Source organism: Euwallacea similis, chromosome 25, assembly GCF_039881205.1.
Source record: "Euwallacea similis isolate ESF13 chromosome 25, ESF131.1, whole genome shotgun sequence".
In the NCBI taxonomy this organism is placed as follows: domain Eukaryota; kingdom Metazoa; phylum Arthropoda; class Insecta; order Coleoptera; family Curculionidae; genus Euwallacea; species Euwallacea similis.
In genome coordinates, this window is record NC_089633.1 from 2,764,233 (window position 1) to 2,836,321 (window position 72,089).

General features: G+C 35.1%; 1 protein-coding gene across 2 annotated transcripts; it reads left to right on the forward strand.

Annotated features, from left to right (window-relative positions):
• Positions 1–845: 845 nt before the first annotated feature.
• On the forward strand, positions 846–53,823 carry LOC136416850 (histone-lysine N-methyltransferase PRDM16-like). Of its 2 annotated transcripts, XM_066402230.1 has the most exons (5): positions 846–1,647; positions 36,217–36,259; positions 51,643–51,846; positions 51,902–52,078; positions 52,129–53,823. In XM_066402230.1, the coding sequence occupies exons 3-5, from the start codon at positions 51,670–51,672 to the stop codon at positions 53,188–53,190; spliced, it is 1,416 nt and encodes a 471-aa protein (XP_066258327.1). In that variant the 5' UTR covers positions 846–1,647; positions 36,217–36,259; positions 51,643–51,669; the 3' UTR covers positions 53,191–53,823. The 2 variants fall into 2 exon arrangements, with proteins under 2 accessions (XP_066258327.1, XP_066258326.1); XM_066402229.1 differs by lacking the exon at positions 36,217–36,259.
• The last annotated feature ends 18,266 nt before the right edge of the window (positions 53,824–72,089 follow it).

The window sequence follows — 72,089 nt, forward strand, 5'->3', positions numbered from 1 at the left end:
GTAGAAAGTAATTAAAGAGTCGTCAGAATATAGATCGGGGGAGACAAAAAAAAAGGAAAAGCTGAATAAAAGGAGAGAAGATAGAAGGCGGAGGTACAAGGCTAATTAGGTCGATTCAGCGGAGATCATAACAGTATAAGTAGAGACCACAATGACACAACCACGTCTATTCAAGAACAAAAACAGACCTGATCTCTCTCTCTTCTAACCACAGACCTGTTGGATTTCTCAGGACTCGCTAAACTTGGAGGTTGAACCTGAACTAATTAATTTTACAGAAATCGCAGAGCACCAGGATATATAAAATTGTTGAAAAGAACTAGAAAATGAAGCAAAGAAATTAAACAACTCCTATAACGAAAAAAGAAGATGAACGGAGAGGAAGGCATGGTAATACCAGAACCAAAAGGACATTGAATCAAACTATGATCAATGATTCTTTAAAGTTCCACAATATGCGTAGTATTGTTCATGAAAACGTAGTATTTTTTTTAGGAACTCTAGATAGTATGAAACGGAAACCAACAATAAAATCGGGAGTAACTAGGGAATACCGCTCCTTTTCTCAAACTTTAAACTCTCTGCAGTGATCATTTCACTCAGGCTGGTCTCAAACAAACCAAGTGCATTTTATGTTAATAAGTTTTCCCTTAAAAACAAAAAAATCCCCCTTCAGCTTTACCTAATTTCCGCTGTAACAAAATAATATGTTGAATCATACAAATCGAACTTCTTGGCAACAATACGAATCTTTCGTAAATTTTTCATTATTACCCCACATAATGCTACTATTTATGGTCAACATTTCCTATTAAGTGTCCAGCCAACCTAACAGTTCTAGGTGATACTGTAAACCTAACTGACCATCAAGAAACCGCCAACCTCCACCAACTACACCCAGCTGGGTCCATCCGCGAAGAAAACACTTTCGATCTCGCCCAGAACTAGAGCAGATCCTTTGGCGTGGTCCGGACGCAAACACAACAACACTCAGTGAACCGCCGACCATCGTTAAGGCAGTACCACGTCCGATATTCCGAGAACCGTTAAAGCACGTGCGCGCGTACCTGGTGACGAGAGATCTTTTGGTTGGACAAGAAGAACAAATCGAAGATAGTTCTCTGGAGGAGTTGACGTGTGTTGCTGTCGGGGTTTACGGACTGATTTACGATTTTTTTTGTAACTTTTAGTGCCGAGTGACGAAAGCACGTACACCAAAAATCGTAAATTTTCTTTAAAAAAAAACTCTATAGGTAGTGTGTCTTATGAAGGATGCAGAAGCAACATATTTAGTAGAGCTATGTTCGCTGATATTTCGCAGGACACTATGACGGGAACAGAAGTCATAAAATACCTACTGGTACTTTCTGCTACCAAAACTAACGACTCTTGATTGCCGCCAAGTTAGTGCTCAAACCGCTTGTCGATATCTCGGAGAATTGTAAAGACTTAAGTGCGTTCCATACTTCTATTAACTAATTTGTAGACTTAAGTTCAAATTCGGTTTCTGGAAACTTTTGTTGCATGTGAGTGGTAAATTACCTGATACCTGCAAAGTGAAATATAAGAGGATTATTTCTTGTGAGTGGACAATTTCCTGAAGTTCTAGCTGGTTGACCGAATTGGTTATACCAGGATAGCAAAAAGGTGAGAATTTTTTATAATTGACTTCAGCACATATTACAATAGAAAAGAGTTTACTATGAATTATTGGTAAAAAAAAACGCTTTTTTTTGCAATTTTCGGTTCTCAGTAGGTATTTTTTAATTTTTTTTTAAATTATTTAATTTTTCTACAACCAAAAGTTTTATGGATCAAAGTTACATTGATGATTTGTTATCCAAATGATGCAGGGTTAGTTACTGTTGGAATGGTATTAGATTGTGTATGGTTTATAGACCAATACTTTGATTTTCGCTAGACCGCAGAATGCTACTTTACCTATTTTAATTAAGAGGTAGTTTTAGAAAACTTCGTTAAATATTTACTCACCAAAAATCTGTTTTTTTTTTTTTAAATTAAGTTATATAAGCGCAATAATGAAAAATCTTATTGCCAGGTTTCAGCATCTCCTTAAAATAAGATTTGCCTTCCGATATCCAAAAGAAAAAAATAGTGGGTCCCCTGAACTATTGCTAATATGAAATATTTATGATTTTTTTCTTGTTTTATAACCAAGATGTTAACTTGAGGCTAAAATAATTAATCATCTTTTTACCCACGGCAGTACCTGATCACCTGGATGAAGTATTGTGATTTATTTTTCATTAGGTATTTATTTTAGAGCAACTGGTAATTTCAATCTAGATTTTTTCTTCTTCTATTCATTCTCAAGTTTAGGAACACTAATAACTTTATGCATATAGCTTTGTTATTTAAAGATCTTTAGCATGGAAAGTAGAGGCTTACATGTCGATTTTAAAACTCCTATCACACGTCACTCTGTTTAATTCTTCTAAGGGTTGAACTACCTTACCAGATACCTACTATAATGGTAGTCAACATCTAGACTAACCACAAAAAATATATTTAATTATGTAGAATATCTCCTGAATAGTTTTCACGATCTTGATGAATAAAAATTTTGATAAATCAAAATAACCATTTCTTTTAAAAATTTCAAAAACAAACTTCATTGGCTTCAAGGAATTATCTTAACCTTAATATAATAATATTAAGGTTATTATTATAATCAATCTAATAATCAATATCCCCGCAATAATGTCCCCTTAAAATCCGACAAAAATCCTTGATATCTGAAAACACCTTATAGGTGCCTTCCCGTTTTTTTCTCTCTTTATAAAGGCTAATTTAACAAATTTTCCAGAAAATTAGCCCTACTGATTGACTGATTTCCATGTTAAGTAAAGACTGTTAACATAAAAGAAAAAAAAAGTGAATTTTGATTGCCATTATAACATATACATGACCATTTCATTCGATTTGTATCTTATTAACCTCCTCATTTCGACGAAAAAATAACCAAAAAAGTAGTATTTCCTTTTAATCTCTGAGTAGTTGGATGCAAAAATGGACAATATGAGTATAACAAAATATTTTAAATATTGAAGAGAAGATCAAAAAAGATTTAGTCAAAATATATATATACTGTGCAACCTAATGATTAATATTTTGTGTAATTGTAGAGCTGTTTCAAACATTTCAGAAACACCCGGTGTAGTTCATCCGATACTATACTCCTGAAATTTATCTCATTCAGGATAAATTTTATGAAAATTCATCACCACTTGAACAAACGTAATTCTTATGATTTTTCTCTCTCGTGACTTGCATGGCCATTAGTTATCCAACAAACCATAATAAATGAAGAATCGGTATTGTCGTAATTTTATAATTATCAGAAGAGAACTAAACATATATTTAGAAAAGTGCGAAAGTGCGTTCGGATTCGAAATTCCTAGAATTAGGCTTTTTTTTACCACTATAAACTGTTTTTGATTGCACCTTTGCATGTTATTTGTACCTATCACAGTTTTCCAGTTATTTGCAAGAATATATGAAAGATAACTTTGTTGTTAATGATTACTTGACAATCCGTAAGATTAAAAGAAAAATCCTAAAACGTGTTCAACTATTCTGATTTCTCAAAAATCTTCTAAAAGACCCCAAAACCACTCGAGTTCCACAACCTATTCCGAGAACAAGACAAAGTCACCAAGAATACGTGAAATATCTATGTTAATACGAAATCATAATTTGAACATTCCAGTATTAGCGAATTCGATTCGCCCACTTCAAATTCCAAATTTAGGTGTGGCTGTAATTCCTTTAATTCCAATAAGGCGCATCAGTTAACGCGTTTCGAATGCGATTTGTTTGAATCTTGGGAAATTGGCATACTATGAAGGAGACGCTGCAATAAAGTAAAAAATTTTTGATTTAGAAATTTTTTACCCTAAACGATCCACCCACAAGTGAGAGCACCCGATTCCTTCGTGACAAATTAGCCATATTCGAGGTGTCGCGCCATATTATGCCATCAGGTAGCGGCCCGAATTTGAATTCCACAACAAAACTTCCACATATTTAAATGAGTATATTTAACATATTTTATTTATAGCCCCGTTGCTCGATATGCATCTCGTAGCCATTCATTTTCTAAAACAATGTTCTCGGCGTGATTTTGAAACCCGCCCGGCACACGCCATACACGGCCCAACCTTTACCAGGCATCTCTTGCTATTTTATACCAGAGGTACTTGAAAAGTGAACACTAGTCATTGTCCAACAGTTTTGGTTTTCGACCACGATTTAAGAAACAACCATAAAATCGCATCTGTCTTTACGCGTCCGTGCTAAGGTCACGATCCCATTTACCGAGAAATGAAAGGGCAGGTTCTCGTTATCACTCGGGGTACAACATTATCTTTTGGGCAATAAATCGCCCGTCTTGGTAAGTGAGCAATTAAGTAATCTCTGATATAAAGAGAAAGTACAGGTGCCCATACTTTATTACCTTTTTGACAGCTCGTACATATAAAAGTTCAAGGAATAAGCGTGCATAAACTGTGTCAACACCATCAGTGACATAACAATAAAAATCTATAGCCTACAAATGGTGATGAGTGACTTTTCGAGAAACATAACTTGAACACGCCCTGGTACTTCTACACGGTTAACCTTGCTCCACAAAGTGAAATCCCTAGAATCTGGCTTCGCTAATTCTATTGTTAGGCCATTTCTTAGCTTAAATGCTGCTAATGTTGCATGGACCGCATACGTTACAATTGCGGGAATTTATCGTACTTGCAGATAGCGAAATGTTGCTTAACTTAAGAGAAGATGAGTAATAGCCCTCTTTATTGCTCATTTTTTTAGCTTTAATTGAGTTGTAGCCTGAGGATGAAGAACGTAGTGGCAATTTTATTAAAACCGGCATAGAAAGCTTTCTTCAGTTCCATTGTCACTTCAACAATATCGCAGCGGTTGTGTATGTACAGTGGCATACACACATAGGATCATTATCTTTTATTATACCAAAAGTTTTCATGTAAAATGCCGCAAACCCATTTTTCAACGATTTAATTACATCTTGTAACCGGTACGCGTGTACGAGTTTTCGTAAGTATACAATACTAATGGCTTTTAGATGAGGTCTGACAAGCATATCCGGTGAAATTTCTTGGCCGCCAAAATTAAGTATGTTTAATGTATCTCTCCTATTAATTGGGTGGGTTAGGACCCTCAGATTTGCCACCATCACTTTCTATATCTACGAAGACCTTGCTTCAAAAATTTTATGCTATAAAGTTGTAGCCTTGGTCAGTTGCTCTGAACATCGAACCAATGAAGAAACAGAATTCTTAGAATCACACGATTATCGGTAGGCAACGAAGCTGGTTAAGCGCAGTTCTTAATTAGTCGAATTTGCATTTTTTTCAAACGCTAATACCTCGGTTCATATATACAGGGTAACCCAATGGAAATTTTGCACCTCAATTGTCAGTATTTCCAAGGAAAACATGTAAAAACGCTCGGAACCGTCACTTTTTGATTCGAAGGGGAAATTTTTTTTACTATATTTTTGCCCCTTTAGCTTCAAGTCCAGAACGAGTGACGGTTATCCTCAAAATTTCTATTGAGAAGGGGTGTAGCGATACCTCAACTCAAAGGTAATTACACCCTAATTATAACCTCCAAGTTTGAAGTAATTGCTATTATTCCCGTTGTTATGACAGCTTGTCGAAATCTGTAGGGACAAAAGCTTCTAGTTAATTTACCACAATAGGGATGCAGACTTCGAAATGAGGGTAGGAGGACGTTTAAAAGTGAGATATCACTGGATTGTTTTGACGGAGATGAGTTTTATTTCTCAAATTTAAAACGGTACATTTTTTTATTTGTAATTTTTTGCTTAAAAAAGTGGGTAAATGAAAAAAAATGTTTGTATTCCTTTTCTGATCAATTTATTAAATGCTGGAAATGGTCGCCACTTAGCTCCATAGAATAAAATAAATTTGGTTCAAAGCAGTGTCTTACATTGTCAACATTTCGGGTGTAATTTGGTGGCATTCATGAATTATACGATTAGGAGTATAACTCATTTCCATCAAAACGATTCAGTGATATCTCATATTTAAAGGTCTTCCTAGCCTCATTTTGAAATCTGCAGCTCTTATTGTGATAAATTAATTATTAACTAAAAGCCTTTTTTCCCACAGACTTTCACAAGCTGTCTTACCAAAGGGGATAATGGCAATGGTTTCAAACTTAGAGGTTATAATCAGGGTGCCACTACATTTATAATGAGGTATCACTCGATTTTTGAGAAATTTGTTTTGGGAAAATAGGTGCTAAAATAATGTATTCTTACTTCCACTAAGGAGCTATACCGTTAGTGAAGGTTGGCACCTAAAGATGCAGTCAAAACGAGAATTTCACCAAATAGATTTAGCTGCCATTTCTATGGTACCCCTGAGAAATAGCTTTTTCGAAGAAGGATGCCAGTTTCAAGGCTTGAATGAAAAGGCTTCTCTCTATTCCCCGTTGGTGCAATTGCAATGCTAATTTTTGATCCCGGTTAAGAACTTGCTGCAATAGAAAAAGATGGATTCTTTATTTGGCATTTCTCATAAAACTTGCATGTTGATATATGTTGCGGTATTAATTAGTAATAAAATAAATAAAGAAAGGGACAGAGCACCAAAGAAGATCGTGACTTCGTCTAAGCAAGATATATTTCAATACAAAGTACCCTCTTCTAAGTACTATTTTGTACCATAATTTCAACAAACTATCTAGTGGTAACTGAATCCTAATAACAGTGATTTTCTTTAGCACTTATACATTCATAAGTGTTAAAAATGGCTCTTTATGTAACTAGTTAGTAAATACATTAAAAATAATTAAAAGTGTGCTGGAAAACTTAAAAATCCTTTGTACTAAATATGTAAATATGGAATAGGGGGCTCCTATATAATAACAGGTCGATTACTAAATCCATAAATTTAAGTAGAACAAGGCGAAAACATAATCTACCCAATACAAAACAAATCTACTGATGACACAGCATGACAAACTGCAGACTACAAGCTTTTCCCCCGTAGACGAAGGACAACTCTAATAAATTAAACAATACAAGCAGATGAATAATTGAAAGTAAACAATCAATTAACATAATGCAATGTAATTCGAATTAACGCAGTACATCAAAAAGGCGAACGCATATATTCCTAATGAGCAATATAACTTTACGCAAACAAGATTACCACCTGAAGGATCCTCATTTTCATAGAATTGAACAATAAAAGTTACTCATAACGTCGCTGCATGATTTGCTGCGTCGACCTTAAAAAATCATCTTAATTACATCTCGGTGCATGAACAAGTTCGAACGCTCTGTAGATTTGCATCTTGGGATTTACGTTTAATATTGTAAGATAATCGATGATGTTTCTTCATGCTCTGCTGAAATTGTTGTTTTCTCATTTTCAATTTTTTCAAATCGGAAATTTTCATTGCGGAAGTTGTATGTGTGCGTTAACAGCGGTTCAGCGCAATTTTCAATTTACTTTCTGCTTAATAACATTTTAGTGGTCATGGCCATAAAATCAGCATTTTCTCAAACGATTCATTATTAAAATTACGAAATGTAAAACATTTTTCAAGGAAATTAGTGCCTTGAATCAATGATGTTATATAAACTTTCACTCGGGCCACGCCAAATGATTGCCGTGTGATGTGAGAGTAATTAGTTGGAATGTGTGCCTAAGCGGAACCTTGATATTATATCAAAGAAGATCGTCTAAGAACTTAAACTAAATAATTTCATACGGTAATCTCTAGAGACTGTGGCGGATATTTTCACATTCCTTCTTTAATGAAGAGCCGCGATTTCGTTTTAATATTGCTGCTGACACTCGTGTTGCTCAGGAATACCTCTCAAATCATCTTGCTTTTGCTAACTTGGTAAGAGGAAATATTTTACTTAATGCATCTAGCACTCGTCAGCTTGTTGATTGAATCGTTATGCAATTATTAACTATTATTACTATCTATTTGGTTGCACTTTTGCAATTTATATTGGATTCCCAGGGAATTGGAATCTGTTTTGGAATGTAACGACTTGCCAATAGATCATCGAGAAAAGAAGGAACTAGCAAATTTTCACATGCACGGAGCGGACTTTGCCTAAATGTTTTGAATGGCAGAGGTCTTGCAATAAATCGTTTCTAGTGACTATTACCCAAATCATCCAAATTATGTAGAGTCCAAAAAGCTGCATATTACACTTTTTGAGGGGAGACCGCTCCTTTCCCTGAGGTTCGATATACAGATTTATAAATGTTAAAATAGTTTCGTCTTCCCGAATCGCAGGATTCAAATTGTACGTTAAGAATTGACATTCCAAAGTGAATATAAAAATGTTAAATAATTCGGTCTTCAAATATTACTTTCTAGAGGTTATTACAACTCAGGCATTTTGCCCAACAAAGGGAAACGTGGATGATTATTTAAACGAATGAATTGGTCTGACTGGGACGTATAGGGCTCGGAAGTTAAAAAATGCAAAAGCATCGTGTAGCAGTTAATGGAAAAATAGAAGGAGCGACTAACTACTCCAACCAAATGAAATACAAGGGTATTGATGACATAGTGCTCGGATCTGAGAGGACCGCTGAAAACTAGCTCTAAGGACCAAAACCTGATGGTTTCCACGAGATATTGATAAGAAAACGAATTAATTTTTACGAAGCACATCACACACGGTAAAGAAACATGTTTTCAGACCTCCAGTGTGGACTACAAAAACACAACTGAAATTAAGGGTACTGTTATACAGGGTGTTTGCTAGAGCGACAGAAAATTTTCAATTGGAGATAGATGGGATGATTTTGAATCTATGTAACCATATTTATCCTCATACAAAGTCTCATCGTTTTTAAAATATTGGTCAAGGGGAGAGAGTGGAGAAGGGAGAGTGGAGGGGCAAGTAAATGCATTAGAAATGGAGGATCTCGTTTTGAAAATGATATTAATTAGTAGTAGTATAGTTTAAGTCAGAACTAGCACTATAAGTTTTAAAATTATTAATAATTATGTATAAATTTAATGTCGCTTATTTTCTTATTGTAACTAATATTTCCTTTTGTTTTCAGTTTTGTGAATTATAATTTTATCATAATGTCATATATCATTTGGAAGAGTATACAACAGATAAGTTTTTAAGACTATTTAAATTTCTAGACCTAGTGATTACATTGGAGAAAAAAATTAACAAAATAATAAATTGGAACCAAAGTGTTTTAACATATTAATTTGTCTACATAATTGTTCGTAATAATAATTTTTAATTAATTTTTATTTCGCTTTGCTAATGTACATATTAAGAACATTTTAAAAGATATTTTTGAAAGTGGAAGTGTATACATATATCAAAATAATATGAACTTAATTCTTTCAACTAAATTATTTTGTGGAAACATCGAAAAAGACTGATATTTCAAAAACGATGACACATTGTATAAGAATAAATATATATTAAGATAAAAATATAGATTAAAAATGAACCTTTCTATCTGCAACTGAAAACTTTCTATCGCTCTACCAAACACCCTGTATACCGAATAAACACTGCAGCGTGCAGATAGCCTTGAAATGTTTTGTTTCAAAAATTTCGTATGAAGATTGTGTTTTTAATTTGATGCTTCATCTTGTGAATATATGAACCTAACATATTAATATTTAATTCAGCATTAAATTTTTACTGTGCTTAGCGGTTTATTTGTGTTTATTATAGTTTAACGGTATGTTTGAGACGCACAATTTTTCAGGCACCGCTCCATTGAATTGCGCTTCAACATTTTATCAATAGAAAATAGTTTTTTTTTTTCAGGAAATTATTTGCCGAGAAACACTACTCCGAACTCGATTATTATTTTCACGTCGAGTTTGGAGAATAAAATTATACAATCAAATAAAATTCCACCTCAGCTGATCTCAACTCAGGTGTTCGGTCCAATTAAACCCAATTTCTACTAAACTGACTACTCGCAACGAAGATTTATTCGCTTTCGGAAACAATTAATGCAAACAACATCCAGAAGCACACAAAGATAGCCATACTAATACGATAATAATTTAAGTGCCTTAATTTATTGTTATTTAAGCATATTAAGCTCCAAATAAGGAGTACCATACGCAAAGCAGTGACTTGTAAATTGTTAGATGTTAGTCATATAGAGAATGCACCAGTTTTTTATTCTAGATGAACATGTGGACGTAGAAACGGATGCAATGTTTTAAACTAGTAATGAAGGTCGATGTACATGTTTTTAGGGTGCGTGTGTATCAATAAGGCAATGGTATAAAGTAATTGGCCAGGATCATAAAATAATGTAGGTGAAGAGTGAGTTTTATCGAGGACACTGCAACTGAGACATTAAAAACGAAATTGTTTCAAAAACCAGTTCCGCCACACATTGTTTGAAAGAAACTGTTATTCAACACTGTTGACATGCAAATAATCTGTTACACTTTCTAAATACAGAGTTGACATGTCAGGGCGACATGGTCATCTGCCATCAAAAAGTAGACTAATTTTCGATTTACGTAACTTTGGGAGCGATCCGTGTAGCCATTTGCATTCTAATATGGCCGAGCAATTTGTTTACTAGTCCGTTTAATTAGGGCCCAAAGGAGAAAATACGAAATATTTTAATGGGAGCGACAAGTTTAGGCATGTAATGTATTAATATTTCCATTTCACTTTCGGATTACCATATTATGATATAATTAATTAATGCTGCTGCATTTCGCGAATATGAGATTGGGATTTTGGTTTCTTCTTGTGATGTTATTCCCATAATATGGTTGTAAGAGTGGAGATAAATTAATGGCATACACTGTAAAAACACCATAAGTTCGTTTCGATCCTTTGAGATTAGAAAATCATAATACAGTGTGAGCAATAACGACTGAAGTGTCCGCTTCATCGAAGTAGTGGACCTATCGTTGAAAGATTATCAAAATTTCTTTCAACCATTGTCAAATAAAAGTCATTAATCAGATGCGTGGAGATTATTTTTACCCATACTTGATTAGATGTCTAAAACATTTCTAGACTAATTTATGAAGATAAAGTCATTAGTAAAAAATATATGGCCTGTAAGATCTCCAGATTTGACGCCTTTGGACTATTTTTTGTTTAGTTAGTTAAAGAATACTGTGTACAAAAATATTTTACTTACTTTGGAGGAATTGCAAGAAGCCATTACTGAAGCAGTTAATGCAATTACCTCTGCTATGCTGATTGCACTCTTTCAAAACATGAGCAGAATGGCCAGTACTTCCAGCATTTATTATAAATTGTAATTATAATTTGTGGTTGTAAACAACGAAAAAACCACTTGATCCAGACTTATTCGTATAACTTCAATTTGTATTTACAAATTTATTTCCTTGCAAATTATTTTTTTTCTTTTAAGAGGCAAAAGGATGAATTTTTTCCAGAAGGTCAAAAATATAGTCAGTACGTCACTGGAACTCAGCTAATTGGACATTTTACTTCTTGATCTTGAGAATTAGTGGAAAAGATATTGAAATTGAAATTCAGTATAGAGCGGCACACTTCAATCATTATTGCTTGCACTGTATGTAGTTACTGAATTTTGTACAGAATATGATTAAGCAGTGTAAATGAATACTAAGTCTCTTGTAAATTATGTCCATAAATCTAATGCTTGTGACATAAAAACAATGTTTGGAACTAAAAATTTGGCACATTCTGTATGAAAACCAAATAAGTCAGAAGTACCCATTGACGAAGAAAACGAGTAGGTGGTGTAGGAAATATGAAATTTTTGAATTGAAATTGAATAGAGATTTTAAATGCGTCTTTTCAGAACTTACTTTCTCCTGGTAGAGGTAAGCTCGAGATCTCACATGCTTGCTAGTGGTTCTCTTTGTGAATCATCTCAAATTACACATTATTCATTGTGTTCAACGTTTTACTGCCAATCTATAAGTTACTATGACAAGATCAGATTAACTATAGGAAGAGAGACTACCTACGGATCCACGCAGACAAATTTTAAAAGTAATTTTATTACATCATTAATTAATTGTCGCCATAAAAGACAACTCTTATGCGTCATAGGTCTTTAAATAATTAATTTTCAAATTTAAAAAATTACCTGTAATTTTTTACTTGGTAAGTATTCATAAAAACTATTTAAGGGAATTTGGTGCATGATAATTAAATTCTTGAATTGAATATAATATGATCATCAATATAATTTATCCCTTCTGGCAAGCCTTCATCAGGTTTAATAACAGATTTAATAAAGATTCTAATCACGTTAAGTTGACCAACAGGTTTAATAAAAAACCAAAAGTTACTTTCATGTTCATCCTCAATTTTAAGGTATTTTAATGACTGTCATGAACGTGAATAGAAGACAGCGTGAGTAAATTCATTGATAAAAAAGTACTGACATTTGTAGACAAATCAACATTCTCCACAACTTAGATTAAAACATTTCTGTTGAACATCAAACCGAAAGAGTCATGAGGGATCCAGTTGTTCTGGAGTTCTTATTAGAGGTCGGTTTACTTGATCTCCCGCTTCCTCTCTCACATTCCCTTCTATGGCAATACTCCAGCTTCTTTTTCACTATTACCTTAAAAGCTGCAAATTTATTTCAGCCTCATCTGCATCAAAAGTGTCAACTCCAAATCCAGCAACACATTTTTCAATACCAACGTCGCGCCTAAACAAGCACCTGGACAATAATTATACCAAATTAAACGACTTTTACTATCGATTTACCATGTAAATGAAGACAAGCGATAAATCTAATTGAAGATGAAAAATCTGTTCGGAGATCGATTCCACTGATATCCTAAAATGGTCAGTAGCCGTGGAATCGTTAGCTAATTTTTCATTATTCAACACTTCTTTGAACAGCTTTAAAAGGATTATAAATTCGTCTGCTTTGCGGTTAACTGGTAATGAATAATTTCTTTTTACAAGTCATTATAGTGCGGCCTTTGTTAAGGCAATCGTTAGCTCCTCTATTGTCAAACGACCCAATTATGTGCATGTGTGTTTAGGCTGGATTCCACTGCGTAACTGAATCTACCTATTTATCTAAGGACATTACTATAACTCGTGTTCGAGACACAATTTAGTATCTATTAAAACACGCTGCTAATTTGATACAGGCTTTTGCCACCCACTTAGACTTCAGTTGCCTAATTAGAAAACTCTGCAATGTCGTTAGCGTTACTCACCTTAATTGTCCCGATCTTTACCGAGATATAGTTTAACTTGTGTTTATTACGATCTAATTAGAACAAAACTTTATTTTCCATTTTCGAAATTTTGTCCAAGAAAGGAATCCTGGAGCTTCATGCACTTGACGAAAAAGGAGAAAGAGCAGAATTCCGGACAGCTCTGAACAATCTCGGGAGGACTCTACCAGGTCGTAGGAGCATAATTAATCAAACCAGCTTTAGCCTAATAATTATTATACACTTACCTGCATTGTAGCCTCAGGTGAGCAAAAACTGAAACAAATGCTGTTATTTGCAAGTCATTAATATCATTCACAGTCATTTTTTATGTTATGTTGGTTGCTATTAAACTGGTTCTTCCTTGCGAATCAGGTGCTACCTACAAGCTAGTTTCACCGGATACCGATACTATGGTATGATTTATGAATTATGTTTTAAGTATAATTATTTACTGATCTACTCTTTCATCATGCAAATCAATCTCGCGGTATATGTGGGTACTTTCTTTTGGTTCTGACTGGTAGGTCGAAGTTACGAATTGCCGTAAGAAGAAAGGAAACATCCAGTGTGCGTGATAGTTGATGATTTATTTATTATTAACTGATACTCAGTGGCATAATCGTCCAATTATGGCATCGAATGTTGAATTATTATTGGTAAATATTTTCAAGATTTTGTCATGTTTGATTGCATGCCGGGTCATTATCCGCAAAATATGAAAATTGCCTGATCACAGTCTCGAAAATACATTTATGAAAAAGTTGATGACGCTTGATTCGTAAATTAGCAGTCATCAACGCAGTAATATTGATTATTATTGCTGCCTCCATAATGGCTGCTTTGAAAAAAATATTTTCATTTCATTGGAGGTCAGATAATTCTTAATACGGCGAAACACGTGTCACTAAGTGTTTATTACAGTTAAGAAATTGATTTTTTTTCCTTCGTCAATTCGGGGAGAGCGAGGTCTAAATAAAAACCAAATATTTTTAACTATCATAAAATAGACGGTAAAATTTCACAAATTCGACTAATGAACGGTCCGTTATGGTGCCTCTGGATTATGGAGGTATGGATTAAAGTAAAGAGTGTTTCTACGAAAATATTGACCACTGTTGAAGAACGTTGGCTCTCCCTTTTACGTGAATTTTGAAAATTTTTGGGAGCGTATGTAAAAATTTCTTGCGCCTATCTCTTTCTTACACGCCGCAACAAAGAAGTACCAGAAAATCTTCTATAGGCACGTCGGCTGTTGACTTTCCAATAGAAACGGATTGAAAACGAAACCGCAACTCGAACAAACTGTTGTCCACTTGCTAGGAACAAGAGCTTTAGATTTGTTCCAGTTTTTGTTTGGCATTTTAGGTATTTTTTGAATTTGACACGACACAGGCTTGGATAGTCCGTTTGGACAGAAAGCCGCCGTATAAAGGTTCAGAGTATCTTAAACGCATATGTGTCCTTAATTTTCAAATAAACGAAAAGCTTGCTTTAAGTCAACATTTGAAAAGCTTTTAAATTGCGCTCAGTTGAAGTTTAATTTGATTGTAATGGGCAGTTTTCGATCTCATTAGGTACATTCATTAGCAGCAGAAGCGATGGCCTTCCCAAATTCTTAATAAAGAGCAGCGAGTTTAATCGCACTGGTATTTAAGAATACTCGCTTTAAAACAAATCTTACATAGGTGTTACTTGAATTAATTCTCAACAAGTTGTTCCACTTCCAACTAATTAAAGGATGTTGTACTTCTTAGGAAAACTAAATTGTGTATGTGTACATGTTGCCAATCAATTTTCGACCATTGACATTCTAACCATATCTTACAGTAAACAATGTGAGTTGTTTCATCATCTCTTTTTCAGAGTCGATGGAACTCTTAGCTGGATCTATCTTGAAAGCATGAAATTCATATCTATTATCGTCGTTCTGGTTTTTATGTTGGCGGTCAATAAAGGATGTGAGACAGAATTTTTTAACAAAAACTTATCAAGTGTGATCTTTATCCGTTAATTCGCCACTGTTACCATCGACGGTTACATCGCAAATTAATCATTTCGGCAGTCTAACGCAACTTTTTTGTCTGTTCGTCCACAGCGCCAAAACCAAATTTAAATTGTGAAAGTCTCCAAACCACAAATTGCCCTTCTAAAACATCTTTTTTTGACGAATTCAATTTGCGCACAATTGTCTTAATTTAGATAAATCCCCACAAAAAAAAAATCAATTATCAGGCATAATGTAATTTTTGAACTGCTGATACTCGTTGAAACACCGAAATGAGAAGGAAGCAAAGACCAACATGCCAAATCATCTTGCATAAATTATCAAGAAGTTCGAGAAGATCTCACGCCTTGATTTTTCGTAGCTTTTTTAGTTACTTCTTTTATGATAAAATGTAATAAGTCGATTACGTAAAGCGATTGATTAGAAATTGAATACAATCAAATCGAAATTAGGGTAGGTAACCTTTGCCAAATAAATTGATGAGTCTGCAGAATTTTAACCTGTATGTAGATGGAGCTTCAAATGTTTCGATGTAATTTTCACAAAGATAAATGGACCGATAGAATGATTATTTTTAAATTTAGTCAGAGAGAACAGCACAAGAAAAGATCTTTTATTCCACAAAATTATATTGTTTCTTGGCGAGTCCAATAATTTCCAATATAAGAGGAGGATTGATGTAATTTGACCAATCTGGAAAAGACTTTTCCAGAATGTTTAAAATGACCCGTAAGCGAACAAATTTTTTATTGATATTTCAATCGATAATTAGGTATATCATAAATTGAAATATACAGGGTAATTCACTAACTATGGAACAAATGAAAGCTGGAGATATTACACATCTAATGGTGATGATTGGAGAAAATATGCCTCATCCGAAAGTTGATAGTTTCAGATATTTATATGTGTTGAAAGTTAAAATTTTAATTTATTTTTTGCCATTATTCTGAAAATATCTAGGTTAGACACTTGAAAATTTTGTAAAGTTATATTTTTTTAGATGACGAATAAGATACGTTTTGCAGTTTCTGCGTTGCTAATAGAGGGTGTCACTTACGGTCAATTTTACAGAATTAACAGTTGACAACTTTTTACTCGTATGTTTAACATGAAATTTGATTTAAAATCTGAAAGAACAATAATTTTTCTATTAATTATGTATTCTTATTTCAATTTCGATATATCGATCCGTTTTCGAAAAAAATCGATTTATCGAACACTAAATTTAAATTTGATAATACGAGAAATTAAAAGCGAAACAAACCAAGTATATTTTCATTTTCTGGAACACATAAAAATTAACCAATTTTGTAATGGTTCAAAGTGCCCACCATCGACATTGACATACTTTACACAGCGTTTTCTAAGAGACATCTCATTTTGGAACAACATATTGGGATTGCTTCCTATTGAAATTGCAAAACGTTTCTTATTCGTCACCTAAAAAAACATAATTGTACAAATTTTCAAATGTCTAACCTAAATATTTTTAGAAAAATAGCCAAAAAATTAATTAGAATTTTAACTTTCAACATCCTGTATATATCCGAGTCCATAAACTTTCGGAAAAAGCATATTTTCTCAAATCGTCACCATTTAACGTGTAGTATCTCCAGCGTTCGCTTGTCCCGCTGTTAATCAATCACCCTGTATAATTAATTACATATTTTATGTCTTCTCTTCCCATTTTGCTATCATGTCGGTTCTACCTACGCTTTAAATTGTAGGTTATATAATTATCAGTCTTATATAGCGTAAATTGTTTTTAAACAACTTATGACCATAATTGCGCTAGTGAAAAGTACCGCTGCAATTCGCCAGTGATTGAATCAGTGCAATAATCAAAAACCAGTATTGCATTGTTGAAATAAGGAATTTGACAAGATTATAGATAATTTGATTAATTTGACAAGAATATTGTTACAATTGACAGAAAAATTATCCAAAAAATCACTTGCTAGTTGACAAGTGACTTCTCGTCAGCAATATTAGTAGAAAGCCTTAAATTTGTGCTCCAAATTTGGTCTGTTTTTCACGAGGGGAATCTTCAAAAAGACGTATTGTTCTGGCGGCCGGGTAGTGTGGTATTCGCTGAAGCGCCTACCCACTAAAAACCTTGGGACGCCTAAGGAACTGACCTTCGACGACCCGGAACTGTCCCTGGGGGATATATCTTCAGTGCCGAGGAGGCGCTAAAATTCTGTTCTTTATGATTCTACAAATCCCAATTATCGTCGTCTTTCAAGGGGCAAGAGTTTATTGCATTCCTATTATGTGGCGTATTCAGCTCGATTACTTCCTTTATTGGGTCGTTGCGTTGTTATCCTATTGTCCTTCTTCAATAGCGGCACGCTTCATTCCATCCACTCGTTCCTTTTCTTTCTAGATTTGATCTGCCAAGTTAAATTTTTTTTTAGGCGTCAAGAAGTATCACTAATTTCTCAAAATATTTAGACATGTTAGAATTGATGTTTTTAATATTGCTTCCCTAGTAACCATAAAGACATACGCATCATAAAGGCCGCTTTATGCACGCTGCAGCATGCTATATTAAATAATTATAAAATTCTTGCCGGTGTCCCAGTCATAATTATTCCAAATTTGACATTCACAGGTATTGACCTAAATAGGACAATGGACCGTGCGTTTTCAAGAATACGACCGTTTTGTCTACATTCAATGGAAAGATGTCAGTTGTGTTCCCAGAGGTACACGCGTTACTTAATTTCAGCTATTCATGAAATTTCCCATGCTTAAAACATAATGGCCGCATTAAGTGGATTATGCTAAATAACATTTTAAAAAACATTTTTTCTAATTAAGGCATGATCTGATAACGGGTTACACGCAGGATCATTTGTTACGGATAATTTGGTATTGGACGAATGGGGAAGAACATTCAGTTGCAGTACAAGATGTTTCTCCGTCGTCCTCATCGTCGTCGAACATCTATCGTTTTTAGAGAAGAATGGTATAAATTTTAATACTTTTTCATGATTTAAATTGATTTGGGCATGAATACTATTCCACCAACAAGCAGCTTTCTCCTTCTTTCAGTCCGAGCTTTTCAGCCTATTTTTCATAAAATAAAAATCTGCTTCTGCCTTTCTATCCATACCTCATTAACTGAGCAATAGTGGAATATTTACCTTATTAGGAGACCATCGCATATCTAATGTCCCCTTAGAAGCAAAATTTCTAGGAGTTTTTGAGTTTAAGCATGTCGTGACAGACGTGGGAGACTTAATTTAGTTTTCAGTCGTTTTTATGACTCAGATCTCGAGTTACACAGTCGGCCTAATCAGTAATCAGATTGAGTCGACATTAGTGCGACAACTAAAGTAATATGTACCAGTTTGGTTAAATTTATTTTGATGACTCCAACGGCTTGAGGAGAAGATCTGGACTAAATTGAAGTTCATTTCGTTTTAATGCTTATTTCAAAAGTAGCTACACTGCATGAGAAACAACTTTATTACTTTATTACTTTTTTTCTCTTGATTATTTTATGATGCCATTTATAAGTTATATCCTGATATAATTTAACTAATGGAGGTCACTTTTAATATGAAAAACTGAGCCATGAGCAGTGACTTATACCTGTATTATATGTATGTCACTATAATGTATCGCTCATAAAGTCACTGTCTCTGGTTCAAAAGTGCAATTAAGAATGTTAAAAATATTTCATTTTCCGATAAGCCCATCTATCTTCTGCAATTTTTTTATTTCAAAATTTGCTGTACCTAATAGTTGATATCCTGAGAAGATCATTCTCTACTTACAATTTTTTTACTAATGGATTCATATCTGGGCTCCATTCGTAAAATTAGACGAGTGATGATAATTCTGTCCCTTGTAGTGGACATTGGATTCTCTATATGTGATGCATATAGACCTGACACTCAGCCCTTTGGAATGGGGAGTTTATCAAGAGCAGTTTGAACTCGACTACTGACTGAGGGTTCCGTCTTTTGTAGAGGGCAATGGGACAAGAGACCTAACTTCCGCAATTCAATTTATAAAATTAGGTTCAGGCGCATATGCGCTTATTCAGAATATGTGGAAACACGGATACGTCCCTGAAGCACATATAAAACTTTGATATTACTAATTCTATTATAATATATAATAGAATATTTAACATTATAATTAATTACAATACTTATTTATTATTTTTTTGTATTGGAGTTGGACTGCAATTTTGCATGTTTTATACGACTTTAATGAAACTACCTGATAACATTGACCTTTGATGCAGTCCTCTGCTCGCTTCAAAACTCAAATATAATTAACGTTTCAGTTATTTTATAAATGCTCCTAGATTCTCCTCTAAAACTCTGTGAATTTTTTTCACTTCCTTAATTTTTTACATAATTAATTAACCAAAAAAATGTGAAATACGCCCCGATACACTCACAACAGCCTCCTCTCCTCCCTGAGGTATCTGGCATCCTCGGTTCTCGGGGCTTCGAAGTCTAATAAGGGTTGTAGTGCAAAGTTTTACTATGTGTCAACATCTTACAATATTGCAGATTATGATAGGCCCTCGAAGCATATCGAATCAGCTACGTAAGATAGATATATTATGCAGTCGATTTGAGGCGCTTCGTATGCCTGAGAGCGCCTATTTGCGCCGGTTTTTTGAACTGCGATGCTGTCAATAATATTCAAAAAAAAACAGTTTCCCAAGGATACTGGGATACTGAACACACCCTTAAAGGTAAATAGTACTACGAAGAGATTATTTCCTGAATAGGCTGATGACCCGCGGACGATACACAAATAACGCATTTGGGTTGATTAAAAACCTCGGCCATTCTTCGGTTTACGAATTCCAATCCTGTAAAGAGAGATACAAGGGGAAGCTGAGCAAATGCCACTGCGTGGTTCTAAACCTACGAAATTTGATATTCGACTACGAAAATGATTAAACCAATATTGACCGATTTAAGTGTTGGGTTAGCTAATACCTGGTTCAGGAAGTTCGCAAGTTCTATAGATTTGTAGAAGAGTGCTTTAACCTTCTCCCCGGTCCATTGTAGAGAGGTCAAATTGTGGTGCGCCAATGACCCTTCCACAAGACATCAGTTACAGACTTACACCTCCGATCGTTATTATTAAATAAGAATAATAACATATTATATGTAAATAGAGTCGATCCGGCAAAACCCTCGTCCATTCAAAAGGCGACATCGAGGATTCGTGTTTAAATTAACATTTCGGCATAGGCGGGCCACACTCCGAGAGATGGGACGATCCGAAATCATTGTTCATATGTTAATTAGTTTAGAGGTTATTTTAAAGTACCCGATTTTTCGACAGTCATTCAAGTTTCTAGTTCTAAGTTTAGTGAACGATTCGTCATTGTTAATGAATTGATCACAGAGAATTTCGTCAGTCTCGTTGCGTCGATGGGTGGAGAACGCACCGAAAGAACAGACAATTGGGATACCAAATTTATGTGCACCTCCGAATCAATAAATTTCACAAACTTGTTGAGGGAATGTCTCAACTCAGTGTTTCGAAGTGATGCCGCAATTCCAAGAAATACCTCTGCTATTTGTCACATGTCGTCTAACAATGCTACTTGAGTAGCGATCCGTGAAACTTCCAAACACTTTCGTCAAGTTTTCAGTCAATCATGCGATTCGCCGTTCTAGATGTCCACGTGACCAATCAACCGAGTCAAAAATCGGTTGGCGTTTGTCAATTGTTTACTGCGTCATCCGGGCGTTCGTTCGATTTTCGGTTACTAGATCCGATGGCGTAAAGCTCGCTTGATTGCTTCTTTTGTTATTGATCTTCGTTTTTTGTTTGCGTAAATCGCAGTTGCTACAGAATTTAGAAATTGTTTTGACGAATAATGGCTTTCGAGGCAAAAAGCGCGAGCTTTAAAGTGAAAGCCGCATTTTTTTGATTCAATTTTGCTTTCGATCAATGAAGCTATAGAAAGTGTCAGTTTTTCGTTTTTGCGTTCGTCTTCAATGGGCGTAGATTGTTCCGCTGGTGTTTAGAACCCAGTCAACTGCAGGAAATGAATTGCCAATATTACATAAAAGGAGTTTTTTCTATTAGAACTAATGGAAATCGTTTAGTGTCATTGAATCTACACTAGCGGAATCATGATTTATGGTCCATGATTTGCACCATTTCGAAATTGACTTAATGAAAATTATTTCATATTAATACGCTTATTTAATAAGTTGTAGGTTTCACTCCATGCCAATTATACAGGGTTAACCAGAAATAAATTTTGCATATTTTTGCACTTGTGAGCACAGGATAGCAGGGTATCACCGCGACGGTGGGGTCTCCTGAAGGAGGGTCTTTTGGAAAGGCTTCAGATCAAGCGCTTAGGCGCATGCTAACGATAAGCTACTGATGTTATTGGGCAAGTTCGTCAGCACTGCCCATCGGACAACAATTCGAGTTTGGTATGCTGAATTATCATGTCTAATCTAAACGCAGTAATCGAAATTCAGGATGATATACAAGGTTGGCCGTGGGAGGGTACAAATCTTTCCATTGGGAGACTATACAACGATCTTGTAGGCAGAGGTTTTCGCCACAGTTCTTCGGTTTATCTCGGTTTACTACAACTCTTAGTGCTTACTAAGCAGTAAGTAACGAGAGTGGAAATTTTAGAGTTCGTGAGAATTACATCTAAAAACAGTTTTTTTATTTATAAAAAAGTAGCAATTTAACTGCAGACCAATATGTGAGTGTCTGTAAAAATTAACATCATCTAATGAGTATCTTCTATGAATAGCCTTAATCGACTTTTTGACTGAGATAGTAAGACTTAGGTGCGAAAGTTGATTTAAAAGTAACACTGATGATATTGTAATTTGGCCTTCTTCTCGATCATTTCTTAAATGAAGTGAGATGGTAAATTCTCCTCCATTTGGAAAAATACTTGACTCATTGCCCTCTAGAGGACACAATTTCGTAGTCGTCGTACCTTTAAAATCTTAAATGTTCCTTTGCGCGAAAATGTTCAATATTAATTAATTTGTATCAGGACAACGCCAATTTTTTTTTCTTTGACCTAGATAATGATTTTTTTTTCTGTCGATCTCCTATTTACAACTGAAACCATAAAAACCTATATGAATGAAAAGCAATCAACGTAGTAATAATTACTATACAGCAGCTCCACTTTTGCTTATAAAATGAAAATAATAAACTGAAAGTAGTCAAGGCAAACCTCCTTCAGCCTCCGCCTCTGTGAATTTTTCCCGCAGACATAAACTGATCCAGATTAGCATTTTTAGATGACATTTTAGCCGAAGAACATGGCCGCTGTTCAATGTCGTCCGCCTTAAGATTTCTTTGTATTGTGCTTCAAATTTCACGAAGAGGCGTTGTAATCTATGAATGAAGTTTTTTCTACGGCTCAAGTGCCAAGGTGTAAACAATAGTACCGATTTATGCTGAAAAGTGTCATATCGGTGAATTGTTAAGTGATTTATCGAGGCGATTGTTCTATAGAGAAAGATCTAATGATGATTTGTGGGATGAATATTAAACTTGTATATGGGGTGGTCGACCACGTAGACGATTTTTACCGTCAGGTGGGTATTGATTTGTGACTCCTGTGAAATTTAAATGCGCCATTTTTACTCCAAATTGGTTCCTAAATTTTTGGGGAAATCAATGGGATCTTTGAGATACGACCTCTCCCCTCCCCAAGAAAAACTTAACTAACTTAAAAACATACTTTTGGCAAATGCTGTCACTTAGGTCTCAGTTAATCCATTCTTATTATTAATCTGAGGTCAAATCATTGATCATTGAATCACAATTTTAAATTGATTTTACTAACGCTTTTTTCGTATGCGTATCTCCACAGACTCGCAAACTGACCCAAAAACTGGTTTTTCTTTTTTTTTAATTCTTCTGCACACGTCGCTGGGTAACAATTTGTAGGTCACAATGTGTACAACCCAGTTGATTCCAGTGTAAACCAACTCATCACACTCGGTGCTGCCCATGAATGAAAAAGATATAAACCTCTTGTCCGATTTGACAAGGCAATTTACTACTTCAGCTCTTGGTGTGAATTGCCCCTCAACATACATGAGTCAATATTATTTCAACTGCGTACGTTTTCGTAGATTAAGATCTGAAGTGTATAGGTAAGGTAATTATTGTTTACTCTTTATGGTGACACTTTAATTATTATTGAGACGTAACTTGCATGGACACATGCAAATGCGATGCATGTGTTGGCAGGGCATCTCATCTGAGATGCGCTCCATTAGATATTTATTTATACACTTATTTATAAGCAATTAATCGGCCTAGCGACACTATCAATCACGCCCATCTTTCAATGAAAATTGGGCCTTTCATGGTAAACATTTTTTCTCACCGATCAATCATGGGTCCGTTAGACTCTCGCAAGATATAACTTGCACTCTTTTGGTATACGGCATCCGTATTTATCTCGACGCCGCCACAAAGAACGGACATTACCATAAAACTCCCATATTTTCCCACATGGTACGTTTTGTTTCAGTATGTGGTATAAAGACATATTTTAGAGGTTATGGGGACTAAGACAATGCACTTTCGACATCATCGTGTCTTTTCCGATCAAGATAGTCATGGTAACAACTGGTAATTGATGGGTTTTTCAGCTGTTTCCAACCGGCAGTAGTTGAAATACTATACGATTGTCGATTCGTCATATTCTTGCATAAGTGTTCGCTTCTGCAGACCAGAGGAACGATTCCAAATCTCGAGTCGACTTCAACTACCTGATTTTTAATATTAATCAAGGCTAATTGATTCTGCACGAATTAGGCCCATCCAAGTGCAATAGCTAATCGGAGAAAAAATGGTCTGCTGATCAAGATAAACCGATGAATAACGAGTGATCGACGGTGCAGTTGATTTCAATAAAATGAAACGAAATAGATGCCATTCCCTTGACGGTGGTACCGGCGATATGAAACCGCAGAATCGACGCACTTTCATCTTCAATAGATCGATTTGTCCATGTTTTGCGACAGTACTGCTGTTGAGATTTTTTCCGACATCGGAGCTTTGGTGCCAGTCATTGGTGATGCAAAGCGATATCTTTAGAAAGCCACTAAAACAACGTGAATTGCAACTTTTTAAAGTTTTTCTTAAGAAAATTTGCTTATTAAACTAAAATTGTACGTTATTGCTTCAAATTGGTACAACTACAAATCTACCTCTTGCGGAGGATTTTAATGAAATTCAGATTGTGTTAAGAAGTAGACAAGCTCCAGTTAAGAAACTGTGTTATAATTTTAATTGTGTGTCGAGAGTAGAAAGTGAATAACATAATCTGTATCAGAATTAATAATAAACAATCACATCGGTTTTAGACGTGAGTTTTTGCATTGAACAGTGTTCCAACTATTACTAGAGAAGTACGTGTAAAAGTGCAAATTGAGCGCTAAACGCTGTGATAGAGCTTTTTTACGAATTTGCTTTAAATGAATGCTTCTTTATAATTACGCATGTAAATGTGTATGCAGCTGGCTACTACGCTACTACAATTACATTCACCTCACGTCTACAAAGTTACAATACGCAATAATGCAGCCCTACAAGGAGTAGGAACTTTGATCTTGTAGGTTTTATTTCTCCTGGAATTTGAAACCTGCAAGGATCAAACATTCCTCAAAATGTTCCTTTTTAATGCACCTTTAGTGAGAAGTGTCCACAAAATTTGGAATTACGATTTAGTTTTCAAGTCCTCGTTCCAAGATCATGAAATCGTAAGAGTTTACGTAAAAGTCCATCGATTTGGGAACATAGGAAGATTCCACGAAGTTTCATAGGCGCAGGGTCATGTATTTTATGGGTGACCCTTTATCATAGATTTTAACACCAAACCACGTTGGAATTTGAATTCCAGCTACTCATGAGGATCAGGGGAAGGATCATTTAAAACTCAACTGAGCAAGTTTCGAAAGTATCACACGCAACAGATTTATCCCGTGATCTAATTTCTGATCTTATGACATTGATGCTCTGTCGGAATCTGTGATTACACATTTGCAATTCAGTTGTGTTCATGCAACTCATCGTTACATCAAATATTTTCATAACCCAAATCTCTGTTGCACCAGATGACTCAACACGCAATTTAACGTGTTAGCTATTCTAGAACGTAAAAACTCCCACTGTATATCTATTGTAACCAAAAATTGAGAAAACCGTTTGATAGGCAATGTCGCAAAATTCAATTTAGACCTCGATTTTTTTCACTCCGGCCCTGATTAGGCGTAACGTTGAATGTCGCTTTCAACATAGGATAACGTTGGGCGTAGCACTTTGCGAACTGAATAAACATTCCTATATATTTATTGTTGATCAAGGCCAGCTGCTTCATGCACATTTTTTCTAAAATTATTGTTGCAGAGAATGAAGAAAGAAGAATCTGTGCAATTCCTAACGTTTAGTCGGACCTTAGATAATGCTAATGCGATTTGCGCGTATGGTTAAAGAATTTCTCAGTACAGAGTGGTCTGAATATTATATGACTTACACTCTTATCAGCAACTTTGTATCTTTGCTGAAGCAGGATCATCCGGTACCTCTTAGTTCCTTCCATTTAAGCAATAATTGTAGCAAATATAAGGTACGTTTTTCTCTAACATAATTTATGTGGCATGAATGTCAGTTTGAAGCAGTTTATCATGCCCATATATTAAGTAAAATTATTTATAATAGCATAATGCCGCTAATTTACGAGCAAAAATGTTGTAATCCTCTCTAATGGCCGTCTGTATTTCCATTATTTCTTCTCTCTGCCCAAGTATAACTGCTACTTTCATCACCTGACGTTAGCTCCCATAAATAACGTGATTAAGACCCGACTACTGCTACAATTCCTCCACATATGAGAAAATTGGGGCGTCTGATGGATTTTAGTTCCCAAGAACGCGAACAAAACGCAATCAAATCTCCAAGTCTAATACGAATCCATCGATCAAAGGACAAGTTCCTATTCATTTCCTAACCTTTACATCCTTGTATATCTGTGGGAGTAGAAGCAGAACACCGCGAAGCAATAAAGCAATAATACGGCAACAATTTGTTCGATCGTGTTACAAGAAAGAAACAATTTAACACTATAAAGATGTCACATAAATAATTAATGGACTGTTTATTTAAATATTCGAAGCGTCCTGTATTCAAATGAGTTCTGAAATTATGCGGCTGCGTTAAAACAATATAAAATTATTATATAACGACAACATAATGGGGCTTTTTTTACATAAAGACGAATATAATGCATTTATGTATAAGTTGGGCTCTGATGTCTACTATTATTATTTGCATCTTATATTAAACGATCGGTGCTGGTTGTTTTGAATAATCAATTTTGTTGGTTTTTTGAGGGGAGCTAAAAAGTGCCTATTAAATGTATTTTTGATGTCTTTTGTTCATGATATTAATGGTTTGTCTTTTATTTCAGGTTTGTGACAAGGTCTTCTGTGGTTTCATTGATGGAAGGTAAAACTGAACCTTTTATTACCAAAAACTTAAGCGTTGCATCACATTACTCGTTTTAAATACCGTGAGGGAATCTGACCGCTTTCATCATTTATGCGGAGAAGAAAAAAATAGAAGAGAGAAGGAAATGCTGACCGAAATGTATTTTTGAAAAATTACTACCCGAAGAGCTACGAGGAAATGGGACTCTGCTAAATTGATACGCCTAGTGCTACAAAGTCTGGAAAATAAGACTAAATCAACAATTGACTGATTCAACAGGTGACCCACTCTGACCTTATATCCGCCTCGTCATGAACTCTCTTCATTCATGAACGGAACACATAACTGTAGATTGAAAAATTGTTTCAAATCTTCACGCTCGGTTTCCGCAATGGCAAAAGGAATTCTTCTTCGTCCGTGGTCTTCGCTGAATCTAATAACCTTTCGACCTAAGGTACACCTGTACAGAGATATTTGTTGCGGAAAAGCACGTTCCACTGCACCGGCGAGAGAAGAATAGCAAATTTATGGAACACGACTAAATGTTAATTCTAATCCTCGTTGCACTAGAAATGTATGCCAACTTTAAGGCACCTACTGGTAATTTGTGCGTCTGTTCTAAGGAAAATCGGACATTAGCTTTTAAAGAGCTTCGGGATCACGCCGCAGGAAGATAATAAAGATCTGCAACAAAAGCGTCATGTCGAGCATATAAAAACCTGAATTACATAAATTTCACGGGGAATATGGTGTATCCATGCATCTTATCTGAAAATGACGTGCCGAAAAGGCAACCGGCTGTGAAAACAACTCTCGGCTGAAATCGACAATTAGATAAAACGCCTACGACGAGACCGAAATGCTTAAGGTGAAAGATGTCATTTGGATTTGGCTTTGATTTTTGCCGAAATCGTGTCAGGAGATAGCAGGAGGTTAAGTTTTTGAAGTAAAGCGCTGTTTGTTTAGTTGTAGAGAACTAGAAGAATCCTGATTTTTGAAATATACTCTATAAGGTGTTAGTTAGGCATGTAGACAAAATTAAAGGGGTGAATTTTTGAAGAATTTTAGGATAGGAACTATCCTGTTTTTAAGATTTTCTTCCTTTTAGACTACCATTTTATAAACCAGCGACTTTAAGTGATCACACAGCATTATATCGGGTGATCTGGGAGGCCACGATTGCGGCCCAATGTTTTCTATCCAACGGTTTGGGTAGGTATTGTCCAGAAATTGACGCGGAACTAAATTAAACTGTGCTGGTGCACTATTGTGCATGAACCATATCAGTTGTCTTGTCATGATTGCCACTATTTCGAACTGAAATAGACCCTAAAAAACCTAAATCAAATTGTTGCAATGCCTTCACACTATGAAATTTTGTTGCGTTTTCAAAGAAAGCATACAAAATCCTCTTAGTTGAAAAAAATCCGAATGTGAAACTCTTGCAAAGAGAACCGCACGTATCTCGTCTTTCTCTCGTTGTCTCTTTTTCTTTAAACCACGTCTAATAGAATCAATTTTCCGCGGTCCATTTCTATGCAAATGATTTCCTATGCTCGAGTTTTTTTACGAAATCAATCGGTGATAGCTTTCACTGGCGAGTGTCGCTGTTCATCTCACGCAGCCATAAACAAGAAGAGGTGTTGCGGTCAGTTTTAGCGTTACAGTCAATGGCCGACACTTTGCTTTTAGTTTACCTAGGTCTGGGGATTACTTCAGAAAGTAAGTAGATTGGGAAAAAAGCATTTATAGGAGATTTATCCACTAGTAGGTCTTACTTACTTATATATTTGCATAATAAAATTTGTATTCATAAATTCAAATTCAAAGCGTATCTTACATTTTATTTCATAGTTACGCAATTCGATTTAACTGATTAAATTTTATCAAAACGTGGGATTCAATGTATATAGCAGGTTGAATGATAATTCTTATACATTAAAAAGTATCGACATGCAAGGAGGCACAAGGAACGATTATACTTTTACATAATTAGTTGCTGAAACCACATTGATATGGTAACCAATTTATTTAGAGAATGTAGAACTAGAAGTCATTAAACCAAATCAACACAGATGCGATTGAATCCCACCATTTAAACTGATTAACAACAAATTGCCATTTAATGTAGCGACGAAGTGAAAATGAACGTAAATAGTTTAATTTCATCATGCTAAAACTAATGTGAAGGCAACTTCTGGAAAATTTTCAAAGGTTTGTCTTGGATTTTTTTTTAATGAAGGTAAAATTGGGAATATTTTTTAGTAAAAATGACACTGTCTCGTCATTATTCCAATAAAAAGTTCATGTGCAAACTGGAAAAAATCTTGAAAATTGATAAAAGAAATGTGGGTCATATACAGGCAAGTTAAGCTACATTTCAGATGTAAATCAGAAGTTAGCGAGTCTTATCTAACGCCCGTATTGCCTACTTCTTACATTTAATTTCAATACTAGAGTATAGTCAAATGCGCTATGAAGAGCAGAAATTCCAGAATCTAATTAAAAGCGCTAGTATAGTCGGAAGCACTTTTCTAGATTAACAATCTAATTTTGAATGCCAACATATGAAAACCCATGGTTACTCAGAACTAACGACAAAGCAATCTAGAAGAGAACAAAAATACACAATAAACGCAGGCTTATATTATATTCTTCAGTAGCGACGAGGATGATGGCAAATTCAGAATCCTACTTTTGGAAAGTTAGTAGTCTCCGTTTACAAATGTTTGCTGCAATTTTAACCTTTACCGAGTATCGTACCTACCAAGATAATGATTTGAACAATTAAACCAAGGAACATTAATTGAAAATATACAATTATGAGCACGAGTTTAGCGTAAACGTTGCTAGTGAGTTTAGCATTAGGGCATCTCTACTCAATGTTGATTATTTTCACAAGTCGCCTTGAGGAATAATATTTTAAATGCGAAGAAATTTACTATTCAGTTAAGTTCCTCGTATTAACCGCTCTCTTTCCTCCAGCAATAAATTAGAAGATCATCTCATTTTAACGATATTAATTGCCAATAAACTCCGCCACACTTATTATTTATGAGGTTGTCACTATTAGTGTATTTGCGTGTTCGCCGGTGTTTCATCATTAGTAGAAATGCAAAATGAAAGTTCTAACCAGATTTATGCACAAATAAGTATAAGTGGAGTGCTAGTTCTCGATGTTCAAACCAACAAGAAACTGTGTTATTAATTTATTACAGAATCTCTTGCTTCTAGGAAGTGTCGCTCATGGAAGAGAATTGAGAGAACTATGACAGAATACTTGTGAGTGCTACTGAGGTAAGCACTAAATTAGCTATCGTCATAAATAGCAACATCAATTAGGTAAATAAGAAATAAAAATCCCATATCAGTACTGGCTAGCAGAAAAACAAGTCACCCAGGCCATTTTCTTAGGCGCACTTCCTTAACTAGCGTCTAATTGGCTATTTCAGAATCTCTGGAGGAACGCCAAATATGGTTTCCTATCGATCCACTTTCGTACGCAAAAGCATCTCGAATTATTTGAAAGAGAAAACTTCGAACCACCTATGGCTAGTGATGTCCGATAATAAGTCGATAGCCCTCGGTAATCTCTGCAGAGTGATCTAGATTTAGTTTCGTACCTACTATGCTCCTACACCCTGCATCATTTTTGGTTAAGTATTACTTAAAATACAGAGGTTTTAGAATCATACATTTTCTTGAGAACTCATTTTTGCTGTGGCCATTATTTTATTAGGTCACCCCAAAGCACCGAAATCTGATTTAAAATTAAAAAAACTTTCACGATATTTCTTCTTCTACCTTCGAAACAACTTTTTTTCTTTGTTCAACATATTCTGGCCTAATACAATATCGTGGGCCGATCTGCTACACATTTTCTATCTTCAATCGTCTGTTACGCTTACGCACCACACAGTGCAATGAAAAAAAAGATGAGAGAGTAGTCGAAGCGCCGTAACGGTTCTTCTATATCAATAGTTTGAACATTGCTTAGATAAGAAGTCGGTCGTAATTGTAGATCGCATACTGATTCCTGTTTTCTATGGAGTACTATGTGTTCGACATATCAGAGCTATGTGGTTGAACTTGTTCCTCATGGTGAAGGTGATAATCTTTGTCTTGGCGAGCACCGGGGTTGTTTACGCTTCGCCGCATTATGCTCTTCCATTAGATTCTCATATTGATTTAATAATACTTATTTTTATGTGTAAAATGCCAGACAACCTACAGAAAGTCATGTAATGGCCGTTCTTAGATCGAAGGTTTTTTTATTTAAATCATTAGATTATAACAAGGTCCAGTCCCTTCAATCTCCCCCACTCTAATTAAGAAATTATCGTTTTTATTAGTACAAAAACGGCGGAATTTATCCACGTTTTTTCAAAAATTAATTTCAAAAAACTCACTGTCTATTAGGAAGTTAAGATTGTTGTGATTTTATTCTAAATCCAGCCAACAAGTTCTATAATTATTAACTAAAAGACCAAATCCCTTGCTCCAACATCTGCAGTCCTTCTAGCTCTACTTCCGGGGCCTGTCGATTGACCCGACCTGAGTCCGCTGCACCAGATAGCAGCACATAAATCGCTTCAAACAGCAGCGCGCGCGGCGTGCCTAGAGGACCCTGTGTATAGAATCCGCCCAGCACGACCAAGAATTAGAAGACAGTGAAGAGAAGATGTGATGTTGCCAAGTTTCATTCAAAGTCTCTTAGAAATGAACAAGTCTCTTTAGAATCGATAAAACTGATCTGGCACATCGAAGAGGAACGTTGCAGGAGGAGTTTTCCTTTCACAATCTGTCTTTTGCAGGACGTTGGTTTGGTTTTGCAGCAGTGCAAGCGTTTTTGCAGCATTTTACAATACTTTCACCTCGACTCGGCAATGCTGCGAGACCACAAGAGTTCGGTCTTCAGGAAGATAGAAAAGTCGCCGAGAGCAGCATCGCCCGTTCCTGCAATGCAGTGCGAATTCCTCAAGCGCATTCGACCAAATAACGCGTTGCAAACCGCTGCTCTCGAACTCTTCCTGATACCGTCTATCGGTTTCTTGGTTTACGTCCTGCTGGGCCGTGGTCTAGGTCAGTCAACACGTGGATGAGGGCCCGTTATGATTTATCAGAAAATCATATGTTGCAGGCAAAGATTTTGTCCCTTATGGTTTGAGGGGAAGTTTTGCTAACTGCAAGGTCAGAGGTTCCTTGGTTGAACGGATTGAAGGGGCTGAAAAGTTAGGGTCACAAATAAAATTTTGAATATCAATGTTGTCTTTATCCTCGCATTGGAGGCCTAGGTCAATCGGGCTTAAGTCAATCATTAGCTAACGTTTAAAATTTTTCAAGAACGCCATTTTAGAGTTTAAAACCATATAGTCATAATAATAATATTTCTCCTCTGAAAGTTTCAAATAAGAATGCTCCAAAAAGGACGATTGTTGTTCTCTAATGATTTTATCACGTTTCTATCACTACAAAAAATATTACATTTCGATGGACTTTAGGGTTTTTGCAGCTAGTCCTATTACATGCGATCAAAGAACTGATAAATAGTATATTGGGCCTAGAGCCATATGAACAGACCTGAATACAATCGTTGGAAACATCGTCGGCCGCTTGTATTTTTTGTCGTGTCCATTTAGTCGGCCGATTGCTAGCCGACACAACAGTAAAATCGATGCCTCCTTATCAAAGAAATCGCCGACTTGCCTGTTTCTATTTGGAAACATGGGCAAGTGTATGTTGGGCTGGAATACGTCGGTTTCGGTTTAAGCTTATGTAATGTTTGATTAGGTTAAATTACAAATCAGTACGTTATTAGCGAATACGTACGTTCCTATTAAAAGTTAACTAAAGCATCAAAATGTAGGCAACACAATGAACCAAAAAAATTCCCATTTTGCATCGAATTAAAAATCACAATGGATTGCGTAAATTAATCCCAAAACACACATAGCAAAGGGCATAGGATTCAAATTTCAGGGTACAACCAAGGGTGGCCTAAATTGCTGTCACTTTTAATGATTGATTCTTCTATTCTTAATTTCTTCTCTACGCTACATAAAATAGTGTTCTCAAAGGTTTAGATTCAATCTCAATTTAATTTAAATCCACACGAGACCCGTAGGACCATAAATCAAATTAATACTATTTTGATTACTAAAAACTGCCTCATGGAGAAGACACTATTAACTTCTTTGGTAAAAGTTAGTCCAGCCATATAGCTTCAGACTCTTTCACCCTCGGTTGGTTTCATAGGTATTAACATCATTAGTCCCGTTGTACTTCACTGCTACATGTAACAAATTATTGCTTTTATTGGAAATATTTATTTAAAGAGTCAGTACATAAGTTTTGTTTACGCATTTTTATTCAAATAAATTCACAATATTCATTAACTAAATAAATTCAAAACGTGAAATACTAGATAAAGATAAAAAGAACTTCTCGGAACTATATTATCCACTCCAGATCCAAGCCATTGAAGCATATTCGGTTTCATGCAACTTTAAACATAAATACACTCTTGGCAAATATTTTTATTTCAGTAACATGGCTGACATCTTTTCTCCCCTCCTAGCTTCGAGTAAAGCTTCTCCTGCTACCGAAGATGTTTTGAACTGCTTCTATTCCTGCACCTCATTTTTGATGTGATCTAACAGTGCTAAACTCCATTTTTACAGATATTCTCATCATGATCTAAGTTCGTTTTGATTTACCAAAAAAATTACTCTAACTTGTGTCTTCGGATGGGGTTGCCAAGAAGTGAAATTTTCCTATTTTTCATTTTACGAGGAAAATGCATTCTTTATGAAAGTTTTTGCTTGTTCCAAAACAGTTGAATCAGTTCTCATCGTTTCACATTTCGTCTTCGCTACAGAAAAATATCGAAAAATAGGCACACAAATTAATTCTCGTCTTCATGACAACCGTAAGCAACGTCAAATTCGCCAAAATTTTCGGCGATTTGATCGAGTTCTTCCTCATCAACAAAAGCTAGGCGATTCAGATCTTCAACGTGCTTCGTATTATTTAGGACACATATTCTTTTACTCATTTTTATCACTTCCAAAAATAATAAATAAAGTGCTTTATTCAGGGCGTACAGAAACGTACGACATAAAAGTTCCGACGAAAGTGATGCGTACCCAGGTGCAATAAGATGAGTTGCGTAGTACCCAGGAGGTACACATTGAAACACGTGCACAATTTTATGCCAATTATAAAAAATCAGGTGAACATCTGAGCCTGTATTTTTAGGATATTGTTCAAAATAACGTCCCTGAGGACTATTGCTAGTTTCAAAAATATATCTTAACTCGTTTTTACGATATCTGTATATACAGAGTACCCATTAAACATACGGCAAAAATTCAAGGGGTTATTTGTGGACTATTCAAAGAATATTTTGTTCTTTGATGATTTTTGAAAAGCCTCTTTGTTTCGAAGATATAGGGCGAGAAAAATTTTTGGTAAAATCAACATTTTATTACTAAATATTATATATAACATTTCTTAATTTACAAGAGCTGTTGAAAATGGTTACCTCGAGTGAAGTGAGCATTGTAAGGGTCACATCGATGAATCCATTTCTTGAAAAATTCGTTTTATCGGTAAAAACAATATTTGTCGAGGTGGACTTCACTTATGGCCTGCCAGATCCCCAAACTTAAACTCCTTGGATTATTTCCTATTGAGACATCTAAAGTCGTTACTTTATAATACTTTAGGGGAAAATGTGAAAGATTTGAAAAATCGAATCATTGCTAGGTGTAACTCCCTGGAGTTTTTGAAAGAATTCGGCTGTTAATGAGAAGGAGGTTAAATTCTTGCATTCTAGCTGGAAGTAGTCATTTTCAACAGTTCTTATAGAAAAAGCTTTATATGTAATATTTAGTAATAAAATGTTGCTATCGCAAAACATTTTTTTCGCCCTGTATCTTTGGAATAAAGAAGCTTTTCAAAAATCATCAAAGAATAAAACGTTTTTAAAATAGTCCAGGGAATAACCCCTTGAATTTTTGCCGCATATTTAATGGACACCCCTTATATTAGGCATGTATCTGTCAGGTGCATACGCAACTAACCGAGGGTTAAGAAGTTTCGTCGCGCCAAGACAAATTAATGCAAACTCCAGTAGAAAAGCTAATAAGCTGAATCGGAACCTAATATAGATAGCAATAGGAAGTGATCCAATTTTACTATAGGCACTTATCTTGTAATAACTCGATCTTAATCTATATTAAAGTTAAATACGCCATTTCAAATACGTCCATCACCAGGTTACCCTTCACAGTTCTTCCGCACTGCAGTACTGATTCGAAATCGTCGATCGGTACTCTCGTCCAATTAATTTATATCCGATCGGCAGGTTTCATCTTCTGCACAATTTCCCAACTTTAATAGTGCATGAAAGCCTTCAATTAACCAGTGGTTTATGCAGGAAACTACTATATCAACAGGCCCTGATCTATAACATACGATGCGACTTGTGATGTGAATAGAGGCACTTTCTCTATATTTTATGCGTCCGCTACAACGAGAACGATGACCATTAGTTCGCCTGATTTATTGCTTTCTGTAGCATCAGAAATATGTTGGGATTTCGACTAGTTATGCCTGAAACTGCTGGGGAGTAGGTTTATGAATGTTGTTTTCAGTTTCGTTTTCTATTGTGCAACTGAATGGAGTAGGCAAAGAGAAATTTGAATAATTTCAAAGGAAATTCGCGAAAAAAAATGATTTCTCTTTTTAGTTCATATTTCCGTTACGCCTCGTTTCCTACGCACTTGAGATGACCCTATAAACCATTCCAATTGTAACGTATGTATCAACTTTCCCAAGACACGTAATATAAATCTTAGACGTTTCAGTGTCACCAACAAAGACATTATTTAAAATTACACGTGTTTATTAATGTTTCCAGTTTGCGCTAGCTTTTTTCTTTAAATTACACACAGGAGTGTCCACGACATAAATTCCAACCACATTTTACCAAGAATATTCTGTGGTTGCTATTCATAACTGCCAAAGATAATTCTATGATAACCTTTGACACGTGGGATTGATTTTTTAACAATAAATCCAGGCAAAGAAGATTTATCGTCCAGTTGTAAACGACAAAACTGCAATATGAAATATGTCGATATTTCATTTAATGGAGCGAATATAAAAAGTTTAATTGCCAGTATCAGCATTAAAGATTATAGCCAATGCAGCCTGACAGGTAATGGCGTTGCAGGACCATGTAAAAGTTGAAAACTTGGTTCGTGGGCTTATGTTACGTCTTAAGCATGTGATGATGATACCCTTGTCCTTTCTTGATAGCCGGTTTTATTTGCGAGAATTACATAAATGCTGCATATAATAATAAAGCATATTGGGTTACCAGTTTTCACGCATTCGTACATTTAACTTGTCAGGTGACTTTTTGAATTGTCTTTTAATAATGATGGATTTGTTTGTTTCAGGTGAGTACCAGCTCTGCACATATGATGCCTTTTTCGTCCATCCGTAAGTATATTATATTAGCTAGTTACACTATTTCTCAACCTTTAAATTGTAACATAAATGTTAAAAAGTTGGCTGTTACATCTGTGTTGAAACCAAGGGGTAATAAATCACTAAGCGAGTATAATGGATTCAGAATAATTGTTCCTTATAGAGAACTTGTCGTGCCAATATGTTGTTTTAATACTGTATTTGTTGGGGTTATGAGAGTAGATTGCGAAGAGTTTTAAAATAGAAATTTCTCAATTCATATCTGATGATTCCAAGTGCCAAGTGCATGAGAACTAACTGAGAATAATGTAATTTAGGATGTGGCAACATGATAATCAGGCCAAAAGAACCATTTTGTTTAGCAATGGTTCCATTTTTGAGGCAGAAGGCCGCCATGTGCCAGTGTTCCTAAGTTTGCCCCAAGGTACGTCTCATGCCAGCGCAACCGGCTGAAACGCGACACAGAGGTCTTGCCGACTTTTTTCCCGATTTTGTCGCCATGGTTTAGTGTCTTATTCGCCAAAAAAGGAGGATAAAACTGTAGGAGACATTGTCATTGTCTACCTCTAGGTGGTTCGTACCATCCATAAGAGTTCAAGTTCTCGCTATTGAACGTATAACCTGAAGCATATGTACATATAATCCGTTTATTATAAAAGCAGACTGACGTCATCACCCAAATAACACACAGCGTTGGCAAACTTAATATAGTTTTGGAGTATGTCGGATTAAACTGAATTTTAATGGTAATAGATATAAGTATATGCGAACATTATGCAATAAGTAATGTGAAGTTACCTGGAAGTTGTTGAAGTACGTTGGTAATTAGAAGCGAGAGGTCATCTCCATCCAGAATATGCTCCTTTCATACCACTGATTAATAATTTTGTCAGTTATTTTTTAGTTAAGTGCTTCATGTCACATATTAAGACGATCAATTTCCGTATTACCATCTCGACCAACATGTCTATTATAGCAATTTTTCGCAATAATCCATTTTTTTTTCTAGATCGTCAACAACGTATTTTTTGGAGGTTTATTCCTACAATGTAAATGTTTAAGAAATCAACAATACTGTTTTTAAATCTTATGTCTACCTAACAACAATGTTTAAAATTTCACTTTTAAACATATTTGTTGAATATTCGATATTTTGTATAAAATATGTATCAACGCCTCATCAGGTTGGCCCGAAAATGAGGTAACTAGGCGCGCAAATCGCATTGCAACAAACAAAGATAAAGCTATATTCATCGGTTGGCAACAATTCATTCTCATTTGTGACGTCAGTCTGCTTTTATAATAAACGGACTTAACATATATAATCTCAGAGGGCATCTTCCATTATACAGCGTGTTCCTTAATGCCGTGCTAATATTTCAAAGTGTGATTTCTCAGGTTATTTTATGAAGAAAAGTTCGCACGAACATAAGTCCGTAACTGCCCAAATTTTTAGCTACAGGGCGTGAAATTTTTCTTTTCAAATCGTTATTTAAGTTACTCAGAAAGTACTTTAGATGTTGTTTTCAATTTTCGTGTATGTTAATAGGGTGTAAACCACGTATTTTAATGAGAAAACTAATTTAATTGCTCAACTAGCGGGGTCCCTATGTATGTCTTCCGATATTATTTAAGAAAGAAGTGATTTTTTTTGTTTTTTTTGCGGGAATATTTTTTATGATTGAGCTGATCAATTTTCTGTGAAAATGTTGTCTTATAATGAACTATAAAATATATAATATTCAATGTGAAATAATAAGTTAGAACAAACTTTTAAAATAAACAAGTTAATTAAGACGATTTTTATTGTTTTAACGGCGAGCCTAATTAGAAAAGTGTAACAGGCTTGTTTCATGTAGAATTGACCAGTTTAATCAGAAAAAATACTCCCGCGAAATAATGTCAGTGGCGTATCACTTTTTTCAAAAGTAACTCCGGGAGACATGTGTGCAAGAACGCCACTGGCTGAGCAATAAAATTACTTTTCTTATTAAAATATAGGGTTTTATGTCCTATTAACAAATACCAAAATTGAAAGTAATATCTAAAGTGCTTTTCGAGAAATTAAAAAATAACGATTTGAAATGAAAAGTTTCAACAAGATTGCGGATAAATGTTCACATCAACTTTTCTTCATAAAACAATCAGCACGATATTAAGGAACACCCTGCATAAGTTTCCATAGTTCCTCGTCCCTAAAGAGATACCGTCCTTCTATTATTTACCATACCTCCCAGTAGTGGTGATTCACTGAAATAAACTGAGGGCGATATTCTTGAACTACTATTAAGTTTAATAGAAAGGTAATTTCCATGGAAATGCATCATCAAACCAATGATGCAACTTCATTTGCAACTTAACAGGAACTTTATGGTCGATTTAAACTTGCCAAACGCTTTAATATAATAATTTAGCTCTTAAGGACTGTGCGAGTCATCTGTACATAATGGCCAGCAAAGCCTCCAGATATACAACTACTTTCTGCTGACAACTTTAAGGTATATTACGTATCTGCTCGTAGTTGTAGGTGATGTTCGCTATTCCATTAACCACTTTTCCTTGATTTCTGGTTAGGTAAGATTAGTTCATGTTAAATCTGAATCGATAAGATCTTGGTTTCAACAAAGGCGCGAAGTAGCCTGCAAGAAAATTTAACTAGTGGTAATAAAATCCAATCAGATATTCCTTGGGCGTGTCACAAAAATTACCCGTAATAGCAGCTTCACAGTTAAAATGGCAAGATTAGAGGCACACACGCATATTACTACAACCACGTTCAATTACCGCTGTAACCACATTTATTTAAGTATACCTCTATTTCATTCGTCAGATTATGATCGTCTAATCAAAGCTTAAGAACATCTCGTTACGGGCAGGGCCATACCGGGTGATATTTTCATAAGTAATCGTCCTGGTATCTCTGACATTACATCGGCTGCCGCGATTCATTATTTCCGACGATCTCCACCCAGTCCATGGGTTGTTTTAACCGCTCATTGATTCCTTATTAAATGTGGCATTTAAAAATTATAATTACTAAACTAGTTAGGAGAGGATCGGTAAAGGTTAGGGGCAAATGGAAGTAGTAGCAGCGGGATGAAGTCATCTATCAGCTGTTGATATGTGTAATTTAGGAAAGTATTTTGTAATTGCACACGCGTTCGTGTGCATTCAAGAGCAAACAATGGGCATTTTAAAGGTCAGGAAGGCAAAAATCGGAATTCCTGGTTAATTATTATTTTAAGGTTGCCGCTTGAATCGTTAATGCTGTTAGTTAATTAAAGACCAGTTGCGTGATTAACAATTCCAAGTTTTTCTAGCCTGACTCGATGTGTGCAATTTGGCTGCCCAATGAAATTGCAGTAGTGGTGAAGGGCCGTTATTAAAACCCAATAATTGAATCCGCTTACCGGTTACCGGCGCAGTTAAATCCCGAAAAAATAAATAATCAAATCACATCTAACGATAATGTATACCATAAAGTCTCTTTCCGATTACCGCAAGTAGCAAAGTAACAGGCGTAATGGGAAAATTTCTAATTGAAAACGTTTAACTGCGTCATTAGATTGAGTGGAATAGTCGTATGAACTATAGACATACTTAGATGGAGATGCAGCACAAATCAGGCCCCCTTAATACTCTTCTACTGAGGATAGAAGAAAAATTAATGGATCGCCAACGTGTGTAGTCTAATCACTTAAATTGAGCGCTAAGGAATGTCTCAGTGCCTCGCTTTCTTGCTTATTTATCAAAAAACTATTCTTGCCTGTTTTTGCTTGTCAGATTCTTGCCCTACCTCAACGTAAATTAATATCTAATTGATTATCTTGATAAATCTAACATGTTCTCAAGAATGAGCAGTTGCTGACAGCAGGAATAAGCATTTCTAACTATAGCCGATGCGGATAAAATCAGCGGAATATTTTAGGCATTAAAATACTGAAAAGAGTACACTTCGACGATGTTCAAAAATTGGAATGCCCTTCGCATTGTTAAGATCGCCAATAACCTTATCTTCATCAACATCATTATCATCAGCAGCACCATTATCATTTCGAGGTTCCTGAAACAATTTATCCTCGCAAATTCTCTTCCATTTTCGTGCTTGTAAATTACCATAATATTCAGACTAAAAATTCACCAACGTACACAACTAAAAATTTCTTTTAAATTTCTGCTTTTGCTTCTCAATTTTCCCCTTTAGTCTTCTCTCTTAGCCTTCATTAAAGTTATGTTCTTCACTCAAATTATCTCCCTCAAATTAATCATTAAAATCCTGCCCGAGTCCTTCCATTTGAAAACGCAGTCTCAACGTTAAATTTCGTATCCCAAATCTGCCATCCTGCCACCTGCCCAAATCACTCCTCACTGCAACTGGAACCGTACAAAATACGTCTAAAGCTGCCTTTTGATTGAAGATTATTCCGAAGATTGTCTAGGTTGACTTTAATTTTTTTAAGCAACCTTGACCAATATCGAAATTTGCCTAGATAGTTTGATGTCTTGGGTTCAACAACTCAAAAGCTTAGTGTAACCGAATACCAATCTGTCCAAAGACCGAATTCTCATTAAATATTCTGCTATCCTTGCCGGTAAATTAGATCAAATGCAAATGCGAGCCTGTAAATCGTTCTCGTGTTGACAGATTTACTATCCTGATTGGCACCACTGGAACCCAATTGATAAACGATCGAAGTAAGTGATGTTACTAACTTTCGCCGAGAAGTACGCGCGATTTGCGTAAAAAATGGCGCGCAACGGTCTGCAAATTGCCGCACATATGGCGGCGTCACGATTTTAGCTTGTTAGTTAATGGGGCGTGATACACAGTACCATTTCAGAGACTAAAGAATTTAGTCCGGTCTTTGTACTACCGGAAAACGCCTGAACTATTCAACGAAAAAAATCGTCGCCGCATTAGAAAATGCCCGCTGCAATGCTCCTTTCTATTGATCTTCATCTGGATAGGGTATTAATTTATTGGTTTCAATGGTACCGCCTTAAGGACTTACCTTTTTGCTCAAGTAATAGAAACGCAAGTGAAAGTATCTTTACAAGACTCATCACCACCTACACCTGAACCCGTCTCATTTGGCGCATACCACGTTCAAACCATTAAACAAACCTGCACAATCAATCAATTTATTTAAACCACCTCCATGTCCAAATCGGTGGCTTAATGCCCGTAAATATCTCAGCACCCAATTTAAAGAAATACCCATTACATGCCAAAACAAATGATCACGAATATGCCTACCGCTGCCCGGTACCCGGTGCCTAATGACCGAACGGCATGGCATAATTACAGGTAAGGAAAAAACAGAAAATTAAGTCGATATTAAACGCTGTATGTGCAGTAATAGATCCGAGACATGAGTGCATTTTAATTGAATATGATGCTGATTGAATCTTGGGAGATACTGCTACCATCTTTAAGGAATGCAAGCGATTAAGGTTAATTAGGCAGTTCAGATTTTGCGGGTCAAATGGCAGGTTATCGGGTCAATGTGGCGAATTTTGTGAAATGGTAAAAGTTAACTGGTCGCTTAAGTTCCCATGAAAGTGAAGTGGTTGGAATAGGACTAATATGGATTCTGTCATCTGCATCTTGCTAATACCGAAAGAAAATTACAAATTAAGCTGCCAGGTGTTATACGGAGATACATTTGAGAAATTCTGAAAATTATGAAAGAAACAGAGCAATATTATTAATATTAAAAAGGTATCTCTGAACAGAGTGCTATAAATTCATATTTATTTTCATCATTCATATTGATATTTATTTAATAAAACATATATGGTATCCACCGTTTTGTTAAATATCAATTTTCTCGAAAATTGTTGGAAATTTAGATTTTGAACAAAAGTACCTTTTTTATGTTAAACTCTTCAAATTTAATATTTTTCCTACAAAATCACGCATAAAGTTAAGTATAAAGAGTTTAGATACTTTTAAAACATTATCCACCTGTATTACCCACCCCTGGAAAAATGAGGTAATTTTTTTACAGAAATTCAGAAAGAGCCCAAAAAGTTATAATAAAGCACTAAATTTCGTTAATTTATCTCGAAACGTTTCGCAAATATTAATAGAAAATCATCCTCAGGAACCAACCTTCACACTCTGCATATCGAAAACGAAGTGCCTTTCGATAGATATTTATATGAAGTTTTCGTCATATTTTGGGACCTAGAATACGTGGTTGAATTTATGGCACTATGTTCAGAGACACCTTGTATAGTAACAATACTCAGGTCGTTACTCTGCTTTATTAAGTTGTTACTCTCGCGTTTTAGCAGCAAACTAGAGTATTTTTTATACAATCCTTCGTTCTTTTTTCTCAATTTCAGTCTCCTGCTCTTCTTAACTTGTTTAATCTGTCGAAAACCGATTGACTCAGTTTAGCCAACAACGACAACCTGGATTAACTTTAACAGTCTAGGAGTTAATAACTGTCTGTATAATGATAAAGAAGCGCGACACCATGGATCATATAAAATCCCTCCAACAATAGGTACGGTGTTAAGGTTTTGCCTATAAATAAAATTGTGGTAGACTTCTCATCTACTCTATACAAAGCGAAGTGCCCTTATATCAAAAATTATGACCATAAAGCATGTGTGTAATATTCTATTGTTTTCGAGAATACTGAAATAAAAAGTGGCACTTCTCCCAAACACACCGATTCAAAAAAACCTCTTTAGCCATCACAAGTAGACGACTTCCACAGAATACGTTATTACACGTTAGCCAATTCGAAGAAGCAACAAATTCGGATACTTGAAGAACCTCGTCCTCGTACATTACCGATTCAACCAATGTTCTTTGCGTTTTTGCTTTCAGTTGTTTGAACATTACCCGAACCATGTAACGACGATTCTATGCAGATTTTATGACAGATTTCGGTACATACTCGGACCAAGTCCGAGAAATAGTTAATTGACATTCGACAATCCATCGACGGAACGAGGCGAGTTTCGGGGAAGAAGAACATTAGCCATGTCCGAAAAACTTGTCGCTGAAGAATACTACCGAAAGGAGCTGCCTGAATGGCGTTATGGCCTAATGGAATGATTTTATGGCAAAGAGATTGAAGAATGGAATATTAATGGGGAATTCTCTGGTAAGACACCGGCACCCGAAGGTTCCATTATTTCAGGCGGGCATCCTTAATTAAGATGAAAGAGTATGGGACGTCAGGAGAGATAAAATTGCAGTGGTACTTTTTACCCGCCTAAAAAGAGATTAAAATGCCTTAAGAACGTTTTTGCATGATGTTGGTATGTTTGTCAATCGGCGTATCGAGGGTTGGGGTACAAATAATTGTGTAGGACTCAAATACAATTGCCTACGCATTATAACAGGACTGAGAAATTCAAATTAATGAAAGCCTATGTTTATATTCTCATCTAAAAATAATTGAAGGCAGGACAAGATTGCAGCATAGCTGTTGTTTTGCTTGTTGAATGGCTGGTTCTAGATTAATTACTGAAATCCTTTAAATTAAACTTTCAAAAAATCAGTGACCCGTGGCTTTTTTTGCTTTTTTGCCTGGGAACTGTAATTTGGTCAGTTGCCTCATTTGGACTGGAATGTCGTAAAGGAACCAAATTAATTCGAAGAATTTCGTTACCTTCTAAAAAAGATAGTTAATTTTTGCAAACCTTGCCCAAAACTAGACAAAAGTAAGCTCAATCCGGTTTTAGGCACAATCCTTAATATCCAACGCCATATTAATATCATTAACAAAAAAAAAAACTTTCAAAAACTTTCTCCATAATTTCTTATATTGTAGAATTTGGTTTTGCTCCTATTTATATTACTGCTCTATCTGAAAATGGAGATGTAACATTTATTTACAGAAGAGAAAGAAGTAAAAAAGATAGAAGTAGACAAAAAAGAAATGGACGAAGCATAAGTAAATGCCGAAACACATTTTTTAAAAGAATATCAAAGCTTTGAAAATGGGTCAAAAAACCTGAGTTGTATTCTCAGTTGTTGTCGGGCCGTTGTTAGGTGTATGTCGAGTGCATCCGGCAGGTAAGTTAAATCGTTCATGGTGTTTATCTTCTATTTACATATGCAGAGAACACCCGGTAAATTACGCCTTGACCAGGCAAAATATCAAAAGCGCCCCTGAGGTAATTAATTTTCAAAGGCGGATTTAATTTATATGAAAGGAGGGAGTTTACAAGGGCATTTTTATGAGGAATAGGCTCATGGCTATTTGCGAAGATCTTGTTAGTTTAAATGTTCTCTCTCATGTTGAGGAAAGAAGTCAGAATGCAGAGTGATTACTTTCAATTGCTATTTTATCAGATACATGCTATTTTGTCATTTTGACTCCAGTACATCTTGACGATGACGCTCTAAGGCTCCAAAAACTTCATCTTTTAGTAGTATGTTCTTTGGAAAAGATTCAACATCCGGCCATCTTCCTCGTTATCAGCATTATAGCGACGATATAATTGAGTTATTAACAACTTATAATTTTTCTTTTTACAGATGATTCACACAGTTCCTCAAGGAGATTCCTTGTTTTCTCCACCTTGTAAGCAGTTCCCTCCATAGCATATTCAAGATTTTTTGGGCCATTCTATTTTTACGTAAATTTTTTTTGAGAAGTTCCTATTTTTGATTCTTATTAATTCTCAAAAGTAATTACTGATTTTTATATTTGAGGCTATCGATGTCAAGATTATTTTTGTTATAACTGCCAAAATTATGTAATTAGCACAAAAACTGTCTTCATGCGAGAGTAAGATTCAGTTAAAACATGCTATCCTAGAATGTTCTATGATGTCTCTCGACAACCTCTTGATAATTACCCATACCACAACCAGGAAATCTCAAGACGATTCCACGTAAGAATTCGCGCACGCGATCGTTTAAATTGACAATGATGTTATTATACAGAGCACTAGCACCAGTTGTTCATACATATCATCTAATTACAGACTTTCCTTGCTTTAAGCCATTAGCCTAAAGCTTATAGTAAAACAACCAGAACAGTTAGACGAATGGAGTTTTCTGTGACTTTTACTAAGTTTTTAAACACAAGGCGTTGTCTCAGCGAAGAATGAAATGACTTTCATTTCCGAATTATAACCGGTCCATTAGGTGCAATTTTTTAAGTGTCTTCAACACCATTTGTGTCTCAGCCTTGTAATCTTGATTCGCCGACGACACAAAACATTCTGCTGTCACGTAAACACGCCGTTTTCAGTCTTCTTTCAGTCTACACCTCCTGTTCTTATCGACCACATTACGGTCTCAAAATGTCACGTTAGTACAAGTGAGATACGTCTGACAATTCAGTTTATTACTAAGAGAAAACCACGTTTATGAATGCCGTTTCAAAATATTAAAAGTTCCAAGTAATTTGGACACATGAATATTCAAATCGAACCCATTTTATGTGTAAACTAGCAAGAATAATGGGCAGTGCCATAGCGAACCTCATATTCTCAGTGATAGGATGTCTTAATGCAGCTTAGGAATCCGCCTGATTTGCATATTCATAAGCTTAAATTTGTTATTTTAGCTTCCGTATGCTATAAACTAATATTTTATATTGGATCAACATAGGAAAATAAATGGATTTACTCGACAATAACATTGATTTGCACTTTGCCACGATGGGGGCTTAATTTCTCCATGAGTCATGTATCCTCGATGGCAGCTTTAATAGTATGGCATTTAAGTGATCATGCATGAGAATTTGATGATACCGTGGAGATTCAGAGAAAGGTTTAAATAAATGCTCTATAGTTTAACTGTAGTAAAAGTCAACATCACGTAGGTGTATAACAGTATACCGACTACGTGTATATTGAACGGCATCTAAGGCTCTAGACACTATTCTGGAGTTACAAATGGCTAGTGTGGATGGCTAATGTGGACAGAGAAATACTGATGAAATAGCAATGTGAAGAAGTAATAACATTAAAATGAAATGTGAAGGAGGCGCTCAGTAACGACTTTCCTAACAATAATAAACTGTTCATTGACTATACGATCGTGCACCCTAACATCCATGGGTTGAGTGAGGAGGTAATATTTTAGAAGAATTTTCAATCCCCAGAATTGACATATAAAATCGTAATAGAAAACTTCGGCTATCATCAATAAAATTGTGATTATTGAGCATCGCCAATAAATGCTAAAATTTGCAGACTTTTTGTCGCACTTAGATGAAGATCAAGCACCATGAGAAATACCTCACGGAATGGTTTCTCACAAACAACCCATCGTCTGCTTTCTTCCAGCAACAAGTATCATCTTTCAGATCCTTATCAACACATTTTTTACCAATCATCGATGATCTTTACACTCGATCTCTCGACAATCAATAACAATCATTCTTAATATTTTTTGCTAAATATAGGTTCAATATTGTGTTATCTAAGTTGGTGAATGAAAAATCTAAAGTTTCTTATTGACATTCTTATCGCGGCACTAGTTTTTTTCGCTTCAGTATTAGCAATGTCGTAAACAACACGTTAAACGACGATTTAGAGTCAGATTGTGAACGGCGATAATAGGGGCAATAATTGTTGAAGAAATCGCGATTTTTATGATTTTGATATACTGCAGATGACAGTAAGTTTAATGAGTCCGACATTCTTTGCGGAAGATTGTTGCGATCATGTTGATGGTGATGATGGTGGAAAAGGTTCATCAACTATTAAATAGTTTACTGCAATGTTGCTGTATAGCGGTTTTTACTCGTTAGAGATATACTTCCCACTGAAGTGATACATTTTTACAAGAAATATGTAATGTGCGGTAATCATACCATAAATTGGCATTCCTCACTTTAAGACCCTTTTTAAGACAAAGTTTCACGGTTGAGAAACTACATATGACCAATCCAAGCTTTTAAAAAAATTTCCATCAGTGTAAGTAGTCAATTTCTAGGCCAAAGCATAATACAAAACAAGGCTTGACCATTCAAAATCTCTATTTCTTCTTACGGTCTAATGCTTTCAATTCTAAAAATATTCTTTAGATTTTTTCATCATTTATTGAGAGAAGTCCATCCTCAAATTTTTAACCTGTAACTGTATGTAGGGAACTGTCCGTATCACAGAATCGTTTTCAGTTTCCAAAACCTTTTTGCAGTGTCTTTTAACTTTAGAAATGAAATTTATAAAATAATCTGTGGTACCAGCATTGACCGGCATTAAAAATGTATAATAATACGTGTTTCTGAATTTCGCGACTGTTGCCTTCTCGGAGAGATCAACGCCAAGTGTAGAAAGCAACCTCATCACTTATTCTTGCCAGTAGACCAAAATTTCTTCCGCAGACATGATATTACATCAGATTAATTCACTTTTATTAGTTTTATATTAGTTTATTTTATTTTGTTGAAAAATAAGTTACCTATCCTTAGTACAGAGATGAAGTCTGGTATTAAGAGCAGTTGTGCCCAAATATGAAATAGTAAACTACAAAATTTTGTATTGGTGCTTTATTTCTTTTTTAAGTATGAAAAGAGATTATAGAAAACTTGAAGTTTGCCGAAATATGAGTGTTATTTCTCTCTGATAGGAATGTTTGCACTTCAATTCACATAATGTTAATTAGATTGGATGGAACATGCTACTTCAAAAGTATATCTTCAACAACATAATGGAGAGTACAAGATACCTATTTTCAGGACCTGAAATTATTCAACATAACTCGGTTAGTTTACGTCCCCCTGTCTTCGTATTAGTTTCCCTATTTGTTCACAACAATGCCACACGTTTTTCATCAACCATAAACAGAAAAGAATTGAGCTCACAACAAAACTAACCTGAATCTCCCATATAAGTTATTTGGCTCTATAATACGTCTGGTCTAACAGCACCCATAAAACAAAGCCTTCCAATTCAGTTTGCTAATCGAAAAATACGTCCAACTTCTAACCAATTATATTCTTCCATATACACCAAAATCGACGTGGGACGTTTCGAAACAATGGTGAAAATACCTATGCAACTAAAATCAAATGTAAATCCAAAAGGAAATGTAACAATGGAGTGCTTCAACGTGTGGTCCAAGTCAGTTTTCAACATGTAGGCAGTCATTTTAGCTTCAGCTGCAGCACGGAGGCACTGCTTATTAGGCATTATCGCTTCATTAAGGCAGGAATTGTGTTTGGACCTCCATTATCCATTAAGTAAGTGACAATGGACAGCTCTCTACTTCACTTCGCTCTGTTTGTTCCACTAGTTCGATTATTGACAAAAACATCATTAAAGTTTCTCCCATATGGACCTAAAGCTTTGTATTTCGTGACGAATAGCTTCATTTTACGTTATCTTCTGATTAATTATACCTGAATGGATTTCAACATTGGTAAAAGTTGGGTTTTTTAATTTGCATATTAAAAACGTTCTTCTGCCTCATTTATTACGTTAATATGGCTCTAAATTAGCTAGCGATTAATTTGCTATACGCCCGGCAATGCTGTGAAGACAGCTTTTAAGCCTCGTGTAGTAATTTATACTATATTCGTTAGCACCTCTTACTTACATAAATCACCTATCGCGCGTGCTGGACGTATTTGATTACGGCTTTTTTCCTCCAATTTAAACATAAGGAAGTAGAAATTTACTTAGAATTTAATTCAGTAGACACGAATACCGTGTCTACAATCCAGTTTTACTTCTTTGTCGAGCATTTTACACCTGGAGATACAAATCTTTGTCTCGGAATAAATAATTACTTTGGCTAGTATTGTTGACAGTCGTACAACACTTTCAGACAACTATTTCTAGATCTCTCGACTCCGATTTTTTGTAGTTGCTCTGATTTCCTTGTGTGGAGAGTTATTTACCTGTTTCTTGGTATCGGGGAGCTTACGGGAAACTATGGACGGATCCGTAATTTACTTCCTCTGTTGATAAGTTAGGCTTATGTAGGCATTCATTTACAATTATCCCTCGATAGGGCAATTTCATAAGAAATAACGCATTTAAAATCGATTTAAATACTGCTTCTAGGAGAATTTAAGGAGGCCAAGGGTAAGACATAACATTTTTTTGGAAATCACCCATATTTTTACTCACAAATTCACTGACATTGCGCTGAAGTTACTCTACCTTGCGGTGATATCTTCAGTAAGGCAACAGTCGCACATGCAGAAAAAAGAAATTCAGAACATCTAAAACACTTGTAATACACTGGCACCACTTATTGAAATAGCTTTAAAAATGCTAGACATAGCATCCAGTAATTTTATTTTGATCTAACTTCAGCTTATCAGGTAACTTCAGCAAAACCATGGTAGAGCCAAGTACCCACAATTTAGAATGGCTTTTAGGGTAAGTTTAGTCATTAATAAATTACAGGGTAAATTTGTGGTTATCAGTTCCGAGAAAACTTACAAAAAGCAACATCTACATACAAGGAAAAAGATGAGGAAATTGAAAATTAACATCTAAATTTCAACAGACATAAATCAGTCTTTTGATATAATCTCCATGATAGTCTAAAAGACCATGATCGTCAATTACTAACCATAAAAAGCTTTTTTAAGATCAGTAGAATATGCCCTACAAAATGACTTAAAAAATTGTACAAAAGTTTTTAAAAAATCATATAATCCCTCCGTTTTCTGGAAAATGATAGAATAGTATTAATTTTCTTGTTAGTGTATTAAGCTAAGCCTATCTTTAGGCCTGTTAACACAGAATCGATTATATTTCGAGTTCAGATATATTTTTTTTATTCAAACATAAACATTACAGGAAAGAGTTCATACGATTTATGAAAATCTTATTAATGTACAAAGCAACCCAAAAATTTTTTCACAAAGAAGTAAAACTACAAATGCTGTTTCCATGACTCACATGAGTCGCTTAATATAAAATGTATTGAATGTTTTAGTAAAAAACATCTTGGAATATTTTTGCCGACCACACTACAACTTTTTTAGTGTTAGCATGCGTAAAAAACCTTAATTTAATACAGAAACAAAAATCAATATAATCACTTTCCAGAAAAGTTAGGGATTTTATTTTTTTACATTTTTGTAATTTTTTTTAAGTAACTTTGTTGGAAAGTTCTTTTGACCTTAATCAGCTTTTACGAGTACCCGTCGAAAATCATAAGATGACCTTTCAGAATATGAAAGACATATGGAGATTATATGTTTCGCAAAAAGCTTATCACTGTTTAAATTTAGATGTTGATTCGCAATGTTTATAGTAATATAAATTTTAACAGATTTTTTTTACGTGTAGTTGGATATTCTTTCTGGAAAGACATTGAGGTCAGTTGAGTTATTACTGATAATGAGGTATTAGTCAAAGAATTTATTCAGATCAATAAGATTCAGATTAGTTGAGCATTTTATGCAGGCCAGTGATGATTGAGGCCACTGGGAAAAGGAAAAACCTAAGTGGAACTAATGTGAAAAGAACTATTTTGAACTTATTCTAAGTTATTGCTCATTGAACTTTCTTATTACGGTTTGCCTATCCTATTATTATATGCATCATAATGTCAAGGTACCCCAGTTTATTTTCATTGTTTGCCTGGAATTCCGTGGATATGAGACAGTTTTAAGTGTCGCATTTGCTGCGATTGATACAGCTAGTCTTTCTGGAGCTGATCAATCCTCCTGAACCATTTGAGAAAGTTAAAAAATTTACGGATTACGCGTTACCGAGACATCTATTAATGAATGGACAATGCATTCAAATTTTGAGGATTAATCTTTCACCTCGTCCCTCCATTTCTTCTCCAGTTCAACACATTCTAAGGTATCAAAAACTGATATTCAATAGCTATATTTCCATTTTCACTAGACACTTTATATCCAAATGTAAGATGCGGTGGAAATCCCCGTAGATGTAAGTTTTATGGCTTTAGAGAAGCAATTATTATTTTGTTATGAGGGATAAAAGTTACTGCAAGGATGTAGCATATATAAGTGAAAGCATCTTGCCAAAAGAAACTGTTACTTGCCGTTGGGTTGAAAAATGAGAGATAGAAAGGAGGTAACGGATATAGGCAAATAATCATACAAAACTCGAGTTCTAAAGTAAACTACTCTATTATCCCTGAAAAAAACGTACATTTTATAACGTAAAGATACATTCCCCATTCACATGTATTCATCACGGAATCTGGTAGGAACCGTCATATCTTGAGCAAACAACCACTTTTTGCCTAATTCATTCCATATAGCGTGGGTACTACGACCATTTACGTGTGGTAACTCGTTAAATGAAATCACATCATTAGCGCGCTATTTTTTTGTTTTTAGGACAACTACTATTGTCATAATCATCATTACACATTCATTAAAGTATAAACTACCTGAGAATGCAACTATAGTTCTATTTATACCCATTAGTTAGGAACAAAGTGTGTTAATTTAAGGTTTTTGTTTCAGATCCGGCGGTACTAGGCCGGTCCCCCGATGTCAACGGCGGACGCGGCTCTCAGCTTTCTGCACCCTGCTTGGCTACCCCGTTGCCGCCCTTACTTCCTTCCTCCACCGGTCATCATGAGAGAGAAGGACTCTTCACCTAGGAAAATGTTGGTGGCTCAAAGTGGCCACTCTTCACCTAAGCAAGCGGCTGTATATCCTTTATCGGTAAGTCTCAAAATAACGTTAAAACATATTTTTTCAGGTTCTAATAATGTTTCAGGTGAGAGTTCCTCCTCCCGAAGAAGCCCCGTTTGACCTGAGCAGAAACACCACCAGGTCTTCTCCTGGGCCGCACATGAGCCCTGCAGGGAGGCCCCACGATCAACAAGGCGATGAGCAACCTTTAGATTTGCGGGTCGAGCACAAGAAGCTTAGCTTGCTAATAATGAGGCGGCAGGTAATAACTTAAACCTGTTCACGTTCTTATTCTAATATCGAATTCCCCAGATTGAAGACGAGAACCGCAATATCATCTCCCCAGCACCGAGCACATCAAGCGAAAAAGAAGAAGTGATAGTGGAGGACCGCTCCTCTCCGCCCACCCCAAACAACATTCCAAAACCACCGTTTTCACCGCAACTGCCTGCCTACCCAGGAATGCTCTTCCCTCCTCAGCCCTTACATCCCATGATGCTCGAAGCAATGTACAGAGCTCAAGGTGGCGACAAGGTGCCGAGGTTGCCTCTACCTTATCCACCATCTCCAGGGTACCCGCAAAGGTACCCTTTTCTAAGCCCTAACATGCTTAGTCCTCCTGTAAATAATGTTCCTTTTGATATGTTAAGAAACCCTCCGAGTGCTCCGCAGACCCCCAAGGTCTTCGACCCGACCAGTGGGAAGCCGAAAGATAGATACGCGTGTAAATTCTGCGGAAAAGTGTTCCCAAGAAGTGCGAATTTAACTAGACATCTGAGAACGCACACTGGGGAACAGCCTTACAAGTGTAGGTACTGTGAGCGCAGCTTTAGTATATCTAGTAACTTACAAAGGCACGTGCGGAATATTCACAACAAAGAAAAGCCATTTAAGTGTCCTTTGTGCGAGAGGTGTTTCGGACAACAGACTAATTTAGACAGGCACTTAAAGAAGCACGAGGCTGATGGGCCTACCATTCTAGACGAAAGAAATCTTCAAAGAAGGAATCTGGGCAGGAACCTTAGTGAGGAATCCTACTTCGAAGAAATACGCTCATTTATGGGGAAAGTGACTGACAGTCGATTGCTTCAGCACCTAAAACCCAACCTCCCAAACTTTCCTCTATCCCTACCATCGAAGCTCTTCGACTCTAGTAACAAGATGCCGGAAACTGAAAAGTCTTCAACTCCTAACGAAGAAATGAAGAGAGACTCGTCGTATTTCTCAGATAAAGACAATTATTCATCCCGGTCTTCAACAAGCTCTGAAGCCTCGCAAAAAGAAGATGATGCCACGACGAAGAGTGACGAAACAAGTTTGAAGAGGCAAGATGACGAAGATAGCAACAACAACAATAATGGGGGTAATACATGATTAAGGTAGAAATGTTCTCTGTGATAAGAGTTGTGGTTTGTGAAATTTTTTCATTCGAAGTTGTACCTATTTGGTATAAATGTGAATGTGATACCTATACAGAATCCAAATCAAAATTGTTCTTTTAGATGATTTTAGGTGAAAGATGTAATGAAGACTTGCAGGGCAGGTTTTTGCATCATTTGCCAAGGTGAGCAATTTCTTGTTAAATAATTTGAATTATTTTCACCAAAAGAAGATTACTGGTTAATCTTCGGTGACATTTTATTGGCCTTGTTGTCGAGGTTTTTATGCTTTCCGTTTAAGGTAAATGCCAAAACACCTACTTTAAGTCAAATTACGTGTTTCTATGCAGTCCTACTTGCCATAATTTCTAACAATTTCAATAAAGAAATCAAAATATCTGATTTTAAAACTCCTATAAGGTACTGTTGTTACCAATGCTGGCTAGAAAAAAAATTGTTGGGTATAGCGTAAGTGAAGTTTGCAGTACTAGTGAGGAAATGAAAAAATTACGGTGAAAAAGGGGGTTTAGGGTCATAAAGAGATCGCAAACCAATCGTGGTAACTTCGCGAGTGGCTTGTTATTAATTTGATACACTTATGGGGCGTAATTAGTTCATTATCGGACTAGTGATGTAATAATTTAGTCCAAGTAATTAATAAACATTATAATGGGTTTAAGAAAAGAAAGAAGTCCACATACCAGAAAAATAAAAATTCTTTTTATTATTCATTAGAGAATCACAGCAATGCCTTCTTGGGTTTTTTCTAAAATTTTTCTACTAAATGTAATACGAAATGTAACAATCATAAATGTTTTTATTCTTATTGCATCCTTCTTATTTCACTTTTTCACACTATTAGTCTGTCTTCCTATGCTTCTCTATCCTTGTCTTAATTTCTCTAAGTTTGTTTTTTTCTATATCTCTACTTCTGCCTACTTAATAATAATGAGGAAATAAATTCATATATTTAATTTTTTCAAGTACATACTTTTAACATACCTTTCATAATTTCACCCTTCTGAATCACGTAAAATATTCTTAAAAAAAAAAATTAATATCGTTATTACGAAGTACTCTGTAAAGCAAGATAGTTGCCGGGTTTGCATTTCTCTTCTAGAAAGAAAACTTAATTCATCGTTTTACGATAGCAACAATAATTACAAAATTATACCCATTATTAAAACAAGCTTATCTTTCGCAAGTAATTCGGTATTTACGAAACCGTTACCTTCAAGTGAGATGCCACACAGTGGCGCGTCCTCAATGATTTTGTGATGACAAGTTCACCAAACACATTACAGCAATAATTAGTTAAAAGTCCAATTACCAGCATTTCGCTAATAAAAAAGCAATTAACATTAAGTGTTAGAATAAAAATTTCGAATTACACAAATTAAAGCAAATCTTCCTAAGTGCGCCACTGCAGTGATGCTTAAATGAAGATGTAAACCTGACAAATAATAATAAAGTTAATTACTAGTGAGTAATGTTTAAAAATCGTCAATAAAAGTTTTTTAATTGCTTTCAACGAATTTATAGTGCCAGAAAAAGTTAAGGTAAAATACATCGAAACTGGTGATGGAGATGAAGTTTATTGCCATCAAATACAATGACTCAGGCGTTAATGGTTATAAGAGACTTTAATTATTTAAAAATTATTAACAATAAAACCCGTTTCGGCAATTAGCAATAATTTGTTTGTCCGGTAGCATGACAGTATGGTGATACACTCGAGCGAATTCACATTAAATTAAGTAGAAATTAAATATTGACATAAAAGGAATAGTCTTCGCTAATTTTCCTTTTTTGCTTATTTATTTATTTTTTCAAGCTTCATTTAAATTTTTTAAAAAAGGTCTTTAAAACCTTTTTTGAAAAATTTTGTAATTCTATTCATAATTTGCACCATACTTCATTCACAATAATATTAATTTCTGAACAACCAAAACTAATTGTCTTTGTCACATATTACATAACTGTGCCTTTGATGTGCTTTCTTGTTATCTGTTTATGTTTCTTTCTCTTATTGCTTCTCATTTTTTTTTAATTATAACTCATCTCGTACTTATTGTTCTACTACTTTTTGAAAGCTGCTGTTTTAATGCCTTTTCAGGTTTTCTATTAGCTACATTTTCTAACCTTATCATTCCTTGTTAGGTATTTCATCCAGTTTGTTCTCAGTATGTTACACTACTCTTTATGTAATACTTCAATAATATTTCAGTTTTTGGCTTTTTTTACTTTATATTATTAAATTCTTCTCTTGTCACTTCTTTATTACTATCGTTTTCTTATTTTTTTATCTATAAATAGTGTTTTCATCGTTTGCTTTATTAACAATGTAGATATTTTTAATCCTTTTCTTTTTTTTTATCAATGGTTCTTATATCAGTTGGAGATGAAACACACGTATGTTTGTTTATATCTTAATTTCCAGGGCAGAGCAAATTAATTTACGATCAGCGGCCGATGTTATATTTTTATAGCCCGGCGCTCACGACAACGAGTCGTAAAGTAAAAAATAACGTCTGTTAATTTGTTACTGAATTTAATAAAATAACCAGGTACAATATTATTTTATTGCATGTTAAAAATTAAAGAAATATCATTAATATGTAAAACGTTGTGTGTACTACAAGATGAAAAAAGGGTTATGCCCTTGGTCAAAAACTCGCACTTCTACCACGGGTGTAATCTCCGTTTTTCAACCCCCTACCCGTAATAACTATTCTAATTTATAACATTTTATTCCATATGTAAATTCTTCCTTTCGTTTCTCTTTTCCTCCATCTCTTTAGATGCTCATCTTGCTTTCTACTAGTTTATTCTCATTTGTCTTCGTTTATTTTATGAAAGCATGATGACACTTTCCTCAACATTTTTCTATCCATCTTTCTACTTTTAAAATAATTTTTCTATATAAATTTATTGACACTAATAATTCTTTGCTTTTTATATGTTTCACATTCACTGCTAATTACTAACATTTTTTGCCTTGCCCTCTGTTATTTTCAATCTGTCATTCCTGTTTTTCTCCAAACTTCGTTTTGTTTGTCTTTGTAGCTTTGTTTGTTTTTGGGTTTACATTGATAGCAAAAATGAATATATTTTAAATACTTTTGGCTCTTAAAGCTTGAGCCATTCATTTTGCAATTGGTTATAGATTCCAATTCATGACATAAAGCAGTTACACCTACTCAACATATTCGAAATTAAATTTAACTTGCTCAGTGGTCACGGTGAATCATAAAACTTCATCTATGATTCACGTTTGGTGCAACACACCTAGATGAAGGAAATAAATTTTACAACTAACGAGTACTAACTTATATAAAGCTATATAGAGTTTTTCACAAGTGTCAACATTCCAAAAACTAATCAATAAGTTCACTGCTCATTTTCCCATGGCTTTCCTCATTGCTTATCAGAACTGAAATAATCCTCTAAGAAGACGAATAAATCAGTATGCAATTATTACTAGCTCGCTACTTACTTAAATCGACAATCATTATCACTAAATATCAATTAAACAGATAAATGAGTCAATTTATTTATGGAACTATAATACACCGCAAAGCTAATCGCCTTTGCGATTACCCACATCAACTAATACCCAATCTTCAATTTCTTCGTTTTTGTCAACTTTCTCCTCAGTACACCCAAAAATAAAAAATACGAACAGAGGCCATTGAAAAGAAAACAATAGAAAAAATGTAGATCCTTCGCTGTCGGTCTCTTGATACAGAGGTTAGACCACTTAAAGGTGTCTAAAAACGAAAAGTGGAGACACGTAAAAAGGTAAGATGAAAGTGATTCGATCAAGCGTAAAATAAGTGGAAAGTGATTTTTATTAGTTCGATTCACAAAAATAAATAAAACCTCCGCAAATAGACCATTTACTTTAATGTAATCTGCTTCAGGGTTTTTAGATACATCTTTATAAGGCTGGGCGGAATCCTTGTTCGATGCTCGATTTCTCGAAAGTTTAAAGCTGCAATATCATGTTTCACTGCTGTTTCATTTAATTAAATTCCGATTTTTGCTTGAGATGTACTTAAGCTGCATTCTAATTTGTCCAAGTCAAGTGAAACTACGTCAGTGCGTAGGAGTTCATTCATTCAAGCAGTTTACTCGAAGATCTTTATAAGGAATTTAATATCCGGTCAAAAGATATAGAATATTCAACCAGATGGAAGATTCATTTCAAAATCTTAAAAAAAAATACATTTAGCTAATAGAATTTTTAAGGCTGCCGAATTTATGGGAATTCGCAGAATATTATTATCTATTAATTTCTTTAAATAAATGTAGAGATTCTCCAATATATGTTTACCAAATGATTCTCCCATAAAATTTTATCGAAATTCAAAAGTAAATTGCTTAAGACGTCTAAATCATTTCTCATAGAGATTTCAGCAAAAGACGACATATCTCTTCTTCACATGTACCACATCTTTCATTCACAATTCATCACGACATCTACTTTAAATTTCTTTCTTATTGTTTTTTTTTCATATTTTATGAGCTATTTTAAGTTTTTTAAGACCTTTCTTTTACTTTTATTCTTAATTTTTCTTCCTTTCTACTGACTTATCATTCCATTTCCTTTTCTCACTTTGACATTGGATTTCTTATTACTACTCTTTTCCATATTTTCATAAAAATTATATGTTCGTATTAGAATTAAATAAAAATTAATTTTTCATTCGTCTTAAATTCATCTTACATATTTTCAGTTTCTTTGCTCTCATATGCATGTTGTGTATTATATTTTAACAATCCTTTTTCCTCCATTGCTTCGGGTGCTTTCCCCTCTTCCATGAACTTTTACATCTACTTTCTCCTTTCAGTTTTATTGAGTTTTTTTAACATAAATTTTCTCTTTTATAGTTAATATATCCTGAACTTCGCATTGCTCCATTTTGGAAAGAGTTTAGTTTTTTTGTTTATAATTGTTCACAATGATCAAATTATTATACAGTGTAGAAGTTTTGAATGGAACAGTCCGTATATCTAAGATGCCGTGAAACACACATACGATTTTACGTAGAATTCAAAAATGAAATAAAAAATAGGTATTTCTATTTGAAAAAACAAAGTTACTGGTCGTACCTGATTTTTCGACTACCCTGTATACATGAATTTACCGTCAAAAAAACCGCAAGAAAAAATAAATATCGACGTGTCCGAGAATTTTGGCCGCATATGTTCAGTATTTCAACTATATGGACTGTTCCATCCAAAACTTCCACATTGTAAACTTATATAGATGCATACTGGATGAACCTTGTGATTGTCGTTAATTTGCCATTTGCAAAATTCTCAAATTTTTCTATTAGCATTTGCTTTTGCAGATTTTTTATTATATTTTTTTCGGGTTTACTTCGCAATCAACAGCCTACACCCAAGAACTAACGGGACCATGCGTACAAACCCACTTCAATCCGAGAGAACCATATTTAAAAAAATGTTAATAGAACAGCATGATCCAATAAGGATATCAATTAGATTCTGATTAAATGCTATTCATGTTTATCTTCAATTCTTCAGTTCTTTTAATTAAGTAAATCGTTTGGCGTGTCGTTATTTGTTAGACCAAATATGGGATTCCAGATCGGTTCTTGGCTTCCTGGCCGGATTGATCGGATTTTATAGGACTTAAATGGGAATTTCTCGAATTTTTGCCTCGTAGATTGGACGAGATTCGATTGAGAATTTCTAGTAGCTGGGACTTTTTTCTCTAAGAATGCACCTTTTTATGGATGGTAGTGAAATTGCCAGCATACAGATTGCCTACTTGCCTTCCACGTAGATTGCTTTAGTTCGAAATAGGCGTGAGCTGCCTCCAAGTCCAACAACTATTATTTCTCTACGTTTACAAGAATCATTAATTTGGTGAAATATCTTTACAACACATCATCTGGTAGTAATTGGCTTACTGCTGATTTATTAATGTTGCTCTTGAGGTAGCTGAAAGCTTGCCGTTGTTCTTCTGCCAATATTATTCGACAATGCTATAGGATGTAGGTCACACTTGCACGTACCTCGAGCTCCAGTTTTCGATTTTTATTTTGAAATCAATCATATAGAAAAATTCGTTATAAATAATATGCAGATAAGTTTATTAACGGTGAATAAATTTAAATCGAAATAAATAATTAATTGATCTATAAGCTAATAACATAGCAGATGCAGATCATCCTTGTTACCTTCTTATTTGTTCATCGTAATGGTTTTAAGTCACAAATTAAAAGTTAGTGTTGACGTACTTTTAAAACATCAACTAATAACAAAGAGCTCATAAAATCACATCGTTTCAATTATAGTCATATTTGAGGCTAGGCCACTTAATTCTTAGCGAGATTGGTTACAGGACATGTAGACCAAAAATCATCTCCATGATTTCTAGTTTCAACAAATCGAATAACACACGGGGTGTCCAAAGTAGTAGTTTTCCAGTAGCTGATTTTAAGCAATTTCTCACTTTTCTTTCAATATTTCCATGACGAATTATTCTCTCTAATTAAAACCATTTTTGTCGAATAGTACTCGATTGTCTTGGCTCATCTTAACTTCTCATTGTTTTTCTCGCTTTTAAGAAACAATTTGCGCTAATTACATCTATGTAAGCATTGCTTCAAAACAAAGTTAGTCATTACACAGCTCTTCCAACTATTCACAGCTCATCTAGCAATTATTTCGTTAAAACAGCACTCAGTGGTGTACCAACAACACTTTATGCTGTGAAGAACTCGATGCCATTAAATTACCTTGAGCAGGTATTCAAGTGAAATAGCTCCGCCAATGATTTAGAAGCACTCATCTCAAAGCATCTATTTATCTTCTCTTAATGGTACTTACTACGCACAGTAGGCTTAAACAGACAGTCTTATTCATACAACACTCGTACAATTGACAATTGTATTCTTTTATGGTTCTACAAGTGTTTAACTTCTTGTTAATAATTCTATTAGGCACGTGGTTAAACGATAATTATTGCTGGGTACTTATGGTGTTATGGTACTACTTGAAATTCGTCGGCTCGCTGCTCGAGAGCTTTAGGAGTCAACTTATTCATTTCCGATTAGTGCAATTGCGTTAAGTGGCCGTAGGCGAGATGAATAACACTATTATGATCAACGTAAAAAACCTCTAGTAAGATTTTTTTTTTCTCTTTAAACCTATAGTAGCAGCACCATCAATTATCCTTCGTTATGTTACGGTACTCACTGGAACCCGTTCAACTTTGTGATGGTATGCAAGTATTGTTCTTCAAAATTACGGCCTGTGGCTAATGGCATCATCATCAGTCGCGTTAAAGAAAGGGCGTACCACAAGATGAGCGGCAACTAGAGGTCATACGTCATGTTGGAACCCGCAGTACACGATCTGCGCCCAGGAAGTGGGTGGCACCGCGAGTAACTGCGTTATACCCTTCGGGTACCGCTGATCTATGCGATCGCAATCAGGCTCGCAATGAATGATTCTATTAAACGGGAACGATAGGCTCGTGGTGCCGAGTTCTCTGCTATGTTGGTTCTGTTGGGAGTTGTAATACCATGTGCTGAAGGGCAGGATAAATACGTTTTGTTGATGTAGCCCTTGACGTGGAGATTGGTGTACTGCCTTGTATAGTGCGGGTCATCAGGATTATTTATTTTACATAAGAGCCTAGGGAAAATTACCTAACAGATGTAGTTATGGATTATGCTGGTTGTTTAGGTGTGTTGCACATGACCTAATGGATCGTAACAGGAGCGTCCAATAAAAATGCAGGTTTTAACATAGGTCAAATAAGGGTCAACATAAGTCAAAATAAAGCGATTCTGATCGCAAAGCTACCTTTATAGACTAGGAAAAGGAACTCATGTGGAAACATTTTAAATCCACGTTCAATAGCCATAACCAGGTCATCTGAACAAAACTATTGATTTCCATTACGAGAAGATCTCCTGCCAAGCCTTTTGTACCTTCAAGCATCATCTCATACCAACAAAGCTTATTACCCAGAGATTCCTATCACTTTCAAGACTCATCCACCATATAGTAATAGATACGTTGACCACTAAGGTGTTAGGCAATATTGGGGGATAAATTCTCGTTCAAGGCGCTTTCAGCAAAACCAAACTGCAAAAATAATTGTTTCCAGCCTGAGAGGCCATTAACGAGACAACAAACTGGCCGATAAAACTGAATTACTGCAACCCATAACGAGAAGTCAAGTTGGCCCACGCGACGGTACCCATGGGCACTCCCATATCCACTATTTATGATGTTTTGATTTACAGGGTTATCATAGTTAGATAGTTTTATTATGTGATATATGCACCGGTATCTTTCACCTGAGGGTTGGCGATATGAAGCAGGATCAAGTCTCAAAAAGATCAGGAGACAAATTCTGATTAAGTTTCCTTTATGGAAGAAGGCAATTGTTGTGTGTAAGATGAAGCGTAAGCTCGGGAATTTAATTAATTTATCTTAGTAGGAAACATTATCGATAATTGTTTGAGGCAGTTGGAAGATTAACACCACCAATCTAAAGGTCACCAAGTCGATACAAAATCTGGGCGTTACAACATCGGTATTTTGATTAATAACCGCCGCACGTCTACTGCATATAATCATATTAATGTAACGTAACTGTAATCTTCGTATTTATCTAAAAAGGAGTTTATTAATAACGTTATATGAGTGACTTTGGAACGTGAGCGATTACCACGAAAGTATTCCTACCGGGCGAACTATTAATTAGAGCCAAAGGTCAACTAGAAAAAAATCTTAGACATTCGCATTTTTGTCGGTCACGTTACGTAACTTTCATTTTTCGGCTCCTTATTTATAGCTGGCTATTGAATTATAGCCGAGATAACATCAAAGTCAAGGGTAGGACTACTTTGGGCTATTTTCGATATCACGATGCTTATGAATACCACTACCACCATCCATCAGGTTTAACTGCCTGTTTCCTTAATTTTTTGGCTCATATGAGAGATCGCGTTTCTTTATGGATTACAAAGGAGTAATGCACCTTGAAACAACCGATTTAAGGCCCACGTATCAAGTACAGACCATAGGCAACCAGTGCCTGGGACGAGTTCCCTTACGATCAATTGTCTAGGTTCATGTAAAATTAATCTGAAAGCAAACATGAGAAATCATCCCAACAAAAATCACCATTCTTGAGTAATCCCAACGTGTCAAATGGTTTCGATTTGAACTTTACCTATGAAACATCATTACTGACCATGCTAGTCGCCACTTACTGATAAAACTCAATTATTACTATTTCCAGATTTTACCCTTTAAAGAACTTCTCATTTTGGATCAGAAACTTAATATGCTTCATGCTTTATACTTGTTTCGCTTCTCCCTAAAAAATTTACTAACAGATTCATCTACTTCTGTTCCGTCTTGCTACTATTCTCTTGGATCTTCTTGCTCTTTTTTTTCCGGAAAATAATTGGTTTTGCTAAAGCTTTTGAATGACTTTCTGCTTGGACTACATACTTATTTCTTCTAATTAAATTCCATCTACTTTTTCATATCTTTAGTATGAGAGCCCAAACTATGGTAATAGCAATCTAAAGAGCAGATGTGATGGACTGTGGTTTGGGCAGTTTTCTTTTCTTTGAACTAAACGAAGTTTCTGATGCCTTAATCTAGCTACTGATGACATTGATTTAGCCTTTAATTCATGGAAAAGGAGTGTAGTTATGTTGCTATATTATGCTCACCAGCACCCAGCATTTACATAAAATATCTAAAATTTACTTATGCAGCTGCATAAATATAAAGTCTATTCGAGTCCGATGCAGAGTAGAAATGGTAAGAAGAGATGAAGGCTTCCTGTCCTCTTAACTCATCATTCAGTTGATAAGTAACGGGTGATCATTAAAAAAATCTCCATCGTAGGCGGTGGACCGGAACGTACGGCGTTTATTAAGGCGTTACTATCAAACACCTGACTGACAACACATAACAGATGCACTTATCCAAGACATACCTCTACTGCTTGAGTTTTTTTTATAGTCCACCCTTCGATATGATCTTTCAGATATACCACGTTCGGTCTCCTTTTGCATTTGCACGCAGCATGTAGTTTCTTCATTTTCCAGATCCTCGAACGTTATGAACTCTCAAAGCTCTAGTTTCAATTCATCAATTTAAATTTTACATTAATTTTTGATGCGCGTTTTCCTCGAATTTTTCGCCATTGACGTTAGTCTAAAATCAAATAAAGCTACTTCACCATAACCATTAAACTGATTCAAGCTTCCAATACATATTTGAACCTAATAATAAGTCACCTTCCAGCAATTATAGACCGCTCAATCATTGCGCAGCAAATAGGCTAAAGACGTTACATAAGTGGCAATTCTCCGCAAAAGCGAAATAACAATTTCCTTAGTTTTATCTAATTCTAGTGATCAAATAAGGTGAAAAGCAATATATTGTGGGTAAGGCACCGGTGCTACGGCATTTTACATTTTTATCTGATATTTCCGCGCATCGCTTGTTTTGGGCTTGGTGGACTCATATTGCCACTCATATTGCCTTGCACCAATGGCGTTAGTCACATGGAAACAAGAGATTTAATTGGCCGTTTCTTTAATTACAGCTGTGTGTTAAAGTGCCAGTAGAACTCGTGTAGAAACACCTAAATTTGTCTCGGAAAGTTTACCTTCAAATACTCAGACTTGAATACCACAATTTGTAGTTATGTGTTCCTCTCTATAGATTTTCTGTCTTTACCAACATAGCTCTTAATTTTTTTTTACTTTTTTTATCACAATTTTGCACCTTAATTAGACGCACTTTAGATCCGAGCACATTTCTAACCTTAATTCGTAAGACAGGGATGAAAGCTAATTCCTATTTTCAAACGAAACGACTATAGGTAGATAGGACAAAAAAGCTCAGAAAGTATTAATATTTTTAAGACAGGTTCCAAGCCTGCTTTCTGATTGCTCTTCTTAGACGTATAAGTAGTTGTGTTCCTATGATTTTTTTAAAACATTTTTCGAAAATGTTTTGTGCAATTGTCGTAAGTTACCTTTTAGCTTTAAGTTTTTGTGGGAACTTTTAATTTTATATGTGTAAAGTAGCGAAAGCGAATGTAATATAGGATTATTTTTGTATTTTTTGAGTGTAAAAATGATCACTGCCTTAAGCTAGTTTTTCTTTTCGAACATCATTTGAGTTTTACTTTTGCGCGTTGATTACAATATTGTTAAAATTGTGCTTACTCTTTGTTTCAGTTTCTAGCAACCGTTATTTGTAATTATAATAAGTTTTTAGTCAAACGTGGTTACCAATTTGTACATTTCCATTAAAATTAGTCAATAGCTAGCTTAAAAGAAAGTATTTAATTAATTTGTGAAGAGATTTTATTATCCTTGCATTTTTGGCAAGGTACTTCCTTGAATTATTTGTAATAATTTCGCAATCGATATTTAATCTGTATATTTATAACGTGTTTTATAGTTTAGTTATTTTGAGTAATAAAAATTTAAATTTAAACTTGACCTTAGCACGTTTTATTTCAGTCAAGGTGATGTTGGGCGTTGAAGTGGAAAGAGCGTCTGAGGTTCTTTTCCGTTCTACGCACTTTTCGGTAATAATTTCGCAAAAAAATAATTTACTGGTTAATCATTAGCGTTTTTACCTTCAAGTCAAGTGAGAAGAGACCCTGTATCGTAGTAGTACTTTCATATTCATATGGAACACTTTTATGATTACTGGACAGCCTTGCCTCTTAAATCTAAAATAAACAAGAGGTTCAAGTGAATTCCTAAAATTTAGTTCAGGTCGGAAATAGAGAACCTGCTTTGGGTTAAATAATGACTTTGTTGGAATCTTTACCAAGACCAAGCAAATACTTTAGATCCTGTCGGTATTGAGGTCTTGATACTGAAGACGTAGCACCATCGAATGACCATCAAGATTGCCAGACATGAACCCCTTAGATTCTTTCTTTGAGGTACATCAATAATAATAAAGAGGATACCAAAATAAATTCGCTTCTGTCGAAGTTCCTAAAGACATAGTAAGTACTGCAATAAGAACCAATCAGCCTGAACTAATGTTTGATGTTCTCAGCAGGGATTTTCTAAGTGCCTGAAATACTGAAAAGCGGTAAATGATGGTAATTTTGAACTATAGTTGAAGTGAGCTTTAACATCAACGAAAAAATATAAGGGGGTTATGTTTGGCGACACTTGCCGGATACTTAATTTCTAATGAAATTAGGTGTAATTCAACACAAAATCACATTAATCCGCTTAAAGTTGATGAAGTGATGTGCCCTAAATAAATTATTTTGTATATTAAAATTTGAAACCCTATCAAGTTAGATATATGTAATGCTACAAGAAAAATCTATAGAATTATAAATAGCATTCAGCTAAAAAAAAAACTGGGGGATTCTTTTTAAAAAAATCAAAACTCACTGTTGATTAATTTTTCTCTCACTCTGTATAATTCTAAATAACTTTAAAAAATATCCACAAAATGAAAACTAAATCGACGTGTTCAAGAGATTTTAGTAAAATCGCTTCGATCTCAAAATTTTTGATATATTTCATAATAAATCACCTCATTAGAAAATTTAAAAAAACGTCAATTTTATAGTGGTGTTTTTAAATTTTATCGTTGCTTCCTTCTTTAGACATCACAGTAGGTTTTGTGACTTCAAGTGCCATGGTTTATCAATAAGGCGTCTAACCGAGGCTCTATGGAAAAAATAGCTTCTACGCTACATTTCATTGAATAAATGGATCAAATATTTTATTTGATCTGCAAAGTTCTCTATTGAATTTAATTTCGGAATAACCGTTATCATCGCAAAAAAATTTATCATTTTGAACTTAATAATTTATTACAACACTTTATAAAATCAAATGGCAAAATTGGAAAAAATTTGTCAGTTAAAAATTGTTTAATTGCTTCATTTTAATGTTGAAAGCGACAAACTTCGTAGTTCACTTGCATTAGCATCCTGAACAAAATTAAATAAAAGGGTTTGATAAACATAGAACACATTTTTCGGATGAAAATCACCGGCGATAGGGCTCGTACATAGCGTAGATTACCCATAAATCAGAATGCTTTAATTTTTTATGAAAAAAAATTTAATGAAAAAAGTGCCCTCACTTTAATTTTTGTTTTACACTTCAAGAAACCTGCGAAAATTAAGGTCCATTGTTTCTTGCCTCCACAAACCGATTTTGAGTTGAGAGAAGAAAAGTATTATTCTTCTTCTTCCTTCAAATACCTATTTAATCTTTCGATCACTTCTATTCATTCCCAAATGCCAATTTGTGATTTTAAAAAAATCTAAAAATGAATCAAAATTGAGGAGTAACATCTGAAAATAAAAAGCTGCACTCGTTTTAAAAATACGCATCGTTTCTACTTGAGCAGCCAAGGCATTCAGTTCAGTAAATCTGGAAGGCGTGGTGGCCACCCACTGGCCACTTCAGGCTTCTTTAGTTATAGTTTATTACTCCCATAAGTCATAAGTCATAAATCGCCGTTACGATTAGTTGGAAGTCGCCATGTAAAAGGCTCCACTGCCCAGTTTCTAAATGCCAATACCCATCACGGTTTGCCAATTTTTACTATCAATTAAGCGCTTATCAATTAGTATTGCAATTTCTAAAGAAAACAAGTAATTTACCCGGATAAAAGTCTCATTTTATTAGGCGACGATAATCGGACAAGCACTTAAGTAGCTACTTTATTTAAATGACCACAAAATATAGCCACTCTGGTTATCTTAAGATGATCTTAGGTCCTACTTACAAGATACTCCACTTTACCATAAGCTACCGTTCTCAAGAAAAGGCTGTGTTAGGCGAGAATGCTGCTATCTTTCTACGGGGTGTTTTATGGACGAGTTTCAATGATTAGGCCAGTTTTATTAATGGAATTTATTGTGTTTGATAGAAATAGTTCGAATTTCCTCCATTTTTGGGATTAAATTCAAGCTGGGTATCTAATCTAACCAAATTAAAAAAAAGTCCATTGGCTCCCTCTCGCTTACTATTTTATTTCGTCATGCAAGGTGTGCATATTATTTCGAAGTAATTTTGTCTTACGTATGCGTAATAAACCTGAATCTTTACAGCCCACATGCGATAGCATCTCTCTAGAATTTATCCAAATAAAACCCTCGGTTATCGCAAGGCATCGTCCGAATATATACGTCTTCCTAATGTCTGAGGAAGTAATAAAGATAAATCTGGACCAGATAATCTTTCAGCTGAACATGTGCTGCCCATGTTGGGCTGGACCAGTAGGCGGCCCAACTTTACTTACACTCGCAAATTTGCATCTTTCGATGGGATCATACAGGGAGATACTCTTTACTTTCTGACAAATTCCTGGAAAATTTCAGTGAGAGATTTGATGAGAAAGTTAAGTCTCCTATTTAACCTCTATTAAGCGACACCGAGGCAGATAAATCTTGCAATTTTCTCCCTTTAACTCTTATAAAACCAGCTGCCAACAATAAGCATGCACCTTCATACTGAAATCGGTAGATAAGCGGATATTAAACGAGACTAACATAAAGTTGCATAATAATCGATAATAATTACTATTACTAACCTAATCTATAGAAAATCAGTAGTCATTGAATGTAATCATAATGATTTCGTGCAATTGTATTTTAATTATGTTATAGTTGCAAATCGATATTGTTTTAATGGGTAATGTTATGGAAAAATGCATAAAGGTTGTCAAGGAGGGCTGTAGCCCCTGGAATTGTTTTTTTTTTTGGCTTGAAAGGACGATATTTTCAAGGAAATAATTAATTAGTTTTTATTGTCTATGCGTGTTGTATATTGTTTAGCCTTTAGCGAAATTCGTGAATGCATTGAGTGTAGATATTGTTGCTAACAAGGTTGTTGAATGTCTCTGTTGATAAGCAAATTGTGCATAAAAGTGAACATGTATTATTAATAACTTCTGTAGATGGAGCGTTCATTTAAAGTGAAGGGTTTGCAAGCTTTGGTACATAAGTTTTATCACTTTGTGATTCATTATCCTTTGCCCACGGTTCAAATAATGAGGAATAGGTGTGCCCCAACATAATTTAAAGAAAATTCATCAATAACACTGAAGTATTATCTTTGTAGAATAATTTTCCATCATCAATTTTATTACAACATCTTCGAAAATGGAAGAAGATAGTACCTCTGTATGGTACCTTAGACGACGACGCACATCAATAAATGTGGGAACTTCAAGCTCACACGATCTATAGCGCCTATATTCTACCCGATAAGACGAGGAATTATTTTGAAATCTGCACCTTTATCTGTGAAAATGACTACAAAACAAACTTTCCTGAATTTTGCCAAAGAGCAGATTCCCTATGCTCATCAAGAAGTTCATGTTGTAGAAACATAAATGGGAAGAGACATCGAAAAATTGTTCGAGTTTTTAAACCAGGAATTGTCTGATCTACTTGAAAACTTATCGGTCCTGATTTGCATTTCGATCTTCTAAGTACTTACGCGAACCAGCTTTTATTGCACTGTTTTTCAGGAATCACAACTAACCCGAATTTTTTCACTATTAACCAGATATTTGCTTGAATCAACCAGACTTTCATATATAATTTCCCATTAGTCAGAAATAAATTTATTTTTCTTTTTAATTTAATTTTCGTCATGTTTGCAGTTTGGTTTTTTTTAAATATTTTCCAGCAAATTAGGTCAATTTTATCACAATTTTCCAGAAACCTGAAATGACATAAAAACATCTTCAGAACTTTTCGAAACATACTCTGCTATTCAAGAATCGGGACTGAACTGAATTTTAGACTCGATTTTATAGGAATGTGGTTCTGTAATTTCCCTAAAAATTGAACGACTCGAAAGTTTTTGACAGTTTTTCAAAATAAATGATTAAAGAATTTTGTTTATCATTGTAATTAACGTTTAGATTAGATCAGAGATCACCAGGTTTGTCGTGATAATTTCTGAAGACATACTGCACGGACATTTTTGGGAAAAGGGAGAATCAGTACCTTCGAAATATGAAAATAATTGATAAATGTAAAAAGGGTTATCGTTTATAAAATGGTGCAGACGTATTACATCTGGAATATTTAGAGCTCCTTAACGGATTAGTCAATAAGGTTAGTAATGTAAATGAGGGTAAATGAATGTTCATGATGAATCAGGAAACAGTAATGAAGACATATAGGAAGGAATTGGATAGATTAATACATACCCATGCATTCTGACTGACTGATTGACAAATGTGTAGGTTTAAGATTCTCATTTAGTTTCATACGAAGCTGTTTCCCGGAGAAATTGTTCTGCCTAGCTATTATTTTCAAATATAATTTTTTTGTTCATGTTTGGTAATTAACATTCGCTTAAACTATAGAAGTGCTACCGCACATTAAAATTTCTGTAACAACAGATTAATCATAGAAACACTACCTCAATCAAAGGCATTTGGCAGCTATAGGCCTCTGCTAGAAATCTGTGGATCCTCTCTCTTAATGAACGATCGCTTTTGTATTAATTACCAGTAATGGAAGATATACCCCACGTACCAACATTGACCTAAATTAGAAAAATAATTAAAAACACACTAACCAAACGAGCCGAGCAATTAAAGGCATTGTTCTCAGTCTTCCAACCCACTGACTTGTATTATAATATCGGATCGAAACGATTTTGTCGGTGTTTTCAAAAACAAATTCGCATTGCATCTTCGGAACTATTAATCATCCTCTCTTAATCATCCTCTCTTAAGATAAATTACAAATCATCGTCCGCTTTTTACTTGGCGTAAGTGTGCCATACAGTTGCTCTTCGTTTCTGTTGCTTCACTTTTCAACGAGTGGGAGCGGGATAGCAGATCCGCTTCGGGTGAATTGTGAAGATTGTTGGGTGTGGCCCAACACTAAGCAAGGTCGAATTTTACATGAAAAATACAATAACCGACTAATGATACTTTTACTTGCGTTTGAAGGTGCCTATACATATATGATTTTGTGGTTTGATAACTTACTACCGGTAAGTGGTTTGATGGATAGTGCTGCAGTAGGCCGAAGCATGACCACTGGTTTTTAGCTGGTACCATTTAGTATTTCATTTACTGTTCGATGTATGATGGTTTCGTTACCTTAAATAGATGTGCGTTTTTAAAGCAGTGTTAGATAAATATGAAATTAAACCATCCGGCCTGAAGAAAAACTCTCGGTATCTGTAAAGGAGTCATTCTGATAGAATGAGATTCAGTTGTACAATTACAGTTGAAAAGTCGGGTCAGCTGAACTCGATTAAGACTCGATTCACCACTCCATCCAAAAATAGCATTGCTCCCAAATTAATTTCTTCTATGACAGCAAAGCTCTTCTTAAGGGATGGTTCAAATATTAATCGGGTCTACAATCGTTCCTTAAGCTAGTCTTGGCTGAATCACTGCTGGTGCTCGAACCAATCCGTAAGAATAGTATTTGTGGCATTTGATGACAATAAATTTGTTGAAGCTTTCTAGTTTCGTCCATTTCCAATACTGATGAGGAGTGTAGAATGAACAATTCAACAACAAAAAGACATTTCCGGTAAACCTCAGAAAGTTGTGGCACTGTCGATACCTTTAAAAAGGGAGATGTTAAATCTGTAATTATAAACTCAACATTGGATTTGGCTTTGGTAACAACTCCAAACAACGGCACTATCATAGGACAACTTAACAGCCCAATTTATATTTTCAAAATTGAATTTGGTGTTGTGTTACTGTAAATTCCGTTATTGATCTGCAAGGCCTCGAAGTTCTCGAGATTTGCTCGAGAAGTATATCTCTCTCTTTTTGTTCTCCAAGAAATTTTTGTCCCCCACCTTTCTCTCTCTCTCTCTCTCTCGCTCCCTCTCTCTCGCTCTTTCTCTCTCGCTCCCTCTCTCTCGCTCTCTCTATCTTTCTCTTTCTCTCTCTGTCCCCGAGAACTCAAAGATGGATAACTGAACTCAGCAACCAAAATATAACTGCTTACTTCATGTATGACATTTCATCGAAATGAAAACATTAACATGTGTCATCGATGACTGATTTCATTGGACGACGACGTCATGCTACGCTTTTACTAAGAGCGCCAACATCAAAAAGATAAAATTATTTAAACTTTGACAGCAGCTCAGCGGCAACGTGACATCCGGCGACATATACATATGGAGCGATTAAATTTATCAGTATTTATCTTTCAGCGCCAAAGTAGATGCCAAATATGAATCTAACGTTGAGTTAATAAATCCAGCTTTAAAATCTCCTCGAACATCTAAAATACGAATGTGAGAGCCACTACCCATTTGACTTTTTCATTAACGGTTCAAAAGAAATGAACAGTGGAAGAAAGACAGTGTTTTCTATGCGATTTCTCTAAAACAGTTTAAAATTCAAAGAGTTTTTAAACAATTTAAAGTTTCAGAATTTTCGCTACTCTATCTGGCGTCATTTTTATAGCTGAAAAATATCTTAAACCAATTTACCATAATTAAACCTAAATTCCACTAGCTGTTCTCTCTTTGAATGATTTTGATGAACTATTTCCGAAACACAGTAGGCCTCTCTGTTACTTAGCGTTTTCCTAATAAAATTTTCAAAAGTGCAAATTAATTTGTTGTTACTATTCTCTGCTACTGAAATTCTCATTTGGAGTGCCATAAAAGGAACTGAATGCAATGATCTAAAAGAAATGGAAAGTATCGTTTTTACAGTTTTGAAGCCTCGTTTTACGAACGAGACACAAATTCATGGCGGCGAAATCGGAAATAGCTGAAAGTGACAAAATGAAAATATAAAATGACGTCATAAGAGCGCTATTTTATGACTAGTCAACATAATGCCTAACATTTGAACTAGCAATTG

Excerpts from the sequence above, each read along its gene's own strand:
- LOC136416850 (XM_066402230.1), top strand. The coding sequence starts at position 51,670 with ATGTCAACGGCGGACGCGGCTCTCAGCTTTCTGCACCCTGCTTGGCTA. Across the intron at positions 51,847-51,901 it reads CGGCTGTATATCCTTTATCG|GTGAGAGTTCCTCCTCCCGA; the intron begins GTAAGTCTCAAA and ends ATAATGTTTCAG. Across the intron at positions 52,079-52,128 it reads TGCTAATAATGAGGCGGCAG|ATTGAAGACGAGAACCGCAA; the intron begins GTAATAACTTAA and ends CGAATTCCCCAG.